General features: G+C 35.3%; 7 protein-coding genes and 2 pseudogenes across 10 annotated transcripts; 4 read left to right on the top strand and 5 right to left on the bottom strand.

Moving 5' to 3' along the window:
- Nucleotides 1–5,332: 5,332 nt before the first annotated feature.
- Nucleotides 5,333–13,109, top strand: LOC125215370 (uncharacterized). Of its 2 annotated transcripts, XM_048116769.2 has the most exons (19): nt 5,333–5,540; nt 7,473–8,450; nt 8,531–8,617; nt 8,689–8,890; nt 9,028–9,136; nt 9,215–9,337; nt 9,461–9,542; nt 9,713–9,772; nt 9,875–9,927; nt 10,248–10,414; nt 10,747–10,960; nt 11,265–11,322; nt 11,430–11,486; nt 11,575–11,820; nt 12,024–12,091; nt 12,184–12,240; nt 12,325–12,418; nt 12,512–12,652; nt 12,757–13,109. In XM_048116769.2, the coding sequence occupies exons 2-19, from the start codon at nt 7,476–7,478 to the stop codon at nt 12,850–12,852; spliced, it is 2,889 nt and encodes a 962-aa protein (XP_047972726.1). In that variant the 5' UTR covers nt 5,333–5,540; nt 7,473–7,475; the 3' UTR covers nt 12,853–13,109. The 2 variants fall into 2 exon arrangements, with proteins under 2 accessions (XP_047972726.1, XP_047972727.1); XM_048116770.2 differs by lacking the exon at nt 12,757–13,109 and having other exon boundaries at nt 12,333–12,418; nt 12,512–12,650.
- A 479-nt stretch (nt 13,110–13,588) lies between these two features.
- On the top strand, nt 13,589–14,819 carry LOC125215477 (cyclin-dependent kinases regulatory subunit 1). Its single transcript, XM_048116900.2, has 4 exons — nt 13,589–13,712; nt 13,822–13,919; nt 13,995–14,055; nt 14,456–14,819. The coding sequence occupies exons 2-4, from the start codon at nt 13,867–13,869 to the stop codon at nt 14,576–14,578; spliced, it is 237 nt and encodes a 78-aa protein (XP_047972857.1). The 5' UTR covers nt 13,589–13,712; nt 13,822–13,866; the 3' UTR covers nt 14,579–14,819.
- Nucleotides 14,820–18,628: 3,809 nt separating this feature from the next.
- LOC125215754 (protein SENSITIVE TO PROTON RHIZOTOXICITY 2-like) lies at nt 18,629–20,296 on the bottom strand. Its single transcript, XM_048117288.2, has 2 exons — nt 19,801–20,296; nt 18,629–19,412 (listed from the first exon to the last, which is right to left on the bottom strand). The coding sequence occupies exons 1-2, from the start codon at nt 20,190–20,192 to the stop codon at nt 18,827–18,829; spliced, it is 978 nt and encodes a 325-aa protein (XP_047973245.1). The 5' UTR covers nt 20,193–20,296; the 3' UTR covers nt 18,629–18,826.
- A 6,313-nt stretch (nt 20,297–26,609) lies between these two features.
- LOC125215531 (zinc finger protein ZAT5 pseudogene) lies at nt 26,610–27,605 on the bottom strand (annotated as a pseudogene).
- Nucleotides 27,606–33,733: 6,128 nt separating this feature from the next.
- On the bottom strand, nt 33,734–40,986 carry LOC125210922 (uncharacterized; annotated as a pseudogene). The gene is made up of 4 exons (XR_016137290.1): nt 40,597–40,986; nt 39,942–40,188; nt 36,859–39,766; nt 33,734–36,387 (listed from the first exon to the last, which is right to left on the bottom strand). The product of XR_016137290.1 is annotated as an uncharacterized LOC125210922 (transcript).
- Nucleotides 40,987–43,408: 2,422 nt separating this feature from the next.
- Nucleotides 43,409–44,608, top strand: LOC148930194 (uncharacterized). Its single transcript, XM_089066384.1, has 2 exons — nt 43,409–43,426; nt 43,559–44,608. Exons 1-2 carry the CDS (start codon nt 43,409–43,411, stop codon nt 44,606–44,608), a joined length of 1,068 nt encoding a protein of 355 aa, XP_088922510.1.
- A 5,567-nt stretch (nt 44,609–50,175) lies between these two features.
- On the bottom strand, nt 50,176–53,316 carry LOC125216216 (protein SOSEKI 3). Of its 2 annotated transcripts, XM_089067723.1 has the most exons (7): nt 52,963–53,083; nt 52,490–52,771; nt 52,327–52,396; nt 52,109–52,224; nt 51,109–51,991; nt 50,654–50,954; nt 50,176–50,540 (listed from the first exon to the last, which is right to left on the bottom strand). In XM_089067723.1, the coding sequence occupies exons 2-7, from the start codon at nt 52,695–52,697 to the stop codon at nt 50,472–50,474; spliced, it is 1,647 nt and encodes a 548-aa protein (XP_088923849.1). In that variant the 5' UTR covers nt 52,698–52,771; nt 52,963–53,083; the 3' UTR covers nt 50,176–50,471. The 2 variants fall into 2 exon arrangements, with proteins under 2 accessions (XP_088923849.1, XP_047973831.1); XM_048117874.2 differs by lacking the exon at nt 52,963–53,083 and adding an exon at nt 53,100–53,316 and having other exon boundaries at nt 50,176–50,954.
- Nucleotides 53,317–56,115: 2,799 nt separating this feature from the next.
- Nucleotides 56,116–65,285, top strand: LOC125214817 (DNA ligase 1). Its single transcript, XM_048115981.2, has 19 exons — nt 56,116–56,540; nt 56,767–57,670; nt 58,285–58,401; nt 59,014–59,115; nt 59,186–59,299; nt 59,556–59,786; nt 59,873–59,967; nt 61,117–61,204; nt 61,752–61,883; nt 62,378–62,490; nt 62,688–62,789; nt 62,873–62,934; nt 63,073–63,144; nt 63,271–63,344; nt 63,438–63,494; nt 63,594–63,671; nt 64,235–64,312; nt 64,425–64,568; nt 65,019–65,285. The coding sequence occupies exons 2-18, from the start codon at nt 56,867–56,869 to the stop codon at nt 64,491–64,493; spliced, it is 2,388 nt and encodes a 795-aa protein (XP_047971938.1). The 5' UTR covers nt 56,116–56,540; nt 56,767–56,866; the 3' UTR covers nt 64,494–64,568; nt 65,019–65,285.
- Nucleotides 65,286–67,093: 1,808 nt separating this feature from the next.
- On the bottom strand, nt 67,094–68,271 carry LOC125212645 (uncharacterized). The gene is made up of 2 exons (XM_048112862.2): nt 67,904–68,271; nt 67,094–67,831 (listed from the first exon to the last, which is right to left on the bottom strand). Exons 1-2 carry the CDS (start codon nt 68,006–68,008, stop codon nt 67,316–67,318), a joined length of 621 nt encoding a protein of 206 aa, XP_047968819.1. The 5' UTR covers nt 68,009–68,271; the 3' UTR covers nt 67,094–67,315.
- Between the last annotated feature and the right edge of the window lie 2,643 nt (nt 68,272–70,914).

Here is a 70,914-nt window from a genome sequence, read left to right as displayed (position 1 = left end):
CGATGTCGCGGTGGAGGAGGTAACGAAGATATTTGTTATGTTTGAAATTCTCCGACAGGGCAACTTCAATCCTTTGGCATATTTTTCATTTTCGTTTTCGTAGATATGCAAGTAGCGTGTGCGATTTTTTTTTCGGTTTGAGGAAGGATGGAACTCGGCAACCATGGGGAAATAAGATTGATGGTATTTTCCTATATATATATATATATATATATATATAGTGTAATCCCTTATTGATTAATGTTTGTTAGCATTATTTATCACATAGATTTCCTTTTTCTCGTTACAACGTGTTAAATAAGAGATCGGAAGATTGTTTTCTTCTCTCCTTAGATAGGAGGACAATACCTCTTTCGTTAGTAATTAGTGATTTGTGACCAAATATTAATTGGTTTTGGCTTGAAATAATGGGATCGAATTAATGAATATTTTAATATCTTTATTTTTTTACAATTTTATTATTATTAATAAAATAAAATTTGAATATAATCAGTTTCAAAATCTACCAATAGTAATAATCTAATAAAATAACTGGTATAAACAATTCAATACTGTTTAGGAAATATGTACATCCATATTAAATGAATAATATTTGTATAATAAATATGTACATCCGTATTAATATTTTTTCCAAAAAACAATTAATTAATACAATAATCTAACAAAAGAATAATAATGTTTAGGGAATATGTACATCCATATTAAATGATTAATATTTATAAAATATAAGTATATAGATTAATTATTCATTACCACATTCGATGGAAAAAGATACCAAACTGACAAAAAAAAAATCATTTCAAAATAATCGAATTTAATCTTTTTATACTACGATTCTAGGCTATTTGTTTTTCTGAAAAAAAAAATTGCTTACCCAACAGATCAAAAGTGACCAAACAGGCCGGGCCGCCCAATAGTGGGCTAATGTGCCCTAGCAAAATTGGGCACAAAAGTCCTGATTAAAGTACACTATTGTCTCGCCCATGTGATTCACTACCATTGTAGTTGCTCCAAAAATCTAGTATAAAATTATTATACACATGAAAATTAGAAAATAAAAAATAATTTATTAAATTAGTCAATATATATTGATTAAAATCTTTTGGATATCTCTATAATGGGTCATATTCTAATGCTCATAGCACCCTAATCTAAAATCAAGACCAAATATTCACCCTTAGATTTTAAAATGAGTAGATGAGATTAAATATTACGAATCTTAATAAATAGTAGACAAAATATCAACAAAAGGGTAATATCATTATTATGTTATCATATGATAATTTTCGTAAATGTTTTTTTATATCAACATAGTGTATTACAAATATCAACAATATGACATAAGAGTACCAACAGTAGTACAAGAAAATATCAACACATATTTATTGAGATTTTTACATGGTTTTATTGAGATTTGTTGATGTATTTGTTGATAAAAATCTGATTATCAACATTTACGAAAACTAAAATAAAAAATATCAAATTTCATCATCTGAAAGTCGTCGGAACATATGCAATTGAGATCTCGTTGGAATCCTTATAAAATTATCTTTAATTTGATATATTTTTAGCGAAAAAATAATTTAAATCGAGAGAGTTCCGAAAATTTAAAGTTTTAAGATGATTTTAATGAAAGAGAATTGACATTAATACCCTTTAATTTTATTTATTAATTTTCTCAATTAAAAATATTATCCATTAGCATTATTTCAACCACTAGAACTTCTAATCTAATGGCTAAGATTTAATTTTAGTTTGGAATGGCTAAGAAGGTATGGGGTCCAGATTTCAAAATGTAGCTAGCACATTGCTTGACTTTGATGAGTGTCAATCCAACGATCTGCTAAAAATGCCTGAAAAATGAAATTTTACCTTGATCTATTGCTTTGAAGCCCGATAGCTTCACGCTATATAGAGCCATCCATAGTTAGATTTGGGGACATCTAGGAGGCTCCTAAAAGCTTCCTATATCAAATACAACACTCGAAGATTGTGATGATTAAATAAAGAACTTATTGGTTGAAGAAGTAATTTATCAACTAAATTTCGTTTTATTGTCAAGTTTAAACCAATTCATAATGTTTTTAAAATTTGTTGGTATTAAAATAAAGACTAAAGTCCAAATCTGGTTATTTACATTTGTTCTAAAAAAATATTTAGATCTTTTACATTAAGTTTATTAAATTTTGGTCCCAAACAATAAGTTTTGGTCCAAAGTTAATCTTTTTCGTTAAACTTAACGGTCAAACGTGATTTGACCAAATTAGTAACTTCATTATGAATCTAATTAGTCAGATTAACCTAACTAAATTAATATGAAAATTTATAAAAAAAATTTACCTACAAAATAAATTAACTTACAGTTTATAAAATATTTTATAAAAGTTAATTCAAATTAAAAATTTTATGATATTTTACCTATATTTTTTACCTATGATAAGAATTAGACTCGTGAATGTTTTATAAATTATAATTATATTTTATTTTTATTATAGGAAAAAATTTTAATATTTTTTTTTATTATATGTATTAATATATTTTGATATAGGTAAAAAATATTTTATAAATTTTAATATTGAATTAGTTAGGTAATTGGTTAATTAGATTTATAATTAATCCACTAATTTAGTTAAATCACGTTTATACGTTAAATTTAACGGTAATGGTTAACTTTTGACCAAAACATATTGTTTGGGACTACTTAATGTAAATGACCAAAAAGCTTTTTAGAGCAAACGTAAAGGATTAAATTTAAAGTTTTAATCCAAAATAAATTATCGTAGCCAAAATATAGAAGATAGAAACAAATTACATATTGATATTGGATGAAGATGATATGCTACATAACCTACAATTCAATTCACGGCTAAAAAGAGAAGATAGCGATGAAATTGATAGCGGATAAAATGTTACTATCTCCAATAGGGGTGTGATTAATTGCTAACTTTCTTAAGTTGCTAACTTGCTAACTCATCAACGCAGTGTATTAAAAATGTTAACACAATGACATTAAAATGTCAACACATAATTTTGTTGAACTTCAATATGATGTGTTGACATTTTAATGTCACCGTATTGACATTTTTAAAACACAACATTGATGAGTTAGCAGAATTAACAATTTAAATAGTTAGCAATGTAACGCACCCCATCTCCAATATATTAAAAAATGAATGAATAAAATAAATAATGAATTTGGAAAATAATCTTAAAACCTATTATAAAAAAGTCTCCACATAATAAATACCCAAAGTACGTTCAGTTACAATAAGATTTAATTTGATTCCCCAACTACATACACAAAATAAATTAAAAGATGATTTACAAAATTGGCCTCAAATAGAAAACCAAATGTCTTTAATTTTTTTTGAGAGAACTGCATTTATGACATGGTAGTTTTATTTTGAAATTTGTTTGGTTTATAAATCAATTTACTCGGCCGGGAAAAAAGAAATAGTGACAAACTCACTTATACCGAAGGTAGCGTTACAACTCAATGTGTGGCTAAAAGAAGAAGATAATGACAATTTGACAGCGAAGAGAGCGTTGCAACTCACCTGCCAAAAACGTGTCATATTTAAAACTCGAAGACCTTATTTTATTCGTGATTTCATATAAAGCAATTATACAATACTTCGCATCATTTCTCGTCCTCCCTTCACATTATTTCCCGTCCTCCCAACTTTCACAAATCTGAGAAGAGCTTTGCCCTTACAATCAAAACAGAAGAAAAATCTTCAAAAAAAAGGAAGAAGGAAAAGGCCTCACCCCCAATCTGAAGAAGTTGTTGCTAGCTACATTTAAGAAGTTGAATTATTTGATACAAAATCGATATCACCATTTCGATTTTCTAAGGTAACTTCCTTTCATATCATACTCGTGTTCTTATTTTCTATAGTATTTTTTATCTATGCAATTGCATTCGTAATTTTTGTAACTAAGTTTGATTCTTTTGCTAAAAATAGGTATAGAAGTTATTTTTTTTTAGAATCAAAGAATTTTTTCCTGTAAAAATTCTAATGGATGTTTTTGTTATATATATATATATGTATATATTATTTTTTCATTTTTAATATATAAGATGAACTTGTTCAAAGAAATTCTCCTATCAATTATTTTTACTACTACAAAAATGTTGACCTTCTTTAGGATTATGAAGGTTTGGTGTTGAAAAGTATGGTTGAGTAATTAATTTTGTTTCTATCTTGAAATCCTAACCCTTTTTTTACATACAAATTCATACTAGTACTTTTTATTTATACTGTGTTTTAGTAGTATATGTTTATTAAATTAATAAGATTCTGTATTTTTTTTCTTTGCTAAAAACACAATGTGCGTGTAATTTTTCAAAATCGTAGCCATTTATTTTGTCACAAAATATAGAAAGTTATAAGCTTGATTTCGTATAGTTGGATGTGGGAGGTGGTTTCAACACATTGACATGCATAGATGTTCTTTTCATAAATCCCAACTCTAATAATTTTATGTGGGCAAAACACATTTTTATTTACAGTTCTAATTAATTTTTAAGTTTATTTCGGCCAGTTCAAATATTTTTCTCAGTATGTTTTTGTATTTTTACACAGATTTGCCTAAATTGCAATAGTTACCGTTAACCAAGATTTTTGTTGATATAAAAATTACTAGTATATTTTTTTTCTTCTACAAGTATATTTGATGTAGATTGCATTCAAAATAAAAACAGATTATTATTTATCTATCAAATAGTAACTGTAAATAGCCTTTTTGTATATCTATACTGTTTGGGATTGAAAATGAAATATTAGGAAGCGAACTTTTTATTTCATACATTAATTTTTTTTTTCTGCACTCAAAATTTGAAATGTTGTTTAACTCCTGAAAATAATGATAGAAATGGTTAATTATTTAAATTGTACTGTATTTATGTTGCAGAAAAGTGATGGATGATTTCAGTTGGACGTCAAGTGATGATTCCCAAGTAAGAATAATGTGATTCCTATATAGAATATTGTGATTCCTATGTGTAATTATCAAATTAATTATTAATTGTTACAGTTAGGGGTGGGTGGGACAATGGTCCTATGCAGGTGTTGCGAAATTTTAAAATATGTCATTTATTAAAAAAAAATAGAAACAATAGAAAACAAAATTGTCCTTTGTTTTAATAATTAAATAAATAAAACCTATCATAGACTCATAGTTCAAAGAAATGGATAATTAGGTTTGCAGGAGTAAATGGGCCATCCTATTTGGGTCGTGGGTACGGATCGGGTTAGTCCGCATGCATTAATTCCTAATTTATAATTGGTAAGATTTTATTAAATTCAAATCTAATAAACAATAAAAAAAATTAAACGGAGATTGAGAAACCAGAATGCAAAACGTTGCAGAAAGGCAGAAACCCTTCCCTCCTTCGGCCTTCGGCCCTTCCCCGTTCACATCCCCACTGCGGTGCCGCCACTCTCGCCGGCCCCTTCCCCGTCTTCACTCCGAAAGTCATCCCAATACCTCTGTCTTCCACCCCCCACTAATTATTTCAAGTAATTATTAATTTTCAGGTATGTCTGTATGTTTCAATCTCGATCCCAATACAAATTGTTTTGGATGAGAAAATATCGATGAATTGAACGCCTCAAATCAACATAAAACGGTTTAGTGAATCCAAAAATGTTGAATTGCAAATAAAGACTTTCTAAGACAAGTTAGAAACAGGGGTGTCTACAGTAATCTGTTACAAAATTTGCTTTGCATCTGCCTGTTTCGTCAATTGAGTTGTAAATATGGCTTAGTACTTGTTGGCCAGTGACTAAACATTTTGCATAGACATGCATGTCTGAAGTCACTTATGTAGATAGTCTTACTTAACATGTTAATTCATTCGACTCTGCGTATTTTTTGATTTGGTATCATTCGTCCGAACGCACTAAATACTCAAACCAATATTATAGCACAAGAATATACTAAGTGAAACGGGAAATTATTAGGACTTGTGGTAGGGGCTGCTGTCCGCCTCCCAACCTTGGTAAAGCTAAGTTAAGTTGACATTGTAGAGTAGTTGCCTGTTGAAACGACAGGCTGGCTCGCCCCTAGCCGGATAGTTCGTTATTGTGGCTGTCAGGCTGTCAGCTGTCTGACCCCTCTAGCTCAATTCGACACCCCTAATAAATGCTGCAAAGTGTGAAAATTGCTAGTTAAATTCAACCATGATCTGTGGGGTTCTGCTTTGTTACTTCCTCTCTTACAATGTATATTCACGAATATCTGCTAGGATAATTATGTAGTTGGTGTCACTTGTATCATGTGTGAAACAGAGCCCCTTGACCTTAAGGTCCAATTGTTCAGCATGCATGAACTGATAGTTATATCTTATATGGGAATGTAGGCTGCTCTGTCAAGATCTTCATGCTTTTTTTCTTATTTCTGGTTTATGAGAATATCTATCATAGTCATAGCCCAAAATAGGTAAATCATTTGCAAGGAATTAAAAAATATGTAAACCTAATGTTTTCTTTTATTTCAGTTACTCTAGGAAGGTTATTTCACTCTAACGATATATTGATCATGATAACATACCGGGTAGCTTAGTTAGAGAAAATATGCCCTTATAATGTTGTATTACTGGAATGAATTTGAGTTCTTTATATTAATCAATATCTTGGTGAAATAAGAACAATATATCCTTGTAGCATAGTTCTGGTATTCATCTTCATTCAGCTATGAGTTGTTAAATGAAACCTAACACATTAAGAACCTTTGGATGGACCTGAAAGATAATGGCAGAAGGCTTTATAGTCACTGTACTATAGTTGGACTAAGTACTGGACTAATCCTTTGATTGTACGGAGTATTACATATTTGGATGGAGATGATTAATTGTCATTAGAATATTAGAAATTGTTTCACTGGTAAGTACTCTACCAATCTTTTGATTGTATTACTTATTTTGATGGAGATGATTAGTTGTAATTGGAATATAAGAAATTGTTTCACTAGTATACTGTGTTATGTTGAGATAACATGGTAAGGAAGTTCTCATCTCAAATGCTTTTGGCATATAGTGTATGCTTAGAATAGATTCAGGTTGAGGACTACACATTTTATTTTTGCCAACCCAGGGCCAGAACTCTTTAGTCAGATGAAGTTACTTGAAGCCATTTTATTGCCAATCCTGTAACAGAAGAGTGAGATGTATCAACAATTACAATCATTATTTTTTTTGTGTGACCGTGTAGTCTTGTGTCCGTATCTGTTGTTTTTTTGTGGTCCGTTACACATTGTCAACATACGCATCTATGTGTGCATCATTTCTTTTCATTATGAAGTTTACTAAGTCAATATACGAATCTGAAAGTTTAGAATTGAGAAATTCTTATGCCGTTCTCACATTATTTATGCATATGATTTTTTGAATTTTTTTCAGTCGTAGCTTGTTTGTATGAGTACCCTCATTTGATATTACTTTCTGTTACTTTTGCCTTTCAACGTTGAAGGATATGGATGCCAGCGACATAGTGGTATCATCCATTCGTACTGGGATGAAGAGGGAGTTTGCCTTCATGATGAAGTCTCAGTCTGAAATGGGGGGGCTTCCAGCAGGCAGGAGAGTAACAAGGTCCCAGAGAGGCGGTAGTTCCAGTAGAGGCTATGTGGTAAGTGATAGTAAGATGAACAAGAAAATGAAGGTGTATGCTTCTAAGAAATCAAAAGTGACTGATGAAGAGAAGCCAGAAACAGAGGATGTCGTAAAGTTGGAGCCAAGTAATGTTTTGGATGGTGATAATGGGGTGGTGAGGGCTGTAGTTGACATTGTATGTGATATGGGTGACTGTTCAAGAAACTTAGAGGCTGACTTAGTTAATGCAATGGGATATGAAGCAGAAGAAAAATTAGCCGCAAGAAATTCAGAAGCTGATTCAGTTGTTGTAGTGGGCAGTGAAGCCGAAGAGAAAGTGGGCGCAAGAAATATAGAGGCTGACTCAGTTACTGAAGTGGGAGATGAAGCAGAAGAGAAAGTGGGCACAGGAAATACAGAGGTAGACTTAGTTGCAGTAGTGTGCGATGAAGAAGAGAAAGTGGTTATTGATTCTAGGGAAAACATTATCCAGCCTTTGTGCACAGATTTACCTGTGGATCAGGTTGGAGGTATCGATAGAGTTTCTAATCGTGAAGATGATGGAATACATAGCAGTGCCTCTGATTTGGGATGTGAGAGTACTGCAGAGCGCACAGGCATGATGTTTGAAAAGTCACTAAGGAGGTTTACGCGCTCGGCTTTGAAGCTGCAGGATGGGGCAATAGAGTTAGGATCAGAGGCAGGGGCTGTGGAGAGTATGACTGCAAGTCCTTCAAAGCTTGAAATGAAAATGTCAAAAAAGATTGGATTGAATAGAGCTCCCATGAAGTTAAAGCACCTTCTTCGGACAGGATTGCTTGAGGGCCTTCAAGTTCGATATGTAAATGGGTCAAAGGTAATCACGTTTGACAATTAAAATGTTCCATTTTAGCTTTTTTTATATGGTTGATGGCATCTTTTCTTTGACATTTTCAGGGGAGGAGGAGACCAGAATCTGAACTTCAGGGTGTTATTAAAGGAACTGGGATATTATGTTCATGTTATGAATGCGAGGGGAAAAAGGTAAATGTGTAGATCATTGACTTGTGATGATTTGCATGATTCTTTCCACTAACTGCTGGTTTTTGGTTTAGGTTGTTACTCCTAATCAATTTGAACTGCATGCACGTAGTGGCAATAAGCGGCCACCGGAGTATATATATTTGGAGAATGGAAAAAGTCTGAGAGATGTGCTTAATGCATGCAAGGCCAATCCTTCAGATCCGCTGGAATGTGTTATCCGGAATGCAATTGGCCGTTCAAATCATATAACTGCTATCTGTCTCAACTGCAGAGGTGATGTCCATGTTTGTTATTCTGATATGTCCTACCTTGCTCATGTGCTTGAATAGGATATTAAAAATTGTACTCCCTATTTCTTCTATTTCTCACTTCCTCATTTAATTTTCCTATGCCTTTTTTTATGCTTTCAGAGTTGATTCCTGAAACTGGTGCTGGTCGAGCAATGCTTCTTTGTGACTCCTGTGTTCTTCTGAAGGAGCCCGGCCCCAGTCAAACACATATCGGTGATGTCACCGTCAGGTAGTTCCATAGTGTAGCTAGTAACTTTGTCCTGTTGTCTGTGTTTATTGGTATGATATTTTAAGATGATATTTTTAGGTCTCCTTTGGCTGGTTCACCAGCTCCTGCATCTTCTACTCGCTTGCCTGAAGTTGTAAATAGTGTTCTAATTTCTCCAAATAGTCAACCTCAAGTGAAGAGTCAGGGAAAGCTGACACGGAAGTAAGTACCATATGATTACGTGCTACTTATTTGGATTCACAATTGCTCCCATCTTCAAATTATGCATGTCTTTAGGGTAAGCTGTCTTTTAATAGTGCTGATTCTAGTGTTTCCACTTTGCAGGGATCTGAGAATGCATAAATCTGTTCTAGCAGAAGATCTGCTTCCTGATGGTACTGCTTTGTCATATGTTATGCATGGAAAGGTGAATGGGTACTACCATTAACATTCCTTCTTAGGTCTCTTTTTTTCTATATATTGTTTCCAGATTGCTGACGGGTACTATATAGATAGTTCTATCTTTCTGGAAATGACCTGTTGATTTTCTTGTTGAAATGCTAATTAAATTTTTATTCAATTATTACTCTGGAGCAGATAAGGCTTGAGGGTTACAAGAAAGATGGTTTAATCTTCTGCTTCTGTTGCCAAAAAGTGGTTTGTTACTTTTCATCTTTTTATTCGAAAGTTGCAACACATTTTTTTTGTTACCTATAAGTCACTTACTTGTAATGTTGCTGCCTCAATCTTTATGAACAGGTGAGTCCCTCGCAGTTTGAGGCTCATGCTGGTTTTGCTTCGCGTCGGAAGCCGTGAGTATTATTTTTCCTCTTGTTTCATATTTTTATGGGGTTACATTCTTACTAACGCACCTTATCTTCTGTATTGTTCAACCCTTCCCGATCTTAAGGCTTAAGCTGTTGTCTGAGTATTTAATAGTATATCAGAATTTTTCTTAAGCTGTTGTGCGAGTGATTTAATATATCAGAATTTTTGAAGCCTAGTAGTCTTAGTTGAGACAACAAAAAGATACGTTGGGTACCTAGGGACAAGTAAAATGCTAAACAAAAGAACAAGTAAAATGTTAAACATCTGGTTCTTTTTTGTTAACTTAGGGCTGCTTGGCGTGCAGGTACATGAGTATATACACTTCCAATGGGGTTTCTCTGCATCAGCTATCCCTTGAACTATCTAGAAGTCGTAAATCATCTACTGAAGAAAGTGACGATCTTTGTTCTATTTGTGAGGATGGAGGAAATTTGTTATGCTGTGAAAATTGTCCACGAGCATTCCACTATGGTGAGGACATTTCAACACTGTACCAATTGTATGGTATTGTGTAAATGTAATGAAACTGCAGTTCTTTGAAGTTTAATCTGTTATGATATGTTGATTTCTCCTACTACAAGGAAAACTAAAATATGCCAGTCACTATACGCTGTGTTTGTTTTAGTTCAGCTTTCCTTCTCAATCTCACTTCCACCTGGTTTTTGGATGATTGTTTTTATGCTGATGTTCATGCTCAAAGATATTCATAACTTGTTGCTTGTTACTAAACCTGCAATCCTTCAATGTTCAATTCCTTCATCCCACTTCTTAAAGCTTTCTTGGTCTCTTGGTTATTTCTGCAGAATGCGTTGGTCTCCCGAATGTTCCGCAAGGAATATGGTACTGCAAGTACTGCCAGAATATGTATGAAAAGGAAAAATTTGCAGAGAACAATGCAAATGCAATCGCAGCTGGTAGGGTCCCTGGTGTAGATCCACTAGAGGACATCACCAGGAGGTGTATTCGCATTGTTGGAAATTTTGAAAAATATATTGGGGGTGGATGTGTCATTTGCAGGTTGTTTATATTTGACATTTGTTTTTCTGCTTTCCCTTTTCTTTATCCTGAACTGCTTATATTTGGAATCTACGTCAAACCTATTAGTATTTTCTTAATTAGATAATTTTGCCTGAAATTCCCCTAAAGGTAAAAATGCTTTTATAAAGCTGACAATACATATATATCTCAGTATATATTAGAATTTTAATCTGGTTTTCACATAATCCTAACTGCTATTATGATATCCATTTTATCCCAAAGACCTCTCTGTTGTGGTTTCATTCTCTCCTTTATCTATTTTTCATTGACGTGGTTATTGCAGAGTAGATGAGTTCAGCAGGTCGGGATTTAATGACCACACAGTTATGATATGTGATCAGGTAGTGCTCTCTGCGCGTATGTATTGAGAAAGGTTTAGAAGTCATGTTAAAATGCTTGCTGTGTTTGATATTGGGTGTATGATGAACTATGCTTATGGTTTTTGTAGTGTGAGAGAGAATATCATGTCAAATGTCTAAGGGAGCAAGAGATTGATGATTTGAAGGTTTGCACCATTTTTAACTTTGTTACTGTTCCAGAAATCCTAAATGCAATAAGGGGCTTAGGACTAAGGCTTGTTACCCAAACTACAGGCACTTCCAGAAACTGAATGGTTCTGCAGCAAAGGCTGTAGCAGTATTCATTATATCCTTCAGAAGATGATTGGTGATGGTGACCAAACCCTTCCAGAAGCTGTTTTGAACGTCTTGGAGAAGAAAGGTGATGGGCAAGTTTCAGAGGAGAATCCTAAGCTTGATGTGAGATGGAGGTTGCTCAGAGGAAAAGTCTCTTCAGAGGACACCAGGGTTTGGCTTTCTGGTGCAGTCACTATTTTTCATGTGAGTTACCTGAGTCATTTGCTATTGCATCCGTCTTTGTATGGTTTATGGTTTTATGGACCTCCTTATTCTATCTGTCATTCCCCGATAATATGGCCTTCCTCTTTATAATTTGGTGACTTGATTTGGTAAAATTATTGACACAACATATGAGCCTAAGTAAATTATTTGAGAGTTGATTATCATGACCTTAATTTATTCAGGACCGATTTGATCCTATAGCTGATGCCAGCACCAGCCGTCTTGACCTTATTCCAACAATGGTTTATGGGTAAATGAGTCTCAATAGTTCTCACGTGACTTATCTAAGTTAAGACTTTTGATTGGTTGGACATACCATTAATTATTGCTAATTACATGCAGGAGGAAGTTCAAAGACCAGGAATTTTATGGCATGTATTGCGCCATATTGACAGTTGGGTAAGAATTATTATGACTTTCTACATGCTCTTTTTTTTCCTTAGTTATTTTTTTCCGTTTTGAAATGATCCATCAATGCTACAGTTCTGCAGTAGTATCTGCCGCCATAGTGCGAGTTTTTGGGGAGGAAGTAGCAGAGCTCCCTCTAGTTGCAACAAGGAGTGATTGCCAAGGAAAGGTGGGTCATTTGATAGATTCGGACAGGATAATCTTATTCTTATCATCCTTTTGCCATCTCCATCAGAAATTGATTTTTAATTTCCATCTCCAGGGATACTTTCAAGCGCTCTTCGCCTGTATTGAAGATCTTTTATTGTCGCTCAACATCAAGGTTCTGGTGCTTCCTGCAGCAGATGAAGCAGAATCACTGTGGAAAAATAGATTTGGGTTTGAAAAACTTGATCAGGAAAAGGTCAGTTAATTACTACCTTGGTCTTGTACATCATGTCACATGTTCAAGGCTAACATTCAAGAAAGATTTATTTCTAAATCCGTGGTCTCTTTTCTCCGCTGCAGCTAGATGAATACAAGAAGAGTTACCCACTGATGATCTTCGATGGAACTTCAGTTCTGCACAAGTTGATGTCGAAGAATCAACTTCTTTTGGAGTGATTGTTTGAAGAGATTGTTTTTGCCCTATACAGGGCATTGCAATTATTTTTGGATGGTTTTGTTCATCTTATAGAATGTGAAAATGATAGAGGTATACATATACCTAGCTAGGCTGCAGCTCAATTGTGAGTGGTCAGAGTAGTAAAAGTCATTTCTTTTCTATCGAATGCTCTAGTACCAACTTCTTTTGTAAGTTCCATCTATTTTTGTCCAACTACAAATCATTTTTTTTCTAATTACCATCATCTTTCCATGTCTTTTATTTCTTCAAGCAGCATTTGATAAGAGAGCATCACTTGACTTTTGAGACTTTACATAAATATATTAATATATTCGGAATCTCTTTTATAGTAGCAGTATTTTTAAATTACTTTACTTTTTGGAATATTGAAGAAGCAGTTAAAGAATTAATTTCTTCAGAAAATATTTAAATGGTAACGTAAATGGTATGGTGCTGAATGTATTTATTTATTTTTTGTATAAAAATCGTGTTTATTTGGTTAAGAATACATCCATATATTTAATTCAATGTAAATGTTGAGGTGTAGAATCTAATATAAGGGCATTTATTGAGTTTAATTAGGAAAATGCATTTTAAATACTCAATATATTTATTTCTACATGTATTAATAAAGCTATTTTTTTCCCCTTTGCCAGAACGTACTAATAAAAGCAAGTTTTAATTAGACAAAATCATTGCAATTGTGAAAGCGGGAATCTTTTGAGATTTGAAATTCAAATTAAAGTCCGTTATTTTTAATAAATTCATTTCCTCGGGTTTAAAAGGTCTTTAACTCTGTTCCCATTTCACCCAAAGTTCAACACGATTCTTCTCGCAACCGCTCCTTCATTTACTCAATGTTTGTTCCTCTCTCTCTCTCTCACACATTTGTAATCACTCATCTGCTAATTGTTTGACGTATCCTTCTGTAAAATTGCTAATTTGTTTCGGATACTTATTGATCGCAGATCGCAGTTGCTGTTATTTCGAGTTTTCATCGGAGGTAAACAAGCATGGGTCAGATTCAGTACTCCGACAAGTATAATGATGACATCTATGAGTACAGGTAGATTTAGCTTATTTTTGTTTTGGATCTTCATTCCTTAGAAATTTTATTCTGTATATTTTGGAAATTATTCAGGCATGTCGTTCTTCCAGCGGAGGTTGCCAAATTGCTCCCCAAAAATCGCCTACTCGCGGAAGTAAGTGTTATGTGTGTTTTTGTGAGCGAAGGTGGTTTATTTGGATTATTCGGAAGTAGGGATGAAATCTAGGGTTCAGTGCTCAGAAACGCACCTCAAGTTTTTCGATAGGCTTAGTTATATTTTATTCTAGATTGCAATTAAATTCTTCTGAAGTTTCTGTCATGGTTTTATAATTTAATTTATAGGTTCTGTTGGAGAAGATTTTGAAATTATTGTTGCTAATCCTTGTCATTCAACTACTCAGGAATTGTGCAATATGTGATTCCGGAAATATCATGCTGGTTTTTGAATGCTGTTTACCTATATCCTGTGCAATATACATTACTTGCTGTTACATTTGTGGATTAATGGTTTGGTCTGATGTACACATCTGATGGTGTTGTTTTTTGGGGGTTAGAATGAGTGGCGCGCCATTGGAGTTCAGCAGAGCCGAGGGTGGGTTCACTATGCTATTCATCGCCCGGAGCCGCACATAATGCTATTCAGGAGGGCACTCAATTACCAGCAGCAGCAGAATTAGGCTCTCCCCCTATGTGCTTGCCAGTTCAACTTCTCACTTGATCTTTAGATTGCTAAAATGATATGATTTCCTATGCAAGTATTATACCATCTATTATAACTGGTTCAGAAACTCTTGTTTCTCCTAAGTGAATTGCGAGTGTTTAGTGTTCCACATATGTTAAGAATTTCATGCTGAAGTTGTTTTTCAACAACTTGGATGTCATCACTCATCATAATTCACGGTCTTCTTCTTTTTGCTATATTGCTCCTGTTTATTCTGCTGGTTCATAACTTGGGAATACTCCAATAGAGGTGCAATTGCAACATTACAAGGATTTGTATAAATGGAAACTTCACTATAACTCGAAAATGTTAGGATGTTATCCAGTTTTGCATATCTATCTCGTTACTTGGACATGTAGCTACTTTAAACATACAGTAAGTTAGCATCTCATATTCATGGAAGCATGAGTGTCCGTAGGCATCATACATGCCTGTCGTCTTCCTCTATTGCTGCCTGACTTCATCAAGTAAGAAACTGGAAGCAATATTAGCATGCATGCTCTAAATGTCTCGTGGGATTAATTAAATAGAAACCACATTATTTTTGAGCGGTGTGAAACATCTATCTTGGTATAAATCAAAATGTTTGTTCGTTGTAGGATTATACTTACCACTTAGAAGTCATGTTGAAATTACAAATTTGGTCAGCATTATATAAATTTGAGTAAATATTGTTCACTTAGGTGTCGCTCGGTTTGCAAGATTATATTTCATGTTTAAATATGTACTACTCCATTATGTTTGGTTCGTTAAATTGAATTTCACCACTTATATTTGGATGGATAATCATATGATAAGTTATAGCATCCAAAAGACACCTTAGAATACTTATATAATCATTCCATTAAACTGATCTCCAAGGGAAAGAAAATTGGGTATGCTCACACTATTTATGCTGTCAGTCTGTCCTCATCTCGCAGTAATTCTTAATTTGAATTTATAGTTAGGTAGATGTTTTAAAACGAGAAGATTTTAAAGAAATAATAGAGTGGATATCCATCCGAAAACAGAGAAGTGTACATTATACTCCATCTGTCGTTTAAATTTTGTTACATTTTTCTATTTTCGTCGGTCCCATAAAATTTGACACTTTTCATTTTATAAGTAGTATTTTTGATAGTGGGTCTTATATTCCACTAACTCATTTCAACTCACATTTCATTACAAAACCACCAATATATAAGAGTAGGACTCACTCTCCACTCACTTTTTCAATTCACTTTTCATTACATTTCTTAAAAGTTAAAATTCATATTCGATCAAAGTGTGACAAAATTTAAGGACTGAAGGAGTACTAATTTATACTCCATAATAAGAGAAATTTGAGACATCTCGAATCTGGATACACTTCCAACATGTTTATAATTTCAACTTTAGTAGACCAACCTTCATGCAATATAGTATAGTATTTGACTCATGCTAAATTTTGTGATCAATATGTCACCCACAAGTGACAAGTTGAAATTATCAATCCTGGAGACTAAATGCCGGCTTGAGTACTACGATGCAACTTTGAACATTATCTAGACTAATAGAAGGGGTTTTTGGTTTTTCTTAACTAAGATCAAAGAACAAGTAAGCAAATTAAGACAATTAACTACGAAAAGCAAGTAAAAGGATGGTTTTCACTCAAATTGGAAAGGTAGGGATATGGATCCGTTGGTATGGATCACGGATGTTCACCTAGGGATCATGCTCATCTATTGGGTCTCATGTGTGGCTAGGAAAGTTGGGATAATTGGCTAGACCCCCTCTTGGGTGCATCTAACTCGTTGATCCGCCTCTAATGTCGGAGTTTCCTCCCTACAAGTCAAGGCTGACTCCTAAGACCTACGGACCCAAGCCCTCTCTCTAACTATGCATCTCTCGATCACATAAAACGCACGTAGTTATTGATTATTTAACAATCTAATCAAACATCTCTCAATGATAATAATTAGAACAAGACATATCCAATTGGTAGCTAAACAATTAGATAATGAAAAAGCTCAATAACCAACAAAACCAACACAAAAGAGATAGATAAGCACAAATCAAAGTTTAACCCATGGATTTCATACAAACTTCACCAATATCCCTAATAAAGACTTAGCTACTCATAGTGGAAGCTAAAACAAAAGTAAATACAAAAACAACAAAGGAAAACATGAGGAAAGTGGAAAATAGAACTCCCTAAGGTGGAATTGATGATGGGGAGAGTCTTCTTCTTCAATCTCTTGAAGATGGAAGCCTCCTTGCCTTCAATCCTCTTGATTCTCTCGATTTCTCTCTTGATTTTGCAGTGGAGAAAGTTAGGATTCGAAAATGAGTCAGAACCCTTTTATACTCGGAGTGAAAATCAGGATTAAGTGAGCAATTATACAAAACATCCGGCCGGATGATCTGTAAGTGACGAAACACCCGGCCGGGTTTTCTCTCTGGAGCTCGAAATCTGCTGCAAAACATCCGACCGGGTTTTCCGGGAAATTGGAAACACCCGGTCGAGTTTTTCTTCTGGAGCCCGCAAAATTGCTGCAAAACCTCCGACCGGGTTTTCTGGGAAATGGGAAACACCCGGTCGGGTTTTCTCTCTAGAATCCTCCTCAAAATTCAGCTTTGACTCGTTTCAACCTGTTTTCATCACAAAACAAGGACAAACCCATTAACTCACTTAATTAATATATAAGTGGTGAAAAACCTATATTAACCTTAAATCATCAAAAGTACTATCTAATCACCCATAAAACAATCCTAAACTATGAATTTGTCAGTATTGTGCAAACATGAGAACATACTAAACATTTAAATTTTTACATTTTTCATTAGCATGCATTAAAAAAGATAGTAGTAGTAGTACTCCCTCCATTCCATAGTAATAGAGTCATTTTGTCATTTTGGTACGTTCCATAGTAATAGAGTCATTTCCTTTTTAGTAAAAGTCAACACATTTTTCCACCCTTCTCTACTCTCTCTTACTTTTTTCTCTCTTCATCTCTCTATCATTTTTCGTTTTCCACTTTATTCTTTCTTTACTTAACTCACCTAACACAATTTTTTCTTAATATCTGTGCCGTAAAGTTTTGCCTCCATTACTATGGAATGGAGGGAGTATAATTTTTTTGCCAAGTCTAGGATTTAACCGAGAGCGGAGAGACTGTATTCATTCATCAAGAAGTTGCATCCTCTTTGCGTTACAAGGGTTAAAAATGAATCCCATGTTTTCATGATAAACAAAGTTCTCATTTGAACTACGTCAGTATTTTCAGCTATTTTTGTAACAAATGGAGTGATATATCAATTGAATGCAAGAGAATAATAATAATGACATTTGACATGTTTCTTCGGCCTCCACATAAAATGTACGGCTCTGAGACGACGATGCACATCGTTATATGAAGAGGCTAATCGATCACAAAATAAAAAATTTCATCAATTTAATTACACTATAGGCTAACTCTAGCTGATTTGAATACTTATGTAAATGGATTAATTGTTAAATTATTTTTAGCAGTCAAAGTCCATGGTAGTAGTAATTTCATCTAATAATTGAAGCTATTTTCTTGACGATCAGTAGTCTATAACATCGGCTGATAGCTAGACGTAACACGTCGGTGTCTTAAGTACCCACATGAAAGAAAAAGAAAGAACTTCATAGTAGAGAATAAAGCAGTAGACAATATTTCCAGAAATGTATTTTTTATTTTAGATAATCTTTTGTCAAGAAGCTGATGAAGCTTATATACACATCTCTAGAATTACAAAGGACGCATAATTATTTCTCATAACATCATAAGGAATTGCAAGAGACACGACAGTTATTTCTTTCTCTTCTCATCTTGTGTAGGAAACTTAACATCTTCGCACACCTCTCTAACACCACACCACCGGTGGTACTGTATCGGATATATATGGCACCACTGTTTGATTATAGGCTAAGAGATCATTTGAATGCCGATTAATATAAACTTTCCTTTTGTTCTAGTGTTACAGAAAAAAAATCAAACTACATCACCTAAGAGACAGACGATGATAATAACAATACAAAAAACTCATGCTGTCATACAAAAGAAATCCACTCTTATGTTGTGAATGTTATTTTCAAGCTACTATGTAACATGAACTAGTAAGTATATAAAGTAACACAATTTATACATAACCTTGGCTCAATGTGTCAAGTGTTAAAGAATTCTATACGGACATCTTTACACTTACTACATTGAACAGATTAGGTGAGGGCAGTGGCGGGTGTGTGGCCGAGAAACAACGAAACATGGCCGATGAGCTTATCCTTTCGCGAGAAGGTGGTGCCGCAGGAGCATAGCCACTTGAGGTCGCCGCAGTGCTTCTCATGCGTCCTTAAATCGGAGAGCACCGAGAAATGCTTAGCGTTGCATCTCTTGCAGACGTACATCTTGGGGCAATGAGTCCTCTTGTAGTGATTCTTAACGCAAATCATCGACTTCAGCGGCTGAAACCTCGCGTGCCTCTTGTTCCACCGGCACCCTTCCTGCGGGCACGAGTACTTCCTCGTCCCCGTCCCCGTCCCCGTCTCCTCCTTCGCCGGGTTGCTCAGCGCCGCGCTCGACTTGTACTCGTCCCCGTGCGCGCGCATGTGCATCCGCAGGTTGGCGTCGCGCTTGAACCCTTTGCCGCACACCTTGCAGTAGTGCGTGTACTTCGCCAGCAGATCCGCCGCCTCCACCTCGATCAGCTCGTAACTCGTCCCCGCCTCCGCCGCCTTTCCTTCCGTTTTCACCGGCAATTCCACGGTGGTGTAATCGCCATTTCTGCCCATAGCGACGTCACCATACCTGTTGGAAAAATAAATGAAATGAAAAATAATTATAACAATATCTTGCATTCGTGTAAAGAGAAAACTCAAATTACTAACTATATAACTCTCATGAGCTGGTTTTTGAATCACCCATTGATTTTAATATGGAACCGTATTGATTTCTAATACTCCCTCCAATCCTCATTAGAAGTCTCATTTTCAACTGGTAGCACGAGTATTAGGAAATTGTTTGATTTGTACATGTAAGTAGTTGAAAAAGGTAGTGGAATGTGAGTCTTGCTTTTATATATATTGATATTATAATAAAATGTGAGTGGGGTAAATTAGCGAAATATGGGGTCCACTTGCCAAAAATAGTAAAAGTAAAAAATGAGACTTCTAATAGGAACAGGAGAGAATAGTACCAATTATCGTCACCGTGTGTATTTACGAAGAGCGTTTCCGTTGCGGTGGTGGTCTTGTTGTCCACCTCGAAAGCGGTTGCCGGAGAAGGTATGGTAGCGAGGGACATCTGCTGGCAGGCGAACATCATGGAAGAGGCGGTGACGATGATCTCTTGGATTAAGGTGCCCATTGTTGACGCGACGATTGGGGTTGACTCGGGGTGGTGGCTGAAGATGGAGGCTAGGGATTGCATCTCATGGACTTTGTCTTTGAGAAGGGAGAGATTGTAGAGAAAGGAGGTTTGATTTGTGGATGGAGATGATGAAGAATTGGGGTTCATTACTTGTTGAGAAGCTCCATATATTGGTGGGACATTTTGAGGGCCATTAGGGTAACAAGGATCGGTCATCATGCAATAGCAACAGAGAAAAGGAATAAGCCTTCTTGAATTTTGCTTGGATTCTACCTTTTTTTGGCTAGATATGATTCAAATCTCTTCCCCTATTGAAACCTTAAATTTCTGTCAGAGGGTGGTATTTAAGGGTAGAAGATATATAACTCAGTTATTGTTCAAGTTGACATTATGAACATCTAACTAAAAGAAAGGTGTAATCTAGTGATGTAGAGTTCTACCATAGACTCGTGTGCCTTTCCAAGGTTTTGAAAATCAGACTAGCAAATGAACTCACGAAGCTATCAGTTCATGGTTCAACCGATTTAATAAAATTAAATGTCAATATGTCTATAAGTTTAATATAAGTTGTACTAATATAAAATAATAAACAATAATTTTATATATTGAAATAAAAAAAAAAAATTCTAATCCAAAGCATGATATCAAAAAAGATTATTTGTATGATGTTATGCATAGAATTTGCTAAATAATTTATTAAAATAACATAAAAATGATAACACGAGTGACCGGTCACGATCAAACTAATCGAGTTTTCCATATCATAAAGTTATAATATTGTAGTGACTTTTAATTTTATCTAAATTGGACCAGACAACGCATTGATTTACAATCGAAATGGTCAAATCAGTCGGTCCGGTCCGGTCTGGTTTTAAAACCTTTGCTCTTTTAATCACAAACGAGTTAATATTGTCATATTTGCACTTGGTGTAGGAACACGAGGGTGTAGGGGATCGCAGCAACACGAAGCTAAGTCAACTTTCGAGCTTAAGTTCTACACCACTTGAGACCTCCCTTAAGTAAAACCTAAATTGCTTTCAAACAAATTTTTATATCATAAAATTAGGATAGGTTTAATAACACCAATAATTAACTGGCTAGTTTTGTATTTTATTCTTCGGCTTAATTTAATGTTTTCAACCTCACTTTCTTTGGTATTGTTTGTGGATGGCGTCAACCATCACGCACGAGAGAGAGTTGAACTGTGGTAGCTATATTGACATAAATTACTCACCATCACTATAACGGATGTTTGAATCTATGTTGACAATTTTGTTTCTTCTAAGATTTAGGGGTTTTTGGTTATAGTATATAAATATTGTGTGAATTGAAATATATTACTCATCTTAGGTGAAAGTTTGGGCGAGACACATGCTATAAATATGCATATTCATATTTTATGACAATAAACTAACAAGTCGCAACAACTATATATCACGTGTGGTTTCAGTCATATACTAATAGGAATGTGATCAAATGCAAACTCTAAATATTGTACAAACTTCAAACTATGATCTGGACCATTAGAAAATGTCAATAGATAACAAAATAGTAGCAATATAAATGTCAACACAATATCAACGGTTGATGCTGTGTTGTCTTAATATTGTGTTGATATTTTCAGTTGCTATTATTTTGTCATCTGTCGATAATCTTTTAATGGTTCAGATTATGGTTTAAAGTTTGTACAATATATGAGTTTGCATTTTAATCACTTATCCCTGTACTAATAATACTATATACTAGTATATTGTACAGTCATTGGACGAATTTCTATAGGCAATTAAACACAACAATATTTTTATGTTGAGCAGAACACAATTTGTTTTCCTTAGGAAAACTCTACTAGCTCCCACTCTTTGTCTCATTTAACATGTCTAATCTCTTAAGTATTTAATAAAATTAAAGTATAAAAAATTATTATAAAATAAAATTTGTAATTAATTCATTGTTATCAACTCTTGTAATAATTTTTTTATCTAAAAGAAAATAATGAGTACAAAATTCAATTAAAGCAAACAACATTCAAGTTAAAAGATAAAATATATTAGAATGTCGAAAAATGAAAATAGAGATACAAAAAAAAAAGGTTGACTGAAGTAATGGGGTGTTAGTTTCTTAAAATTTAATTTAAGGTATACTGTAAATTATTTCGATGTCCACAATTTTGGGGTAAACAGTATACTGCACATTGGCTGTTACAAACGCGATAATGAAAAGAGGAATGGGCTCTCACTTGATTTTTAAGAGATAAATTAGCCCATTAGTTAGTTGGGCTATATATTGATTTGGCCCAATCCGGTTTCAATTAATTAGTGGCTTTTTTTTTAATCTTCTTGTTATCAATATTACAACCAAGATATTGCCATCAATGTGTGTCACGGAACCCTCATATTTAGCCCATAAAGAATTTGGATTATATGTTCCTAATTTTGCATAGTTTTTATTTACAATATTTCTAACTTCATAACTATATAGCGTCACAGTTTTAGTAAAGAAAGATTAATCATGAATTTTGGGAATTATTTCAAAATAGACATTGCATACTAGCCAGTATAAATATAACACAGTTTCCTTCCCTAAAAGTTACAATTACAAATATACTTGATACATCATTACATCCAATTAAAGATGTTAAAGCGACACAATCATTTCACCGTGAATCTTGACATTCTAAAATACACACTCACAATATCACAAAATAATATAGGGAGTAATTTTAATTATGTCCAGAGGGAGAATTATAAAATATTTATTTTTATTCTACCTAATTTTATGGAGTAGTTGATGGAGGTTTATGTTTTTATTATTTCAATATATCAGAATATTTTTGGAAGTTACAAATTATTGAATAGGTGGACTTTGTTAGGTGCTTGCGTGCACAATATAATATAATAATGTTCATAATTATATTTTAAATCGCTTATTAACAAATTTTATTCTGATCTTCCGCCGTATCTTTCGGAGATCATCACTCTTACTTGTTCCCACTTCCTCACTTTCTCATTCAATTATTTTGATTAATTATTTTATTTTTTAAAGAAATAAATTAAAAAGATATCTTAGTTGGACATGAACCATCAAGGGGTAGATGTTGGAAAATATATTTCTCCATTTTCTATCATATTCAAACATTAAATTCCACAGTTAACATTACTATTAGGTAACATTATGTGTTAGTATATTATTCCTTCGCCCGCGAATAGGAGTCCCGGTCAATTTTGCACACTCATTTTATAAAAATAATAATAAATATTTAAAATGGATAAATGGTAAAGTAAGAGCGCAAAATTGACTGGGACTCCTAATAGCGGAAGGAGGGAGTATTGATTAGTTTGCCCAATTTGTTTTCAATCTTCATACATATTCTTTTGTGAGAAAAGAGACTTTCATTTCATTAGTTTAGCAAAAAGCCGGAATAGGTCCGGTTTAATAAGTAGAACATTCACTTTTCATTGATTTATTTTTGGGTCGAATCAAATTCGATTATATTTTATATTCCTCATCTCAATTGTATTCAAATGTATAATCCGGTCAAATCTTTCTAAACATCCAGAGCTACTCAAATTTTAAATATACATCTACATATGGTTGAATTACGGAGTAAATATTTAGATTTAGGACTCGTTTGATAAAAAAGATGGGATATGAGAAGATATGTAAAACAAGATAAGAAATACGGGCTTCATGTCAAGATATGCAAAGATATGATTTTTTTTCCGTTGTTGTTTGATAGAAAAGAAATTATCTAAATTTGTATTGTATATTAAATAACATAGCCTAACTTGACAAATTGGTGAGATACATAAACAAGGTTAATGTTATAATTTGGTAAGATTAGATAGGGCCCTGGTTTTATACTGGGATTTAAGTTAAGCTTAACTATGATATCAAACAATTAGAAATGTCCATATATAATTCTCTATCTTGTTATTACTAACTTATCAAACATACCTTGATATAAAAAAAACTAATACAACATCACATTCTTTCTGCTAGGGGTTACATTTCTTTCTGAATTCGAGCATATTATTCTCCCATTTTGCAGGGTCCAATAGCATGTGTTGTGTGGGCCAACATTAATTATAACAGCCTATATATTACACATATATTATGTACAACTATACAATACACCTATGAAATGAGACAGATGGCAAGTCTTTAGATTATTATACAACTAAAAAAATCTGTAATACTATAAGTATATACTCCCTTTTTATGATTAAGTTTATTTTTTAGAAGTATAATAAGCTCACTTTAATAACGAATTATTAACTAAAAAGTGGCTGGGCTTTGTAGTGTCCCTATCATCACTATTTCCAAAGTAGATACTGCCACAATTTAGTTTAATCACTCCTACATACACACGCACATGCACTTATAATATACTCCATATAGGAGTATAATACAATGGTACTATCATAGCTATAGATCTAACAATCATAATTCATAAAGTATTAGTAGTATTTTAAACGAAAAATTTAGCTATATAAAAAATATTATCATAATTATTTAATTAGTTTAATGTACTCAGTTTTACCATAGCCCTCTAAACATTAACTTCAAAATAGTAGGAGTGTCATTGTTGACATTGATATTCTGAATTTTCTGATAACATGGATAGTTACTAACTCACTAATCAGTATACTCATTTAGTTTGCTCATACATAAACACACAGACATTGCTGACAAATGTCTACAACTCATTTGGTTTGATCATAAATCCTCACCTTAAAATTTAAAATAAAGATTAATTAGCTTAAATACAATCCACATATTTTGTCTAACAGCAGCATTTGTGACACCTATTACACAAGTAGGCCTATCATAAGCTAACTTTCCATCTCTCTCTAGTACTATTCCATTCATTTTTTCGAAAGTAAAAATTCAGCAGACCTAATTTATAATGATTTGAGAAAAATACATCATCAAAACTAAGGTCATAATTAAGTTCATCAATACATATATATATATATGTACATCAAGCATATGCGATAAAATGGAAAGCATAAAATTGAAATACAATCAAGAAAAAATCTCCAAAGCTCACCATCCCTAGAAAGAAGTGGAGTGATAACTTTGATTAAAAGAAATATTAAGATTACAATTAAGAGGTGATTAATTAAGAGGGAAGAGTAGATGATTAATAGACAGGGCAGCGCCCACTAGCATGTGGGGATGAATTTCTTAAGTGGGCACATGGCTTAGGAAATAATCACATAACAAACACAACCAACAACAACTGAATGGTTTAATTACTCCCTTAACCCTACCCTGCCCGCATATATGTGATTAATATTGGATAGTAATTAATAAGTAGTACTACTATTATATTTAAGTGAAAATTTTTAATAGTTAATTTGATTATATCCATGATAAGATGGTTGAACCATATATACTATAGATTGATCGTGAGGTCATGCTCAATCTAATTGGTTGTACCTTAACCTGTTTATTAAAAAAAATAAGTATTTTTTCTCTCAATCCACTGAGAATTTGTGTTTTCTTTAAATTTCTAAACTTAGATCGTATTTCCTAAAACATAACACGTTTGCAGAACAACAAAATTCACATCATTTTGTTTAAGTCGCGAAATAACAATATCAGCATAATTGTTATTTATAGGTAACTAACATACTAATACTTATATAGTTATATTGGCATGCATATTTTAAAAAATAGATGAAGTTATTCTTTGTTTTGATTTTACTATCAATATATAATATGTGTTCATTTAATAAGACAGGTGTTCTTGCCCGGCTAGTAATTTTTATTTTATAAATTTGATCAGTCACATTTAATAAGACAAGTGTTCTTGCGACTTGTCATATTATAAGTCAATAGCTATATAAATCTACTATGTTTCATATTTGACGTCTCATTTAATTTTTGTCTTAATAAATAATACTACCATTAGTTAGTAACAATCACCGGATTAGTAGATAATAGTTTTAGTTAGTTAAATTACTTAAAGGCTTATTTGTAGTTAGTTAAAGGTAATTAGTTAGGTGCGTTTGAGAAATTAGTGATATGGAAACGCAAGTGAGATGCTGAAAGCTAGGCTATCTAACCTAAATATGTAAATATTTAAAGATGAATAAGTGATGGGTTGGTTTGCTATCTTTCCTATCCATTTATTCCTCGTCATATAATGGAAAGTCGAAACATACACTCAAAGAAAACCTCTTATTTTTAATCTTGTTATTTATTTTTTATTTGAAATAGAAATTACAAACACAGCCTAATCCATCACTTTGCTTGTGGTGCTCCTCATGCCGTAAGCCTACCCCTTGCTCAAGTCGCTCTCCCACTCATAAATACTAATCCATCAATTAGTGAAATTATCGAAATTGGTTGTTATATATGATTGGAAATAGTAATAAACGATATTCCATTAAAGAAAATGAAGTAGCTTGAAAGTAGCATTTTGTTACTTCCATTCCAATTAAAATAACAAAACAAAAAGAAAACATGAGAAGATGCCACATCACTCACTTTTGGTGAATGAAAGGCAACCGTGAATAGTAACCACTTACTCACTCAAAGAATTCAACTTAAACTTCATCACTCAAGGAATAAAATATGAAAATCAACCAAAATGTGTATTCAATGAATTAATTATAACCCAAACAATAATGAATAATGGGACTCATAAATTTATAATAGTATTGTGGGTAAGAAAAATAATTATTCACATGATCAAATGTCAACCCCAATTTTCCTCCTATCTAGTAGTGGCAATCCACCAGCGCGGCGGCGGAGAACACTAGCGGCTGTAGTTTCTCATCCTCCGGCGGCGCCGGTAGGTTGAGATCCAATGCCAACATATTCCTCGCCTTCTCTTCGTGCGACGTCGTTTGGTCACCGGGAATCCTTCCGCTAGCACTAGGCGGCGCGGCCGACCTATGCCGCCGCATGTGGCCGCCGAGGGCCTGCCCGGATCCGAATTCGGAGCCGCAAATGGAGCACTCGTGCATTTTGGACTTGTTGGGATCATTTTGCGTTGATGGTGGTGGAGAAACAGTGGTTAATTTCCTCAACTCCTTTCCACCTTCCAATTCTTGATTTTCCGGCTTCTGATCAGCCTCGCCGGCGGTTTTGGGCTTCTTGTGGCTGGCGCGGTGGCCGCCCAGCGCTTGGAACGACGGGAAGGTTCTGTTGCAGGTCTTGCACTCGTAGACGTAGATGCCTACTTTTCCGACGGCGGTGGTGGCCATCTCGGCGAATTTCCGGCTGCTGAATTTAGCCTTGATTTCGTCGGGCTGCGGAGGGGAATTCCCACGCGCGAGGAGGATCAAGCAGTTGGCCATGTCCTCGTCCTCTTCCGTGCTCCTCGATATCCCGCTTGAGGTGGCCGGAGATGAGTTGTATAACTCCGCGTTGGAGGAGGCGGAGGAAGACGCCCGTGCCCGCTTCGTCCGCTTCCCTTTCACGATCATATTTTGATCGTGAAATTCCTCCAATTTCATCATCCCCAAATAAATAAATTGAATTGGGAGTGAAGAAGAAATTGAAGAAAAGATTAACACAAGACACACTATTATTGAGAGTGGAATTTAAGTGTGAGAGAAAGTGAGAATGAAATAGTGAGGCTTATAATTAAGACCAATATATATTTATATCGTGAATACTCAACCCTTTAGCTTAAGCCAACCAATCTTTCTTGCTTCGGTTTCCAACTATAAAAGTTTGTGTGAATCCTCTGTTTATCTTTCTCCCTACTTTCTTAACCAACCACAATTTCATTTTGTCTTTTTTTTTTATACTAATGAAAATATTAGTATGCATCTTCAACTATTATAGTTATGTTCTGTGTAAAATATGGTAATATAGATCAAAATCGAGTGGCATTTAATAAAGCTAATTAATTGATTAGTCTAAGTCAGAGGCTTTAATGTACGTTAAAATAAAATATGATGGGAAAGTTCATGGTGTGGAACATTGTAACATGATCCCTCAAATTTTATTAATGCTGTTTTCTTGAAGGGCATAGTAATAAATAAATTATTCATTTTAATAATATGGTTTTCTGTTATGGGAAATAAGGGAGTCATTAACACACGCAAATGATTTACTAGTAAACAATAAAATAAATATTTCTTATAAGTGTGATTATGTTTATTTAATGTTAAAATACAATCTCACAATTTGCCAGCGAAAGTGAGAAATAAGCAGAGGCATTAAAGCAAGGGGGATTGCACGTTAAAGGCATGCTCCACCTCATTCACTCCATCTCTTCTTAAACTTAAAGAAAAGTATACTTTAGAGTGAGAGAAGAGAGCATACAAACAAGATTCCACTGGCTTTCAAGCAAACCCCATCAACCCTTTTCGACAACATTATATTCCTTTTTTTCAATATACTTGCTCTCCACTCACTCTTTATCCACTCCTTGTTATAATAGTGAAAATATCGAATATACCACAAAATTAATATACACAGTGAGTCAGTGACAGAACTAGAATTTTACATGCCATTATATTCGCCGTTATATTCGTGAAAATGTATGGTGTGTGTATGTTTAGTACTACATGATAGAAATGAGATCTAGGGTAAGTTTCATAATTTTATTTAGCATTTAGAAGAAAGTACTAATTGAAGTTAAAAATTAAATATATCTATAATTGGGCTATATATATACCCAAGGGTTGCATTTGCAAGAAAAGGACTTGTGTAGGGACACTAAATGCCAGTGGAAAGGATTGTGAAGAGTGTGTGTGCCATAAGAGTAACTATCTATGGACAGTTTGTGACATGTGACTATTAATTCACAGCTTCAAATTTCTTTATCATATACTTTCAGATGATATTTATGTAATAATTATTTTTTTGTAATGATATACAACAAAGGAGAACCCTATAATAAAATAAATTAATTAATCTCAGTGTTGAAGAATCTTTGATTTTATCAACTGGCCTTGCAATCCACGCTTCCAAGATTACTTACGAGTGAAATGACTGTTTTAGGCTTCCTTTTGTTGGACAATCATCAATTATGAGTGAACTATTGTGAAATCTACAACAAATTAAAACTGCCTGTTGCCAGGTACTTGTCTTGGTTAGTTACCAATAAATAAATAAACATTTGTTGTATTTTATCCGATACATCTAATATTTTCAACAAATTAAATAAAAGATGGCACTGGATGCAAGTTGTCATTTTTCTCGAATTTTTAAAAATTTGACAAACTGTTTCCCAAGGTGGAGTTCAATAACACTGGATTATTTCAATCATTTGCAAGTAGATGTATCTTTTGTTGACTTAAACGGATTGATCGTGCGTGGTTGATGTCAACTCACATAACTTCATAAATTTTTAAAGAAAAAAAAACTGATTCTCAATGTATACATTTTTCAAAAATGAAGGAAGTGAGGAGAGTAAAGATAGGCCAAATGGATGAAAAGAAAGATGTTAATAATTTGATCATTATAATTTATATAAGGGCCAATCAACTTTGGTGTTTCTTTCACGTATGTATATCTTAATAATTAAGTAACAAATTTGCATTCTTTGAAAATTCGAGAAGAGGCTAATTTCATAATGTGACTGGTGTATATAAAATAGGTCAATTATACTAAGTCTTACTTTAATACGCAAATTATTGTTGAGTGTGTTAGCTATACTTTGTGATCAACCATTTTACAAGTGTTAGCTAATAAAATTAGAAGTCAACTCAACAAATGATTTTTAAGAAGAGAATAATATTGCGTATAAATTAATTACTACGTTGGGTCGATGCAGACTTGGTGATATAATGTATTCGAATAAATAAAATAAACCAAGAAACTAAAATTCTTTGTCTACGGGAAGTTCAATATTTTATCAAGAAAATATGTAATATTTCGAATTATATTGGATTATTGATGAGTATTAAGAAAAAAAAATTAGATACAACATTTTTAATGTAAAGTGTTAGTATAGTTAGTGGAAGCAACAAATATAGCGGCGGAGAAAGAGTAGAAAGGGACCCCATTTTATTCTTGGCGTAACAAATTCAAGTGAAGTTTAGTTGGCAGTGTCAGGCACGTAAGGAACTAAACACCTATGCCAATCATATTAATTATTTACATTACTAAATATAAACCCTTTTAATGTAAATATGAGTACATTATAGTCATTTTAAATACGGGTATATTATAGTCAAAAGTTAAATGTTGTGTATGAGGTGATGTGCAAGGCACTCATGTGCTCCAACCTAATTAAAATTGTGTGTCACTGTTAAATCACCTCTTTTTGCTTTTTTAGTTGCACTAAGACATGATACAATTTTAATTAATTGCATTCACTTCTGTGTAATCATCTCTGAAGATACTTCTTTTGGATTAATAGTAACAATTTTACAGATCCAACTTGATATAGCACTATGGATGGGGACAAATTTCTCCTCGGAGATTGGGATTGGGGCGGGCGGGAACATGAATTACGTACCCACATACTTTGTCCCGGTCCCTATTCCGACCACTAAGCCAACTCCCCAAAGTAGCAGCTATTAATCCGTTAGTTTAGATGATAGTCTAGATATATAAGAATAATATAAGTTAGCTTACCACATACTTTGTGTGTACAGTGGATACAAGTGGATCTAGTGATGGATGTGTAGAGAGAACCCACTTGTGAAGTGGAAGTTGTAACCAAATGCACACAAAAGAAGGCCCAAAATAGGTGGATAAGTTGGCTATTTAAACTCCCTACTTTCTTTGATGTTGACTTTATGCCAACTCTACTACTTACAATCACACCATACTCACCCCTCTCATCACTCACCAATTCTTATAAACTACCTCTACTTACACCATGTTCCTCAACTAGTATTTTCCTAAATTTGACATATAATTAACTCATTCATCTCATCATATGATTATATTCCTCCTAAAGAGATTGACATTGACTAAAAAATGTAAATATTAATCCTACCTAATACTTACTCATGATGAGAAAGCTATTGCTTAAAGAATGCAGGCATTTAATTGCTTTTACCAAGACTCTTAGCAAGAAACCTCAGATTTGACAATAAATCACCAACCAAACTCAACATGCATTATAAAAGATAATTTGAAATTGAACTTCAACTAAGTTGGACTTCAACTAATCCAGTGACAATGATCAACTGCATTATTACAATTTCTTGCTAATTCTTGGCATCAACTAAAAATTACTCACGTTAATAAATTGCACATTATGGCCCCCAATAAGTTGAGCCCTCATAGTTGAATTAAGCGAACCACGTGCACGCGTTGTGCACCAAGGTTATTGTTTGGGGATGAGACGAATATATAGCACAGTTTCACATGTATATAATGCCTAACTGTCGTCATGGCAATTTTTAACAGCTTAGGCAGCACTAGTATGGACTATGGAGAAATGGAAATTAGAAATTCATCTCTTTCGACTCGTACTATATTTGGAAACTAGAAAACAAGGGCTCCACATCATGCTTCCAAATAGAGTAACTATGTTTTCCACCACAAAACTCAACTAGATTTAGGTTTTCGGTTGTTTCCAGCTTTAGTTGGGCAATGAAAAGCAGCCATTCGGTTTGGAAAGCTCTTAGCCAGCAGCACATCTTCCAAGAAAAATAAACCTATCCACTATTCATACAAATTACTCCATACTTTTACAAGTGCTGTCAATATAATTCACCTCACATTACCATCCTAATTCCTAACCTATGCACACTTGGTAAGTGGTTGGATTGGGCTATGCAAATAATTGTTTTTCATTTATTTTTTAAAAAAATTATTTGGTTTTGAATTTTTTATATTAAATATTACTCTGTATTATGAATTAAAAATAATTATATTTGTAGGATTAAATTATTTTGTAAGATCTTTTATTTTCAATTATAGTCTCTATATCTATTGCATAATTTTAGAATTACAATTAAATACTATATTGGAGTACTATTTATTAAATAATTATACATATTCAATTTTATTTTATTGCAATTGTTTTTCAGAAAATTTAATGGTAAGGAGGATTTTGAAAAATATAAATAATATAGATAATTAACATGATTAAAATAAGAATAGAAATATTTTTTAAATATAAAATTAATAATTATGGATACTATCTGGGTTGGACTGGATCCAAGTTTAGAAGAGACCCAATCAAAACTCGATTCAAGTTTCAATCTATAATAAATCTAACCCATAATTGCTTCATTTCATTAGTGGGCTGGGTCTGAGACTGGGTTGGACCATTTCACAAGTCGGAAGCTGAGATTTCTTATCAGTGTACAACAAATTATTTTAGGCAATAACTACATTGTAATTTGTTAATCTACAAATTTACGCCTGAAAATTTTAAATAGGGCAAAAATAGTACAGTGCTTGAATACTAATGAACTCATCCTAGTGTAAATATCAATATATCATGTTCAGTGGCATGTCTGGTACACCTAAGGCCTACCTTAACTCTTACCAGCAAAAACGACACTAAAGTCGAATATTCAGCATAATTCAATCGAAAATATTTCCACGAAAACAAAATTTCTTATGCATGAGATGAAGAGTCACCTCAAAAGGCTTCAACCATGGCTCCATCGATGTAAACAATTCATTCAGAAAATAGTGTGATAAGTCTTCCATCTCTTAAGTCTCATTCTCATACATGTCCATTTGAGCTACCTTCACTGTCAGAACATACTTTCGACTGAATTATAACCCGAGCTCCTGGAGAAAATGGAAAAGAATGTTTCAACCTACATGAAGAGGAAGAGAGCAGTGTGAACTTGACACTGAATTATGCATATTAAAAGCATTGCATTGCTTTTAGCTCGACGTATATAAGTTTGTTAAAACTAAGGTGGCGTTTGGTTGTCATGACTAATAATCACGAGACTATCCATCTAGGATTAAGTTGTGGGATTATTTTAGTTGGAGGGGGAAGGCTATGACTAATTATCATGAGACTATCCATCTAGGATTGAGTTGTAGTGTTCAATCTCATGAACCAAACATAATACATATTTAATCATGGGATTTAATCTTGGCAACCGAACACCCCCTAACTGTTTAGACGTGAACAATTTAGTAACCATATTTAACAAACACCTTTCTGGCTTGTGGCGGCCTCTCTTTCACACCTGAAGCTATTGAATTAGAAAGTTCTTCATAAGTTTCAGAGACCTCTCGATCGCATTGCTCCTCAAGCAACATTTCAGTAAGAAGATTCTTTTTCTGTTTTTCCAACTAGAATGCATAAAGTAGATTCCATATCATAAGACTGACTGAAAATGTCCACAGGGTCTCATACTTGATACTATATCAAAGGAAATCCTTCCCTAATTTACTGTACTTCAAGAGATGTCTATTGATCCTATAGGAAAATTATATGCTCATTTAGTAGAGTTAAATTAGGAAAGTGCACATTATATAGTGAATAGTTGTTATATTCTCCTTTTCAATGGTGAACAATTATTTTGCCTATATAAGTGGAACAGGAGTAAATAGAAAAAAAAAATTCCTACTTTATATGCAGCTGAGCTTGCTTTGAGAGGAAAGTTCAACTATTTTACATAATGTGCAGCTGAACTCTCTTTATAAGAGAAGTTCAACTATTTTGCAAATTACCTCACAAATTTTCCTCTGGTTACTGTGTACTACTCCTACTAATATTGTAAAGTAATATGGAATTTGTATTATGTTATGTCTGTGCTTCAAGGAGTCAAAGCTGGCACTCTACCGTAATAGACTAAGAGCACTCCCAATGGCGACGGCGAAAATCCGGCGATTTTTCGCCAGATATCGCCGACTTATCGCCGGCCATTGGGAGGATTTCGGCGATTTTTCGGCGAAAATCCTACCGATTTTACGCCAAGCGGCGTTTTAACGCCGGGCTATCGCCGGATCATCGCCGGCCACTGTGGGGAGCTGTTCGGCGATGATCTTTTTTTTTTTTTTTTTTTTTTCCTCAACGGTCATATTCTAATTTCCACCCCTATAAATATTTCATCCTCTTCCTCCATTCATCACCCACAAACTTCATTCACACAAATTTTCAATCTTTTTTCTCTCCATCTTTATTAAATGAGTTCTGATTCATCGTCTCGTGCTCAGTCCGACGAGGAAATATCACATTCTTCTTCCGAAAAAGAGGTACCTCCCGCTCCCACCGGATGGGATGTAGCGGGTTTCGCCAACAACCCAATCAACAACTATATCTCCCGCTGCATACAAAGCGAGATCGCTCGAATGCAGCAGCCACCCCCCCAACGGCCAATCCGCCGGCGGCGCCGATACATCCCTCGCAACCACACTGGTGCGCACGATCGGCTGTTCGCCGATTATTTCGCGGAGGAACCACGTTATCCGGCAGATGTATTTCGTCGTCGGTTCAGAATGCGCCGCTCCCTCTTCCTGCGCATTGTTAATGCGTTGTCCGCGCGTTACCCCGAGTTCCGGCTCCAGCGAGACGCAGCAGGGAAGCCCGGACTATCGCCCCTACAGAAATGCACTGTTGCCATCCGGCAGTTGGCATACGGAGGGTCCGCCGACATGTTCGATGAGTATCTGCAATGCGGCGAGACGACTGGCAACGAGTGCCTGAAGAATTTCTGTCAGGGCGTGCGAGAGATATTTGGGGAGCACTACCTTCGCTCGCCGGACGCAGCTGACTGCCAGTTCCTACTGGATTGGCACTGGAGGACCCACGGCTTTCCGGGGATGCTCGGCAGCATCGACTGTATGCACTGACAGTGGAAGAACTGCCCAACCGCGTGGCGAGGCCAGTTCACCACCGGCTACAAAGGTACGCATCCCACCATCATTCTTGAAGCCGTTGCCGACCAACGGCTTTGGATTTGGCATGCTTATTTTGGTATAGCCGGGTCGAACAACGACCTAAATGTTCTCAATTCCTCGCCCTTTTTCAACGAGCGGATCAACGGGTTAGGCCCCTCCATCGAATTCACGGCCAATGGCAATGTGCATAACATGGGGTACTACCTGGCTGACGGCATCTATCCGCAATGGCCCGTGTTTCTGAAGACGATCAGATGCCCACTCGGAGATAGAAGAAGGTATTTTGCCCGAGCGCAAGAGTCTGCGCGCAAGGATGTGGAGAGGGCATTTGGGGTGCTCCAATCGCGATTTGCACTGGTAAAGGGCCCGACGCGCTTTTTCTACCAGGGGGATATTGCCGATATCATGTATGCGTGCATCATCATGCATAACATGATCATCGATGATGAACACGAAGGCGTCCTCGACGTCACCAACGACCCAAGTGTTGCATCATCGAGTCACGGTGTCTCAACCGAGTCCGCCCGCCAGGGTGTACCGCACAACGAACATGAACGGTTCCAGGCGTTCATGGACATACACCAGAAGGAGGCCCATCAAGCACTACAACACGATATCATCGAAGAATTGTGGGCAAATAGAAACCGCACCCACCGCCCTTGAATTTTTTTTTCTTTGAATTTTTTTTTTGATTTTTTTTTTCCATTCGTGTACTTTTTTTTTTTTTTTAATTTTCTTCGTTGTAATGTGTACCCGTGTTTAATACAATGAACTTTATTACTATTATTTGTTTTATCTTATAAATTAAATAAGCTAGCTTTATTATATATAAAAATAAAACAATTAAATTAGTGATGATGTAAAAATGAAATGTTGAGTTAGGGAGAAATAAGGGAGAAACCATTGCAGAGGTTGGCTAAAAGTTGGCTAAAAACTGGGGATAAATTTTGGTGCTGATGTGGCGCTGATGTGGCAGGAGTTAGGGAGAAATAAGGGAGTTTATCCCCAAACCATTGGGAGTGCTCTAAAGAGTTATGTGGTATGCTGAAGAAGTGAAACAAGGTACATTGACTAAGTTGATCTTATGAAACTATATGTCATCTCTCATTAATATGCTGAAGAACCAACAAGATATAATGGTGCCGACATCAACTTCACTAAACGAAACGGAATCACCTCTTAATCTTTTTCTAACTGGTTGACACAATTTACAAATAAGACAAGAAATAAAAAAATTTCGTGTTTTTATTGTGATGTCACAAACACAATAAGGCTAAAAAAATCTTTATTTTCGTGTCAGGTTAACAAACCACCAGCTGTACTTGTGGTCTGTGTTACTACAAGCAAGTCATAATAAACTGCCAATTTGATCTTATGAATCTACATATGAAAAAGTATATCACTGATGCACGAGTCAATGCACTAAACTGAAATTGATGGTAACAAAAGACAGCTTATGTCTAGTCCTAAGTTTGATAGGAAGCAATAGAAACAGGTATTTAACAAAGACCGACTAGAACAGAAGAGAACCTGCTCCAATTTTTAGCATATTTCTCTCTGATTATGAAGGAATCGTGAGGAGTCTTAGCACTTTCTGATAGTGAGGAGTCTTAGCACTTTCTGATAGCGAGCAGTCATTACTGGCCAAAGCTGTCTGATTTCTTCCCATCGCCTGCGCAGAGAGAGCAAATAGTTCAATAGATAAAACAGCACTAAGCATTAATACTAGAAAGAATAAAGCTTTAGCAAACTAATTTATTTCAACAACTTGATTTAGTTCAGTCCGGATTTCATCAACAGCATGTCTTAGTTCTCCTATGAACTCTATGAAGAGTTTCTGGTGGAACAATACTTTTATCAGTCTAGTAACAAGTACTCATCTTTGCCAAGAAGCATACAGGTATGAGCAACAGAACAGGCAAGCAGCTTAAATGTATATAACCAAGATACTAATGAAGCAAAGACCAGGACATAAATTTTTCTAACTATGAACAGACTAACAGTTCCTTTAAATCCCAATAAGTAGAGCAACTTTGAAAAGAAAAGTGAATGCATCCACAGTAAAACACGCAGCGCAGAAAAAAAAATGGCATTTCATGATTCAGCCCATCTTACACTAATATTAACAAGAAAATAATCATACCTCTAGGGCCAAATCTGCAATGCAATCCCTTAATCGACCAATACGTGTAGTGCTCATAAAATTAGTTGATATTGAGTTTATTGCTTCCTCAATATCCACTAATTTAACATGTGGAAGTTTCCTTTCAATCTTTCTGTGCTTGTAAATAGAAGAGCCAACTACACACCAAAAGATATACAACTTCTGGCACCAGCAAATCCAACATCACAACGATCTAGAAGCATGTTGTGATTTAGCTGTTTCCCTTAATACAGCGCCCACTATAGCAGCTTGCTCGAGACATTCAGCTTTATGAAGTGCATCCAAAAGAACCACACAGGTTTTGGTGTGTATTTTACAACCCTTTAACCTTGTTTCCTCAAATAGTTGATATGCCTCTGTTGCCTTATTCGCTAAGCCCAAGCCTTCTATCACTGCATTATAGCAGGCCGAATCAGGTATACCTCCGTTTTCTTTGAATCTTTCATACAGTTTAACGGCCTCTAATATATTCCCAGTCTTGGAAAGCCCAGATATCATGGTGACATAGGTGATTGCATTAGGTTTCAACCCTTGTTTCTGCATCTCCTGCCAAAACACAAAGGCTTTATTGAACTTCCGAACCTTACAGAGACCATTTATAAGAATGCTGTATGTTACGATGTTAGGTATGCATTTCAAGCTTTTAATAGAGTTCCAGCAGACAAGGGCTTCATCAATCTCTTCTGTCTTAACAAGTGCATCAAGCAAGCAATTCCATGTTTGGATGTTAGGTGTCAAATTATTCTGCATCATTTCCTCTATGATGAGATATGCTTCATCTATTCTGCCCACCTTTCCGAACCCATCTACAAGACTACTATACACAACTACATTCAGTTCCACTCCAATTGATTTTGCTTCTTCAAAAAGCATATAAGATTCGTCAAGCCGGTCAATCTTAGCAAGCCCATCAATAACAGAGCCATATGTCACTACAGTTGGTTGATGACCTTTGGCCTTCATTTCCTCCAATAGCTGGTAAGCTTTATTAACTTTACCTGATTTACAGAATCCATCAATAACAGTATTATAAGCAAGGGTGTCAAGAGCACAACCCTGTTCCTTCATTGCATAGAAGATCTCGTAAGTCTCACGTGCAAAACCAGCCTTTATGAGACCATTTATTAGAATTGAGTAGCTTCGTGTGCATAAGGGGTAAACTGCACTTTGATATCTTCAAACAAGGCTCTGCCCTTTTCTGTTTCACCATCTTTGAAAACACTATCCATATAAGTGTTAAGGAGTGTGAGGTCTGGTGAGGTGCCTTTCCGGACCATTTCCTTGTAAATCTTATGACCATCCTCCTTTCTGCCATTCTTGAAAAAGTTCTTGATTAGGGAAGTATATATAATCGCATCTGGCACCTCGTTAGAATCCAACATCTCTTCATATAATTTGTATGCATCATCTACTCTGCCATGCGTGCCCAAGCCATCTATCAGGGAACAAAATGTGTATTTGTTTGGGCTACAAACTTTACGATCCATGCTGTGAAAGACAGAACAAGCCTCATCCAGTTTATTAGCCTTGCACAATCTGTCATCATTATGTTGACGGTCATTATATCAGGAGCCATGCCAGATGCCTTCATGCCATGTTGTATCGCTAAAGCTGCATCGAGTTTTCCTGCCCGACAAAGCATATCACAAGAATATTATATGTAGAGAGGTTGGGCATGGCATCTGTTCTCATATCACTATAAACTTTTAAGGCCTCATCTACTTTTCCTCTCCTACCAAGGCATGTAAGAAGGCTATTGTATGCAATCACGCTTGGAATAGACCCCTTCATTCTTTGCCTCTCAAGCAACTTATACACTTCATCAAACCTTCCAGCAGACCCATAGCCCATGATCATGGTGTTATAAGCATATGCACATGGAACAGACCTCTTCAGCTCCATCTGTTCGAACAGCTCAACAGCTTCATTCATCCTATTAGCTTTACAAAGAACTCCAATCATGCTGGTAAATGACACATCATCAGGAATGAGACCATGGGATTTTATCTCATGAAAGAATTTCCAAGCCATATCAACTTTGCCAGCCTTACCAAAGCAGTCGATACACACATTATAGAGAACAATGTCTGCTTGAAATGAGTTGCTCTTCATCTCATCTAACAAGGAGAGAGCAGCATCAACCTGGCCATCACGGGCGAATATACGAATTAAAGTCGTAAACAGATGCACACTTACTTCATAGCCTGACTCCTGCATCTGATGAAAGAGGGAAAGCATGAGATTAGGGTGTCAGGCTTACGCACCACAGCCAGTGCCCCTATAAGAGTGGTGTAAGCTGAAAATGCTGGACGGAATTTAAAGTTTCTCATTGTTTGCATAAGATCGTACGCCTCCCTCAACCTTTGCGCCCTCACACAACTAGAAACTAACTCCATGCTAGTCTCGAAAGAAAGTCCAAATCCAGCAAGACTCATTTCCTCCAAAACATGTCCAATTCTATCAAATTTCCTACACCTTGCCATCAGTATCAGAAGCGAATGGTATGTTTCTGGCAGATTCACTTGGTTTGTCGCCTTCTCCACCCATCTAAAGTAGTGAATTGCTAGATTGATATCCTTCAGCTTCCTCAACACTCCAATAACCAGGTCTGGCTCAGGTTTATCATCACACAAAGAGAGAGCTTTTTCCAATGAAGGTCCCCACGGACCACTTTCCAATATATGACACACATTCTCAATCCCTCTCCTAAGAAGTTCATGTGTCCTCATATGAGCATCTCCTCCATTACTATGAGGAGTTCTCCACTTCCCCTCATTGTTGGATCCTTCATTAACATCCACACCACTAGTCCCATCATTCAAAGATGATAACCTTTTAAAAGTGTTATACAAGTAGAACGGTTCCTGCTCAAGCCGCAGTTTCAGCACTGCAGCAACAGAAGGGAGCAGAACCATTAATGAACATAAACATGAAAAGAACAAATATGTTGATACTGCATTAGCAGGAAAGGGAGAATTCCTGTAACAAAGTCAACTTCAAAACCATCTCACAAACATTCAATCCGGAACTAGTGATACTTCAAATGTAAAATCGCAACATACCTGGATTAATGAAAATTGCCCTCATTCTTGAATGCTTGGCATAAGCCAATGGAAGAATCCTTCAGATGGGTATTGGGAAATCAGATGTTTCAATAAGCGCAGCCTTATTCTTTTGTGAGGATTTGTTCAGGCGGTTCAATAACAAAGTCTTTCATGCGAAGGCTCTGATACAGGGGGCTGGAGCAAGAGTCAGTGCCGGAGCCTGGAGGAGTGGGCGGCGTGAATTTCAGAGAGAGTCGAGAAGACGCTGGAGGAGGGAAAACTGAAGCTTTAATGAGTTTAATGGTATTGAGAGAGAGTGAAGATTGAACAGTGAATGAAAAAGCTAGTTAAGATTTGAGAGGAGAAAAAAATACTCATAAATCATCGAAAAGAAGAACCTATAATAAATGAAGAAGTCTCACATAGTTGTTTAGTTTTTTTGCGTATAAGGGTTTAAGAAAGTGTTGAAACACCTCTATGTATTCTAAATTCGTATAAGGGTTTAAGTATGTGACTTTGTGCATCTACAATGTCGACTAAGTTTTTTTTTTTTCAAAATTCAACACTTGATTTCCAATATTCCACCACACAATTTCAAATTTATGCTCAATTCCACCATCTGCATTTAATATCTAGAGGGCAAAAGTTATAGCAATATATAGCATTGGCATACCTGGAAGGCTGGAACACTAATGAAGAAAATTGGAGATGGATTGTAAAGAGGGATAGATTTTATCAGCTCCAATGTTGGGTGATCCATTGCATCTGCCGCTCGCAGTAACCGAAATATATGCTCAATTCCTGAGCTTCCTCCTTCCAAAATCGGAGAATCGACGTCAAATCAGATAGGAAGACAATGTTGCAGTATGAAACACCAATATCTGGTGTCCGGTGACGGGGTTTTCATAATTTAGGGATTTGGGAGTTTCTGTTCGGTTTGGTGGTGGTTGGTGCTGAGCTCGTCGGAATGCAGGTGGTAAGGCTGAGATTCGAGATTAAGGAAGAAGACGACTGAAGGCGGCGCAGAAATCAAACCAGAGCTTCGTGTTGGCTTAACTTTTGGAAGATGGGCCAAAATTCAATACTTCTATTTAAATAAATTTCTTAATACTACTACGTATCATAAAGGCTAAAGCTAACGGATCCTAATTTACAAATGTATCAAAATTAATTTGTATTAGTAGTTTTTTTAATAATTGCTGGTACTTCAGGGACGGAAGGAGAGTATATGCATTAATTTATTTAATTTTAGTATAGACTATTAGTACCTTTCATCTAAATTTTGACATACTTTGACCCAGTATGAGTTTTAAGAAATGTAATGGAAAGTGAGTTGAAAAAGTTGATGGCATGTGGGTCCTACTTTTAAAGTATTAGTTTTATAATAAAATGTGAGTAGGAATGAGTTGGTGGAATATGAGGTCCTACTACCAAAAATAATAAAAATAAAGTGTGTCAAATTTTCAGGGACGGACCAAAATAGTAAATTGTGTCAAAATTTAAGAGACGGGGATAGTAATATTTAACATATTCTTTCAAAATAAAAACACAAAGAATGCATTATAAAAACACCACACACTCTAATTTAGAACAAAATAAATGGCTAAGGTCGCTGAAGACTATTCATATTTTAGAAACAAATAAAAATCATAATTTATTATAGCGAGACGTTTCTTTTGGGTACGAGATTTAAGAATTGGATTTTAAGTTCATAGAAAGTAAAGTTGTCAGATAGGGCAATCAAATCACACCCACCAAGCATTACAACATGAGGTTGAACCAATAGAACACACTGAAAACGTGTCAGAGATTAGCACACACATGTGCACTCACTGCAGTTGTGATTTATGTTGTATGTATGGTGTTAATTTGTGATTTCGTGTTTAAATCAGATGAGACAATCAATTCATAGCCAAGATGTACAACATGTTGAAGCCATTGACGAACCAGAATGCATGGCAGTTGACAACACTGTGTACAAGCCGAGCCTGGATTTTTCAGACGAAGCTCAATGTCAACCGCAGTCGGAAGTTCCCATTATCGACGAGGTTTCTGATGAATTGTTAATGCACGGAATTGAATGTGATGTGGAACATGCTGGAACAGAAGTACAAGCTGGACCGGAAGTACAAGCTGGACCGGAAGTACAAGCTGGATCGGAAGTGCAGGTTGAACCGGAATACAAGCTGGACCCGAAGAGCAGGTTGAACCGGAAGTACATGATGGGCCGGAAGTAGAACCTCCAGAGGAGGAGGTATACATTCCACCGTTTGATTACGTTCCGGACGGCTGCCATCTCCATAACGAGGGACCGCCGACTGATGATGAAGATGAGGAGGTTGACCATTTTATCTCGTCGGCACACATGTGCCGAGATGAGCAGCTGTTTACTTCATACTACAAATCCATTTTCCAGCAACAACATGTGAATCAAGAGCCAGAGACTGTACACCAGACGGGTGAACACGAAGACCAAACAGGGTCAGGGGGGTCAGGGGAGAAAAGGCGGAGGAAGTATTCGCCATATGTGGAAAAGATGAAAATGACAGATAACCCACTTTTCGAGGAAGAACTTGTGGACGAGCTACAAGATATGGATGACCTTGAAGATTTGGAGGGTTTGAAGAAAAGAGGCATAAAGTATACCCCGTTCAAGCTCCTTCCTAATGAGCTTCCGTTGTGGAAGCCTGGTCATGTTTTTAAGCATAGAGATTTCTTCTATGACGTGTTGAGGCAGTACGCAATAATGTCCAGAGGGCGGGTGCACGTGAAAAGAAATGACGGCGACAAACTTCGTGCGATTTGTAGAGAGCAAGGCTGTGAATGGTATGTTTACTTGAGGAAGCTTGAATCACAACGGCCATGATTATGTGGTGATGAATATGCAACGCGATCACGCGCACACATGCTCCCAAGTGTTGGATCAGAAGTGGCTGACGGCAAAGTGGCTAGGCGAGCGTTACATGGAAAAGATCAAAGCCAACCCTCACATTCCACTTGCAGCTATACGGCAATGTGTGGATGAAGATTTTGGGCTGAATATAGGTAGGATGAAGGCATTTCGGCCCAGAGAGCACGCACTGGACGGCATTTTCGGCTCTGCAGCTACCCAATATCGAAACTTGTTATACTACAAAGCCGAACTGGAGCGGACGCACCTTGATTCCAGCGTACATATACAGTATGAGAGTTCGAGGGATCCTGGCGCCGTGGGTCTGAGATTCCTCAGGTTCTACTGCTGTCTAGGTCCATTGAAAAAGGGATGGAAGCTGTTATGTCGGCCAATTATATTCTTCGACGCTTGTTTCTTGCGAGGAATGTACAAAGGACAACTCATGACAGCAATGGGAATTGATCCCAACAATGGCTGGTGGCCGATTGCTTGGGCCGTGACTGAGGCCGAGAGATATGTCCAGTGGAAGTGGTTCGTGGAATACTTGTCTGAGGATCTTGAATTGCATGCAAATGGCCCACGATTTGTGTTTATGTCTGACCAACAAAAGGTATGGCCACTGTGATTTCACTATTATATAATGTACTTCGTTTGTGATTTATTTTTTTATGTGATTTTATTAATACATTATGTATGGTCAATGTGATTTTGTGCTAATGTTTGTGTTCCATTCGATGGGCAGGGTCTTGCAAAGGTGATTGTTGAGGAATTCCCACAGAGCGAGCATCGATTCTGTGTTCAGCACATATACAACAATTTCAAGAAGAGGTTCGTCGGGAAAAATTTTAAAGAGCGATTGTGGGAGATTGCCGCGAGTACTACCATCGAACATTATGTGGATAAGATGGATGCTTTGCAGGCCGAGTATCCACAAGCACATCATTGGCTTTCTGGAGTTGCTCCCAAAGAAAAGTGGGTGAAGGCATTTTTCTCTCCACATACTTGTTGTGATGTGCTCTTAAACAACATCTGTGAGACATTCAATTCGAAGGTTGCATTGGCTCGAGAGAAAGCAATTATCAGCATGTTGGAGGACATTCGAACGAGTCAGATGGAAAGAATTCAGATCAGAGGCCAGTGGATCAAAAGCTACGACCACACAGTCCCTCCTGTTATCAAGGAGATTGTGGATAAGTGGTACTCGCGGGCTTCATCGTGGAGGGATACATGGAATGGAGAGTCTTCGTACCAAGTAACAGGGTCGTCTGGCCAATATGTTGTCAACATGTCCTCTTTTACATGCTCTTGCAGATTGAGGCAGCTAACCGGAATCTCATGCACTCATGCTATTGCAACAATCAACAAGAATGGCGAGGATGTGATGCGATACGTCTCCCGTTATTATTTGAAGTCAACAATGATCATGCTGTACGAGAATGTCCTTTACCCAATCAATGGGGTGGACAACTGGCCGAAAAGTTCTTACGGTTCTTTGGAACTGGCGCCCCCGAGGTCAAAGCGACAACGTGGTAGGCCGAAGAAACTGAGGCGTGAGGAGCCCCAGATTCGTCTTCGTGCGGACGGAGGTGAGTCACTACGACGAACCTTCATGATGAAATGTCGCCGTTGCGGTCAGGAAGGTCATAATAGGAGGACATGCAGCAATGATCCTCGGACAGATGCTCGGTCTGAGGTTGGGTCGCGTGAGAGTGGTGAGAGTACTTTGCCGGAATTGTCAACTATATTGTCCACTCGTACGCTCACTTCTGATATATATATTATTGCAGCCTAATGATTCGGATCCGGGACCTAGCGCTCGGACCAGGGCCAGGACTCAACCTCAGCGGACCACGGCCAGGACTCAGCCTCAGCGGAACACGGCCAGGACTCATCCTCAGCGATGTGGCCGCCGCGGTGATCAAGATTGACTGTCTTACCTGCTCTAAAAACTTGGTGTTTGTTTGGGATGGTTTCAGTGTTCGTATGTCATAAAACTAGTGGTTTTTGGATTTGGTTAATATTTTTTGGCAGTGATTATATGATATGTATGTTAACGATGATGATATATTTTGTGGCAGTGCTTTGTAGCAAATTACTCTAGTATTTTGGTTAATTTTTGTGGCAGTGATTTGTAGCAAATTACACTAGTATTTTGGTTAATTTTTGTGGCAGTGATTTGTAGCAAATTACACTAGTATTTTGGTTAATTTTTGTGGCAGTGATTTGTAGCAAATTACACTAGTATTTTGGTGGCATTGATGATATATTTTGATGGCATGTGATAGAGTACTTACTCTATTTTGTCGGGGTTTTTTCAATTGAGGACATAGTTTGTAATTTCAGTCATAGTTTCGTAACTTCATTCGTGATTTCAGTCATTCTTGAAAAACTTCAATCGTGATTTAGATTGAAGTCATAGTACAATACTTAACTTCCTGTAACTTCATTCGTCATTTGTTAGAAAACACAACATAGCTTATAACAGTAGAAAAATTACAAAGCATAACAACAAGATTGTGATCTTTAACTTTCGGGAAGTAGTTGCTGTCTTAGTAATTTGTAGTGTCAATGCTTCACACTCTTCAGTTTTCATGGCCAGTTGTAACTTCAAGGCTTCAAAATCATCGGTTTTCATGCGCAATTTCTCTTGCAGAATACCTTCAAGTAGCGATTTGGCTCTAAGCTCAGATTCGAATTGGTCTCGTTCAAGTTTCACTCTCTGAAAGTAACTGTCTTGGCTTGGGGATAGACCCGCGTCAACCCATCGAAAAAACTTGCAATCATCTTCCTGCATACTACTTTGTCATTAAACTTTCTGCCAACAAAAATAATGGAAAAACGAAAAAAATACATGATTTTAACCTTCCATATTGGGCAGCGATAGTAACGTCTACCCGGGTTAGCAGCCGTCCTAGATGTCACAAGCTCAGCCTCAAGATCGTGGTTACAATTCACAATTTCGGGACGAGGCCAATTCCAATTGAAGCTTGACCCGAAAGACTGAGAAGATGAAGACATTGCAACACGACCTGAATTCAATTCAACATTACAAATTCTAGATCAGCATTGCAATGTCGCCGAAATATAGCAGAAAACATAAAATCATTATTCCAGATGCCCAACTCCCAACAACCATAAAATTCAACAAAGAATTGCAAAATAAAATTCCAGAAGCCCGACTGTAACCCTACAAAACCTGACTTGACTTGCCAAAATAAAATTCAACCAAGAATTGCAAATTAATTTGAATGATATTCTAAAAAACATCAACAACAAATCACTATTGCTCGCTCAAATGAAATCCCCTAAAATGTGGATACCACCGTAACCCTACCAAACACAATTGCAAATAAAACCCCTAACTCGCTACCGCCAATCAATCTACCAGTCTAAAGGGAAAGGAAAATCGCAAACTTTACAACTTACAAAAAACAAACAGAAGAAGTAAGAAGGTCGAGTTGGGTATGGTGATGCTTGAGGTTCACAAGGAGAATAAGAACAAAAATTATTAGAGAGGAGGATAAGAACATAAATTATTAGAGAGGATAATAAGAAAGAAAATAGGAGAATGGAAAAATAGAGTCTATGCTTTTTTAACATCTGCTTGCATTGAAGTAAGTAGGTGTGTAGAATAGGGCTGCAGAATAATGCAGGTTTTGTTCGTAAAGAGACTAAATTGCCCTTCAGCCAATTTGGGCATTTTCGTCCGAAAAATGGCAAACAACACAAGGTTTGTGATTATATATTTTGTTAGATACCTCTGGTGGGATTTTTTAAAGTTAGGGGTATCCGGTGAAACAAGTCGAAAAGTTAGGGCCCTCTGGTGCAGTTCGCTCTATATTTTATCTAAATTACGTACTAACTCCATGACATTTTATCAATATCTTAAATTAAATTAAATAATATAATATAAGTTTTATTAATTAATATAACTAAATATAAAATCTATTATTTATTAAACAATAAATTACAAAAGTTAGAAAATTTACATACTATAAAATATATATATATATATATATATATATAATTTGGATTATGTTTCTCTATTTTAGACATTCCATATTATGTTTATCATTTTAATTAGTAATGCTTAACTATTTTTTTGTTATAGAGTATTTGATAGCATAAAGTAACGGCTATTTGAATAAATTTGAGTAAAGTAACTATTTTTTTTCTCTATATTGAAACGGCTCTTTGTTAAGAAAATAATAAAAAAAAATCAATTATATTAATAATATAATATTAATATTGGCCCGTCCACTATTTAATAACTAATCAAATACTACTATTAATAAGATTAGATTAGGTTATTATCACGTCTTCTTCTCCATGCCGCTGCTTCTTTTTGTAAGTTTTTCTTTCACTGTATTTTAGTTTATCTATCTCTTATTTTGATAAATATGAATTGATTTGGACTTGAATGCAATAATTCAAACTATGAAAATTGTTTTTGTTATACTTTTAGTACAAATCTAAATATATGTATTTTTTCTTCAAAAATCTATAATAGGATTGATTTTGCAGTACTGTTGGAGGTATTATTCTACTGCATTTTAGGATTTATAGTACTGTTAGAGATGGTCTTAGCCACCAACAAGTTGCTTCCCAACATTTTCCAAGAAAAATAAACCTATCCACTATTCATACAAATTACTCCATGCTTTTACAAGTGCATAGAATTTCACCTCACATTACCATCCTAATTCCTAACCTATGCACACTTGGTAAGTGGTTGGATTGGGCTCTGCAAATATTTGGTTTTTCATCTATTTTTTAAAAAAAATATTTGGTTTTGATTTTTTTTTATTAAATATTAGTATGAATTAAAAATAATTATATTTTCAGGATTAAATCATTTATAAGATCTTTTATTTTCAATTATAGTGTCTATATCTATTGGATAATTTTAGAATTACGTGAAATACTACATTACTCCATCCGTTCCATAAGAATATGCATTCTTTCCTTTTTAGTCCGTCCAAGAATATGCACTTTCTAATTTTAAAAACTATTTTCTCTCTAGGTGAGACCTAATCTCCACTAACAATATTTTATTTACTTTTTCTCTCTACCTCTCTCTTACTTTATCAATTTTGCATTAAAACTCGTGTCAAATTCAAAATGCAAATTCTTTTGGGACGGAGGGAGTACTATTTATTAAATAAATAGAGTGAACTACGTAAATGGTACATGATCTTTCACTTTCGCACATACTTGATCTTTATTTTATATCGTTTTTGGTACTCAGTGACAAAAATAACCCTAGGTACCAAATCTTGTGCCCAAAACCAAATGTTTCATATTTATTGGGACGGAAGGAGTACCAAATATGTGATTATTTTTTCTTCCTTTCTTATTTCTCTTTATTTTCTTTAGTTTCTTCTTCTTTCTTTTTTCTTCATTTTCTTCTTTCTTTTAAGTATTTTATCTTCCTTTCTTTTATCTTTTTTCTCCTTAGTTTATGTTTCTTCTTCCTTCTTTTTTCTTCTTTCTTTTTAGTGATTTATACATACATCTAATTGCACTCATAATATAAATAAAAAATAAAATACCTAATTAAATTAATTATTTAAAGTAATTAAATTAATTGAACATTTTTTATTAAATTATTTTATAATCATTTTAAGGTTGAAACACCTAACTAAAAATATTCAAATTTTTATATCATTATGAAATAGAATTCACAATGTTAAATTTTTATTAAAGCTATATTAATTAGTTACTATAATACTCCCTCCGTTCCATAGTAATGGAGGCAAAACTTTTCGGCACGGAGATTAAGAAAAATTGTCTTAGGTGAGTTAAGTAAATAGAGAATAAAGTGGAAAATAAAAAAGGTAAAGAGATGAAGATAGAAAAAAGTAAGAGAGCGTAAAGTAGGTGTGGAAAAATGTTGTTGACTTTTACTAAAAAGGGAAATGATTCTATTACTATGGAACAGACGGAAATGGAAAAACGCCCCTATTACTATGGAACGGAGGGAGTATAAAATAATAATTATTATTATTACATAATATTACGTGATTCATAATTTATATAATTATATTAAAATTATTTATTAATTACTATCAGTTTTTAGTATTATAACAATAATAATCTATATTGATTAGTTACTAATTTAATGTTAAATAATAATAATTATTAATATTATGTGATTCATAATTTATATAATTATACTATAATTATTTATTAATTATTATCAATTTTTAGTATTATAACAATAATAATTAAATATAACTATAACTATTATTATATTTAAGTATATTTGAATGATATTAAAAATAAATATTAATATTAATATTGATTAATAATAATAGTATAGAGAATTAGGAGAATGAGAGAAGATATTATTATAATATCACTTTTGGTACTAATTTTATGTTTGCTCAAAATACCCTTTATGACATAAATGAGAAAATATATTTGCTTAAAGGGCATTTTGAGAAGAAAATTGCATCAGGTACCAAAATGTGATTTTTAGATACCAAAAATGATATAAAATAAAGATCAAGTACCATTTACGTGCGAAAAGTGAAATATCAGTACCATTTATGTAATTCACTCAAATAAATATGCATATTCAATTTTATTTTATTGCAACTGTTTTTGAGAAAATTCAATTGCAAGGAGGATTTTAAAAAAATTTAAATAATATAGATGATTACCATAATTAAAATTTGATTACAATAAGAATAAAAATAATTTTAAAAAACTTTTTGTCAGTGTACAACAAATTATTTTTGTAATATTCTTCTTATCAGTGTACAACAAATTATTTTTGTCACCACTCTCTAATAAGTATGTACTCACATGGCTGGACACAATCCTTTTACTAAAATACCCTTCCCCTTCAAAAACTTTAAAACTTTAAAAATTATGAATCCCGCCACATTCTCCAACAGTATTTCCCCCTTTTAATGCACGTGTTCTACTCTTTAACAGCCAAAGGTACATACAGAATCTCAAGTATCCACAATCATGCTTCCTCATTAAATACCATCTAAACTTAGACTTTTAGCTCAAAATAAACAGTATACAGAAATTCTTTGAATAAAACAAAATGCAGCATCCTATGTATCTTGTCTGACATCAACCTTTCAGTTGAAATACTACTATGTGATTGTCGAATGTTAAAATGATACTCCCTCTATCTCAGTTTTAGGGTAACATAGTACTCCCTCTGTCCCAAGGAAGATGACCCCTTCCTTGGGCAGACACGAGAGTTTATCCAATTTTATTTTGTGTGTTAAGTAAAAGAGACAGAATAAAGTAAAATAAAAGTGTTTCTATTTTTAGTAATGAGTTATTTTGGTTGGGAATTGGAACAAACCAAAAAGAAAAGTGAGTCATCTTCGTTGAAACGGAGTAGAATACTAATGAACTCATCCTAGTGTAAATATCAATATATCATGTTCTGAGGCATGTCTGGTACTCGGTACTCCTATGGCCTGCCTTAACTCTTACCAGCAAAAACGACACTAAAGTCGAAGATTCAACATAATTCAATCGAAAATATTTCCACGAAAACAAAAATGCTTATGCATGAGATGAAGAGTCACCTCAAAAGGCTTCAACCATGGTTCCATCGATGTGAACAATTCATTCAGAAAATAGTGTGATAAGTCTTCCATCTCTTTAAGTCTCATACATGTCCATTATGAGCTACCCACACTGTCAGAACATACTTTCGACTGAATTACAACCCGAGCTCCTGAAGTAAGCCTATTGGAGAAAATGGAGACGAATTACTTCTTCAACCTACATGAAGAGGAAGAGAGCAGTGTGAACTTGACACTGAATTATGTATGCTAAAAGGGTCTGCAATTGGCATTTAACTTTCTTCAATTTGGATCACATTCTTGTTCAGATTTTTGGAAGAATCTAATGTGTTAGACAAATGTTTCCCTGGGAGTGGCTCAGTGATTCTCTTGCTCCCACCATTCGATGAGGCTGGTGTGGATGCTCTTGAACTCCTTACTCCGTCGGATGAGATTCTTGGTCCCTCTGAAACAGGGGACCGCATAGAGTCATATCTCGACTGCTTGCTCAGAGCGACTTTAATTGATCTTGGGATGCACTTTGTGCGAGTGGAACCTCCCTCATTTTTGTCTTCAATAGAATCAAGTTGCTTGATACTTCTGTAAAGAGCCAAAGTTAGTTCAATTCAAAAACCTCTGCAAAATTGTGAAGATGTAACCATAGAAGAGCAACATACATTGTGAAACCACAGAGACTTGAACTTGCGCTAACTCCTTTGAAAATATGAGTGTTAACTGAGATAAGAGGACTTACCGGTCAGCATTAAACGAAGATGATCTTTTTAATTTGGGTGCACCTTCCTTCATCATATTCCTTTCTATCAAACTCCCACTGAAGTACTCTTTGTCCTCCAAAGGCATGCCAATAAGACGAGGATTCTCTGCCAGGCAATCAAGCTCTCCCAACATTAATGATTTTGAGAACAACAGGGATGGAAATTTGGAGTGTGAGAACCTTGGCTTGTAGCTCGGGATTAGGCCAAAGCTATGATCCTTGACAGATACTGAACCACAAGATATCAGTTGCATTATCATATTTGAAGCCTTTAGTTTAGAATGGGATGACAATCGAAAGTCTTCTTCTTCAAGTATCCTAAAGCTGTTGAGCTTCCTAGCATCAGCTCTAATGAGAGATTCCAAGGTGTCGGTCCTGCCACTTGAAGAAGAAGCACTGGATGTAGAAGGAGGTGGTGAAACAAAATCTCTGTGAATCTGTGGATTGGCTTTTACTTTAGGAGTTAGTCTAGGACAAGCTCCACTACTTTCAGGCTCCACTAGTCCATCATCAGTTGACACACCTCTCATACAAGAAAGCTGGGCTCTAGTAGTACCTCTGTTCACATTATCCTCAGTTTGAGTGGAAGCATCAGCAAAACCATCGCTCTTGTAGACTTTATACTCTGTAACACTCATAGAGCCATTCCACGATGAATTATTCTCAATGCTGCATTCAGGAGACACGGAAGAGGAATGAGGACGCTGATCAGGAGGCGATAACTCATCCTCCTGAGAAGTCTTTGTAGCCCTGTCAATCAAGCTAGATGAAGATGACGACTCCTCTTGGCTTCTTGAACATGGTGGCTCTGGAAGTGCCTTCTGATTATGTAATATGACAGTCTCAGCAGGACTAAAGTTACCTACAAATCAAGCATTCATCATTAGGAAGTCAGACTACACATGAAATTAGGAAATAATCACAACAACTCCATCTCAAGAAATCAGCAAAGAATTCACAAAATAGGCCATATTTTTACCATAATTGGAATCATCAAAAAACTCTGAACCCTTGAGGATATACTCATTCCCATGAGCAGGAAGGATTATATCATCGTCGCAAAGATCATGCCATACATATCCGTTCTTGTAACTCCTACATCCACAAATCACCCTCAAAACATATTCACAACCCAAAAGAGGAGCTGCATTCAAATTGCAATGACAAATGAAAAGAAAGTGCATAAAGCATTTTCACCTCTTGCAGGACCAGGAGTAATTCGAAGCCATGCCTCGGCCTCTCAAAGCATTAAGCCTCTCAGTTACATCTTCACAAAACAAACAATTGTCAAATTTCATAACACAATCCCCAAATAAACATTTGTGTTCAAACACATTATAACATAGCTGCATACAGTTACCTCTCAAGTAAAGGCCATCTGGAGTGGAGAGGGTGACCTCCATGAAATGAGGATGCTCGAGCTGGCGATTTCGAGATAGATAGTAAATTACAGGCACCTTCTGCTTGTGCTGCGGCGGCAGCTGGTTGTAGTGATACTTGGGCGATTTTTCTCTCCACACTTTGGCCCGTTCTGGGCTCAGTTGCCTATATTTCTTCGTTCTCTCCATTCTCTTGCACCAAAAAGCAGTTGAAAATTGATATTGAACCACTACCCTTTAAAGCTTTCCTTCAATTTAATCAACTGCAGCGGTTGAAATTTAAGAATCTCAGGTTACATAATCATCACATCCCCAAACTCGGCCAATGCCGGAAATTAACAAAAAAAAATGAATCTTTACGCATGTTTAACGTTTAACAGATCTAGACATGAACTATAATAGCTCCAAAACCTTGAAAACGTCCAAAAATCAATAGTCTCGCAAGAAAACAAACCATAATTTTCGACCAAATGGAGTTGGAATTGGATAGTAATCAAACCAAAATAACAGCCAAAAACTGAAGGCGAAGAGAAGATGGTGAGGTATATGAGCTGAAAATTCTGAAAGCATGAAAAGGCGAAGTGTGGCAACCTGGAGAAAGCGGAGGTAATGGGGCAGTGCACAATAAATGTAGCAGTGTGGGCACTGCGTGTTGGCGACAGAGCTTGAGGAGAGTGATGTGTGACTACACAGTAGAGATTGGAGAAAGGGACTGAAGAATGGAGATGGAGGGGGGAGATTTGGCGTTATGCCTCAGGAGTCAGGTCATACAAATTCAGAGCTTTTTTGTTGTTGTTTTCCAAGGGGAGGAGCTTCTGTTTCATTTTTGGCAGCCCGCCCAATTTTTTGCTGCCTCGGCCTATAATTGTGGTCTGACTTTCTTATTTGCCGATAACTTATGTTTAAATTTTGATACAAGTGCCCAAATCATTTTCAATTCTTATTACCACATTGATCCATCGAGATTGAAGTTGATTCATAAATTTTCTAGGTCACATTGTTCGTAAAACAACATTGTACATTTTACTATCAGAGAATTTCTTTTTTCAAATTATTAATAAATATCATTACAAAAATATTATTATAGCCTTCAAATTAAATACTGACTACTATAGTAAATAATTTATCTATCCTTCGATTTTTCTATCTAGTATTAATACCCGTGTTATGCACGGGCCATAGAAGATTACAAAAACATAAATAGGAGTAGTATTTATCTTGTTTCGTACTAAATGAAGAATTTACTGCTCCATAAGGAATGAAACATTTTAAGTTCGGCCTACAATTTTATATAATTTTAATTTATGATCTAAGAGGAGTAAAAATAATAAAGTTAACGACAAAGAGAAGATGTATGTCTAATGATCAAATAGTATGAGTTAATAAGAGTAAAATAGTACAAATAAAGAAGATATGTGTGCGTAAAAATCAAAGAATGTGCAACATACCAAAACATAGAAAAACAACAACAAATACATTGATAGTATTAGAGATATGCAAAAATAATTTTATCGGTCAAAATACATTACAATCATAAATATACAATGTGAGGTGTGTCTTGTCATGTAATTAAAAAGGGTCTACCAATATCTTAGTATCAATCTTTGTGTGATGCACGGCCTATTTTATACTACTTTCTTATATTAATTAAGTTTATATGTTAATTAATCAACCAACGTGAGAAAGAATAACATTACATGATTTTTTTCAAATTAAAGTTATTTATTATTATTATTATTATGACACGAGATTTCAAGAGGTTTTGTTTTGTGTGTTAGATGAAGAGAGAAGATATAATTTTTATATTAATGTGAGGGTTAACTTTTTCCAAAGTTAAAAATGTGACATTTTTTGTAGGACAAAGAAAACATGTCGTCTATTATAGGACGGAGGGAGTGAGAATTTTTTTCTAAATATATATATTTAGTTTTAGTCATTAGTCACACACAATATCGTACTATCATTGTCCACCTCAATATACTTATTTTTAAATTTGTAAAACTTATTAGGTATTTTTTCTTTTTCATATCACATTATTCATAATATATTAAGCTTATTGTCACAACTTCCACATTGTCACATAATAAATTAATATTAAACTTATTTTGTCATAACTTTTATACGTCAAATGCATTTATTATACACCCTCCGTCTTGTTTCAAAATATGAACTTTTGAAAAAAAAAGAATATTAAAAAAAATGAAACCCTGCTCATTAGAGAGAGAGAATATTTCTTACAAGAAAAGCTTTTATATTTAGGGCACAGACCACCTTATTTGCATACAATCAGGGACTGTATTGCTAGATGGGGCAAATGCCCCTGCTCATATTTAACTACCTATATATAAATATAACTTGCTATAACATATTTTGTATTGATCTTTCATTAGTTGTCCCTTCTTAAATGTTTAAATTATCTTCATGTATATTTTTGCCCCTTTCATAAAAAGTTTATGGCTCAGTCCCTGCATATAATATGTCAAACTGAAAAGAGTGAATTACATATTTAGGTCATATACTTATCACGACGCACGTTTGCCATCCCTATACTTGCAAAATATCATTTGCGGTCTTCATACTTGTACTTATGCACGTTTTAAGGTTCTTTTCACTTTGTAGCATTTTTTTCGGACAAAAATACCCCCAAAGGATAGAGGGCAAATTTGCACACTATTTTCTCTATTTCCTTCTTCTTCTTCTTCATCATTTTACCTCTCTCGTCCTTCTCTAGTAGCACCGCCTTTCCCTTTTTTCGCTTTAGCACCTCCGACAGTGAATGTTAATTATGCGAACAATGAATAAAATCTACCATTCCACAATATAAAAAAAATAAAAGATTAGTTTGGATTTATAATCAAAGGGCTATGATTGATTTGAAGGGCGTTGAATAAGAATGGTATTTTTGTTGGAATGCTGATATCTAATGCTGATTTGTAGTGGAGTATTGTTTTGCAACCACAAACTGCACAATGACAATCAAATTTCTATGGATTATTGAACATGTCCACACCTCCAAAGTTCTACAATGTTTACCGGAAAGAGGAAAAAGGAAGAATGAAGGGGGAAAGAGAGAAAATAATGTACAAATTTGCCCTCTATCCTTTGGGGGTGTTTTTGTCCGAAAAAATGCTAAAAAGTGAAAAGAACCTTAAAACGTGCATAAGTACAAGTATAAGGACTACAAATGATATTTTGTAAGTATAGGGACCGCGAACGTGCGTCGTGATAAGTATAAGACCTAAATATGTAATTCACTCAACTAAAAAAATGAAAATAGTTATAATACTACTAAAAACAAAAGAAACTAATAAATATGATAAGTTTAGCATTTAATAAAATATCACCTCATAAATTACTAATATCTCATGTTAAACTGGACCTAAATATTAAATTAGCTCATAAAAGTTATAAACTAAAACCTACTATAAGTAAAAATAATACTGAAAATTAAAATAATTAAGATTTAATTTGGATTACAATTTTGCAAACAAACAGCTCCTGTCGTACAAATTTATGATTTGTAGTACACATGATGACATAAAAAATAAAAGCAAAACAAAAATTCATGGAGTAATAAAAATGTCCATATCCCTAGGTTTACTATCACCGGCCTCTCTCCTTGATTGTGCTACTAAAACGGCGATGCACAATGGAACTCCCTTCAGTCTTGTTCGTTTAATTTCATTATCAACTCAAATTCATCCTTTTTCTTATTCACTAATTGCTCTATTTCTGTTCTCTCCGCGGAGCTGCTGCGGTGGGACGACGGCTGGTTACGAAGGCAGCACTCACGGACCAGCGGTGGGACCCTTCTCTCAACTAGTTCTCTGCTCCTTTGGTACAGAAGCAAGTAGTTCACGGAATCTATGTAAGTAGAAAGATGTGTTGAATCTGCGGTGCTTTTCTAGGGAAGACACACAAATTTCCTGCTGCAGCGTTTCTACTGGGAACCCATCCAAAATGGAGAAAGGAAATAAATTCATGTTCCTGCAAAAATCTGATCCTATGCTTATCTCGGTAAAACATTCACAGGTAACAGGTTATAGCCTATAGGTATGTATGTATATGCAAGAACAAAAACTTGTCTATCTCATTTTGCCGCCCAAAAGGATATAAAAGTACTTTCACACCCACTGGCATTAGGATAGGTAGATGTGGATGAAAATCTCCTTGGGTGATCAGTCTGGGCTTTTCAGCCCATCAATTTGAATTTTGACGTATCCCTCATTACTGCTATTTTATTTTCCTTTAATCACAGGTGAAATTTAGATGACGATGTCGTTTTGAGTTTTAGCCTCTACTGCCCCGCCACTCTTAGCTTGCTGTGAAGCCTTCTGCACATTTTTCCCGCGCAGTTGATGTTCTCGTTCTGCTCATGCCGCCACACCTCACTCCTCGTCTCTCTCTCTCTTAACGTCGCAACAAAACTCACCTCCCGATCCCCCGTCTCCATCTCCTCTAACCATTTCTTCAATTCCACCACACTAAACCCTAGTGCACGAACAATGTCCGGCTCTTCCCGCTCAGCCTTTGATGTTCTCATGGCCAATTCCAAGAAGAAAAATCAACCGTCCAAGGCTAAAGAATCATCGCCACGGAAACGCAAAACCCCATCTAAACCCCAATCCCAAACCCCTGATTTACTTCCACAAAAGGAAGACGCACCAGCACCCACTGAAAATCAAGATATTGTGCAGAATTCGAGCTCGTGTGAAATCGGTGGATTGAAAGATTCAGATTCAAAGCAAATTCAGACTAGTAGTAATGCGGATAAATGCTTGGTGGCGGCGAAGAAGCCGAAGTTGTCAATTACGCCAGAGGAGAGTGTATCGGAGTTGAAGAAAAAGGCTGTAGAATTCAAAGCGAAGAAGGCGGCGTATTGGGGTGAAGGAAAACGGGTGCCTTTCATGTTTTTAGCAAAGACGTTGGAGGCTGTCTCTAAGGAGTCAGGCAGGATTGTCATCACAGGCATCGTGTGTAATATGCTGAGGACAGTGATGGAGACAGCGCCGGATGATCTTTTGGCGGTTATGTACCTTTTGGTGAATAGGATCGCACCTGCTCATGAGGGTTTGGAGCTTGGTATTGGGGAATCTTCGATTATCAAGGCACTTGCTGAGGCTTGTGGGGCTAAAGAAACACATATTAAGAAGCAATACGAGGTGATTGCATGATTTACCATTGAAGTTGACTATGTGCCATGCCTTTAATTTGCTTGGGTTTGAGCTTTCTAAATTATTTTAACTCAAGTATTAGATTGAGTAACTTGGGCCTTAGTTTGAGCTTTTTGAAATCAAGTATGATGGAATAACATGGATTAGCTTCCCTGAATCTTAAGTTTAGTATGCACCTAAGATAAACCTCTGTGTATATGTGCGCACCTATATGATTTCATTTCTAAGCATTCTTCTATTTTGTTCCTTGTAATGCACCATCTTATCATTCCATCATTATAGTCCGCATTTAAGATGAAGAACTGTTGCCGTCCTTGTGAATCATTTGTTTCACAATAAGAAATTGTTCATAACGTGGATAAAGATTATGTAAAATGGTTTCTTCCTGCTCTACTGGTAGAACCTAGATGACAATATGGGCATCTTTTTTTCTTGTTGTGACATGTCTTCTTTGGAGATATGGTTTTATTGCTGTGTTTTATTAATAAGTCCTTGTTTCCATTTTGTTTTTTTCTAGTGATGAGCTTCTATTCTTGTAATATCTGTCACACTCTTTGCTGCTTTGTTATTATTCTGTTTATTTGAATATTTCTTCACTGTAGGAACTTGGTGATCTAGGCCTTGTAGCAAAAGCCATACGTACGTCGCAGCCTTTGTTGCGTAAACCAGAACCGTTAACCGTTGTTAAAGTCTTTGACACATTCAGGCTGATTGCCAAGGTATTATTATTTCTCCGAAATGTATTCGGTATTATGACTATTATCTTTGTATTTATTTTCCTTGTTGAAGTTTTTGTCACATTTTCTGTTTGCATAATTAGGTTCTTTGATTCAGATGTTGCATCTTTCTTTAATTGGTTTCAAAATATAGAAATTCAATGCAGCTTGATTTTAGTAAGCTGAGTAGGTTGTTCCAAATATTGCTCTCTTTTTCCAGCGAAGGTTCTGATGCATTTTGGTTAGAAATTACTGTGTATAGCTTTACGTGTAACAGATCGGACGTTCAAGTTAGTTTAATCACTTAATGGCTCCAGAGTCCAGACTGGAGCTCTTATATGGTAACATTGTTGGCTTCTTAATCACAGTTAATGCAATAGACTTTGTATCCTTTTCTAGTGCTCTCACCTTCCATTGACCATGGAGTGATAAGACACGCCAACTTAAGAGCTTATCTGATACTATTATCAAGAATGATGCTTCTTATATATTCTATATTTCTATTACAGTGTTTTTTCATTAACTCATCAGAATATTCACTTTTGAACCTTAATTTTAAAGTTACATTAATCAAGTGATCAATGTATTTCTCGTCTAACTTGCTAGCTGCCATAGGAATCTGGGAAAGATAGTCAAGAGAAGAAAAAGAATCACATAAAGGCATTGCTAGTCGCAACAACTGATTGCGAACCTCAATTTTTGATTCGTTTGCTCCAGGTACATTAAAATTATCTATTTGGTTTAGATTTGATACACGCAACAAATCACAAACTTGGATTTTATGCAGACAAAATTACGTATTGGTTTGGCAGAACAAACTCTATTGGCTGCATTAGGGTATGCTGCTGTATATTCAGAGAAGCATTCAGTTTCTGCGAAGGCTGATCATTCGCTCGAAGAAGTAAGTTGTTATGTACTAGAATATCTCCAGAACAATCTACCCTGATGTGCAGAAGAGTCTAAATTAATTGAGCAATGGATTATAATGTCATGTAGATTAAAGATAGACATCAAGAGCTAGTGGGTTGAAGTCTGGGAAGTTACTTTGGATTGCAGATTTAAGTTGTTGAATTGAATGATTTTCTATATACTTATTATTTCCGGCTATCATACGGCGTTTTTAGATAAATTTATTTATTTTCTCTTCTGTCTACCAGGCTGCAAAAATCATCAAACAAGTTTATTCTGTAATTCCAGTATACGATAAAATCATTCCGGCTCTTCTTTGTGGTGGTGTGTGGGATCTACACAAGACATGTAGCTTTTCACCCGGTATTCCTGTCGGACCCATGTTAGCTAAACCTACAAAAGGAGTATCTGAAATTGTGGAAAAGTTTCAAGGTATGGAATACACCTGCGAATACAAGTATGATGGAGAACGTGCTCAGGTGACAATACTTAAAATAATATGCAAAAATTCTGGAATTATGAAATCTCGAGTTTGTTTTTACTATAACTGTTACTTTCCTTGTAGATACACTATATGGAGAATGGCTCAGTAGAGATATACAGTAGAAATGCAGAGCGGAACACTGGAAAGTTTCCAGATGTTGTTGCTGCTATCACTAGGTAATCTTTACTTTAATGAGAGCTATAGGCTATTTTCATGTGTTAGGACTTGAGTTGTGACACCTACTTAACAAGTGTACCATGATAACCCGATCTTATAAAAGTACCATTCCAGAGTAGCTAAGCCAGAAAGCCTTTGGGAATAGGCTACCGCAAGCTGTTTGAAATGGCTTGTAACCATAGAAAGTGGTAGTAGTAGTAGTACTTTTCTAGAAGGAAAATGATTTTCGCTGCAGTACTTCTTTCTAATTATTACTGTTAAAATCTCTAAATCTTGTCCCACTTCGACTTGGCGATGATCCTATCTCCTCTATATAAGTGTGGATAACCCTCCCCCCTTATGATGGCTTTAAAGGGGGTACTAATACATCAGGCCTGATTTTGTTTAACTGAAACTAATAGGAGTAGTATATATCTGATAAACATGTTCTTTTGCCAAGTTAATATCAACAAAGTTGTGCCCTTTGCACTTGTTTTAGTACTTTTAACTGAGTGCTTGATTACAAAATAAATAGGAGAAGATTGAAGAAACTTGGATTTATCCAAGAATACAATCAGTTACTAGAAAACTGCCAGAAGTCTCCCCTCAATAAAATTAATGATTTTTCATTATCATTTGTGGCATCCTAGAATATTGCGGAGATGGAAATTTTTTTGGTGGGATTCAGGAATATACCACGAGTGGGTATTTTTTTATTTTTTATAAGAAAAATTAGTTAGTTGTATCGGTGACATTTGCATTTGTTGATGACTTATCTGTTTTATCTTATTGGTATTAGTGGCACATGTTTTTATTTGTTTATTAACTAGTACAACTTACATGTATCTTTTTCCATTTAAAAAACTACAAGTATCTTTTCAATGGCATAGTACAAAAGGAAAATAGGAGGCAGCCTAGTTGAAAAGGAAAAATAACACTATGCCTTGTTCTTTTATCATAGAACTGACACTTTATCAACTAACTTTTATGCTTTTATGCATTGATAATAAATCCTAAAAGAGCTCTATTCCATTTGTATGGCGGCATTATCATTTTTTTGTCTCTTCCACTCTGGCCATTCTCATGAAACTCTTTTCTTGCTGTTCACACTGAGTCATTACATTTATTTATTTGTGTACTTCTTACTAACATTTACCTTCTAACTGCAGATTGAAAAAGCCTTCTGTAAAATCATTTGTTCTTGACTGCGAACTTGTTGCATACGATCGCGAGAAACAGAAAATCCTACCTTTCCAGGTACAAAAGTTTTTTATTATTTATACATAACTAGGACCAGTTTTTGATAATTCATTTTACTATGAGTGGTGGCTGTTACATTTTACTTGGGGAATTCGTATCCACTTATATTGTACTGGCAGCTTTTGTAGGGATTGTAGGTGCTATATCTATATCATGCTAATATGAATGTTAGCCTTTATTGTGCTGTTTCCCAGATGGAAATGGTTAAGTTCCTTATGGAAAATTGACCAGAAGGGTTTTTTAACTGGGTTTTTGTTCCAATGCATTGGTAGATACCCTAATTTTTGTTGTGGATATTCCTATCATTTTCCTTCTATCTGAACTCTGCTTTCATAGTGCTTCTTTTTGGGTCTAAATACCTCTTCAGTCTTCATAATGGTTATTATTTTCGTATTATTAATACTTAATAGAGCTGTTGTCTCCACCATTATCTGAAGATCCCTCTGTTTTCGGGTATATTTGCTTTTTGATGGAAGATATTGCAGTCTTATTCATTACATATAACTGTTGTAGATGTGTTGCTTACCAAATTTGTTTTTGTCAGATACTCAGCACTCGTGCTCGGAAAAATGTTGTCATGAATGAAATCAAAGTCAATGTTTGCATATATGCTTTCGACATTCTCTATCTTGATGGCCAACTACTCCTGCAGGAGCAACTGAATGTTCGTAGGGAGGTGTGATGTCTCGTTTGCTTTTCCTTTTGCCTGCTGATAATACTTATGCTTCCAATCATTCTTTTTTTAACTGTTCATGAGCAACTGGACGAGTTCTGAGGCATACTGGAGCTTTTAGTTGTTTTATGCCTCTATTTTTTCGGTTAAATTGAAGAGGATAAACTTTTACCTAATGTTGGCTCTGACTTTGAGAGTTTGTCTGTGTTACGAAGATTGTTGCAATAAGTATGAGCTTCCTTTAGGTTTCATCATGTCGTCAACTAACATCCAGAAACAATCTTCTTTCTTCAACAGTGATCTTCAGTATAATGTTTGGCACTTACTTACTGATGTAATCTTTGTTATGATAAATGCTTCTGCTGAACACCATGAACTTCAGTATTTGTTTTCTAACTTTGCTCTGCTGTTGCATGCTTGGACACTTGTTCTGTGATTCAATATATTTTGTCTTGCCTTGTATAATGTTTGTTGACTCCCTAATGGCATTTTTGCAGCACCTTTACAAATCATTTCAAGAAGAACCTAGTTTTTTCCAGTTTGCTACTGCTATAACATCAGATGATCTTGAGGAAATACAAAAGTTTCTAGATGATGCTGTTAATTCAAGGTTAGTCTTACTAATTTGGACGCATGGGATGTGAGTAATGCCAATTGTGGGATGCGGTTGATTTTTTGCTGCTGCACCTCGCCTGGAAACTGAAAAGAAGCGTGCTTAGAATCCGTGGACATATTTTATCTATGCTATGAATTAGTACAAATAGTTTTTCTTCTTTACCTTTTTGTTGCTTCATTTTTACTTTCCAGCTCTGAGGGTTTGATTATCAAAACATTGAAAAAAGATGCTACATATGAACCTTCAAAAAGGTCGCTTAACTGGCTAAAATTGAAGAAAGACTACATGGACACGTAAGCCCTTAATCTCATTAGCTTGTTGAAACTTTAATTTATAAGCTCATTGTATGGTATAATTGACATTATCTGCTCTGCAGTATTGGTGATTCATTAGATTTGGTCCCCATTGCTGCATTCCATGGCAGGGGTAAACGTACTGGTAAGTTCTTTATGAACTTTGTTTTATTGGACACCAATAATCACATGATGCCTTGTGTCAGACATGTTAATGGTGATGCATTCCTCTTCATTTAGTTACTGACAAATTGCTGCATTGTAATGTTGTTGGTGCTTCTAGGTGTCTATGGTGCCTTTCTCCTTGCTTGTTATGACAATGACAAAGAAGAATTCCAAAGCATATGTAAAATTGGTACGCTCTACTTGATGCCATCCTGACATTCTTCTATGTTCCTAACAAAGTACATAATTGTTGTTGCTTGATGGTTTGAAGTTGTGTTTGATGTCTATTGATATACGAACGTTTGTTTCTGGTTAGGAACTGGATTTTCTGAAGCTATGCTTGAAGAACGTTCTTCTAGTCTTCGCTCAAAAGTGATTGAGAAGCCAAAGGTTGGAGTTTTATTTAAATTGACTTTGAACCCGTGTGCTCTATTTTAATGGGATTTGAAGCTTCACAAGGTTCTGACATCTGCAAATGTCCAGTCATATTACAGGTATGGAGATACACTTAGTCCGGATGTGTGGTTTGAACCTAGTGAGGTACCTATAAACACCTTTCAATGGTTGGTTTGCTAGAGATAGTACATGATTTATAGAGTCTCAAATATTGGATGTTTGATATTTATACTACTCTTTTAGGTTTGGGAGGTCAAAGCGGCTGATCTTACCATTAGCCCCGTTCACCGAGCTGCCGTTGGCACCGTAGATCCCGACAAGGTACCTCCTTTTCTCTTGCAAGAAAAAAACCCATGATTATTATCATCTAGTATGATATTGTTGTGTTTATAAATGTTGGAACTCTAAGCCTAGACTGAACTAAGAGTCCAAAACAGGTAGTGGGCTGCTCTAAGCCTAGAGAGCTCCGTCAGTTTTCAATTAAGATTAAATGTCTTACCAATGTATGCGACTCGTCCATAGTGAAAAGGCCAAGGCCATAGTAAAATGAAAGTGAGATAATGGAATTGATTTGTTACTCTTGTATTTGTCTATTGAATCATATTTATAGCTACAGTACGGTGATTATTGGAGACGCGATTTTGTTCAAAAGTTCTAGTATGTGAAAACCATTGCATGCTACATTTCTTACTATATTGTGCCGTTTTTTGTTCACTATTTTATTGTTGTGCATGTTTGTAAACTCCTCTGCTTGCTAAAAAGCGCTACATGTTTCCTCCCACAAATTCCAATTCATTTTCATACATATGTGAAAGCTGGATTTCTTTGTTATTACCTTCAATTATGGAGCATCCGCTCATCTTGTTTATTCTATCTTGACCTAGGGAATTTCTCTGAGGTTTCCACGTTTACTTCGTGTGCGAGAAGATAAGAATCCAGAACAGGCCTCCTCATCTGATATGGTAACTACTCACTGGCATATTGTGGTTTTTGCTCAATCATCCTTTATTTTTTATGCTTGTGAGTTTACTGTTCTTAACTGTTGATTGGAGCCATTTATTTTGCTACATTTAGGTTGCTGATATGTATAACGCACAGAAGCACACCCAGAAAGACAACCAAGATGAAAATGATGATGTTTGAAATGGGAAAGAGTGGCTTTCATTAATTCTCGAAGTGTTATCTCTTGTAAGAAATGGATTTTCATTGCTGAGAAAAGTAAGTTGGTTCTTTTCTGCAGAATAATTCATTTTACAGTAGTTTTAATCTCATTAGCTCCCAAAGAATTAAATGGAAACCTAAGATGCACTTTAATTAAACTCCAGTTTGCATTTAGTTTGCAAAGATGTGATATTTCTGGATGTAAAGTCAAGTAGTGATAATAACAAGCTGGAACATGCATTATAGTCATCTATTCCATCGTTTTCTTTGTCTGCTTAGGTTTGTTTTCATACTATATGTCAAACTTCTCCAGCATTTGAAACTTGCAAATTTTAATATTCCTAAAATTAACTGATACTGGGTAGAAACAACAGTAAAAATTACATGTTGATGAGATTTTTTTTGCAGCAAGGGTAAATTTGCAAACTCTTGACCTAAACCATTGACCTATATCATTGTTTTCATATTTTATGGTTATGCATTGACTTAATTTGCTTAATCTGACAGATATCATCGCTGAAGGTGGAGCGGGTAATATAGGAAGTAGTTCGTGCTCAAGATTCAGGAGTTCGGCATTAGATTGGTAAGACTTCCAATTGTAATATTTTTCCTTCAATCCCCTGTGGCAATTTTATACTGTGTGAACTAGCAAATTTTCATGTTACTAGAATTAGAAGTATTAGTTTGGTAGCCCTTCCAAAGGAAAATATTATATCCATGACACATGGAATGCACTTGCAAATTTTAATGGAAAAATGTATGGCATATTGTTAATGTTTGGGTTGGCATCTAGACATTTTAGGGTGAAGCATGTGGGTGAGCAAATGGGGTGTAGAGATTTTGTTGAAAATGAAATGGGTTGATGGAAACTAGAGAAGAAACTTGTGTTTAGGAGCAAGCAACGTGATTCGTGCATTGAGTTTCTTTGTTGATTTTTGTTGTTTAATGATTTGTTTTGCCGTGTGGACCATTCTTGACTCTTGAAGATGATATTTTCTGTGTTTTCGACCTTTGGTCTGCGTTATTCAAACCGTCTCTCACGCCCAATTCTTCTCTCCTCATTCTTACTTGTTAGTAATTTACATATCAAATCACTCCCATAGTGCCAGCTTTTTAATGCTATATCTAGGAATTTAATCAACACACGGTTGGGTTATTAATTATCATAAAAAAATACACCACATTACAGTATGTAGTAGTATGTACCAAAGAAGGAAGAATGTCAAAATTATATTCTCATTTTTATTAAAACATTTATTTTTCTTTTTTATTTCCTTTTTTTAAAGATTTAGTTCGATTTGATGTATGCATTGTAATCATGACACCGAAAGAAAACAAATACTCCGTTCATCCCATAATAGGCGTCCTATTATGTTTGGGCACATGTTTTAAAAAATTTAAAGAAAAGTGAATCGAACAAGTTAGTGGAATATGAGTTAACATATATATATACTAGTTTTATAATAAAATTTGAGGGGAATAAGTTGATGGAATGAATGACCTATTTATCGTTTATCATTTTATAATAAAATGTGAGTGGAATGAAGTCTGACAAACTTTTCCATTAGAATCATTACTAACAAATTTCATGTAATTGATTAGTTATGATTAACTTTGATTTAAATTATTATTTCACCTTACATTAAAAGAAAAGACTCGAGTGCAAAGTAATCATATTTGAAGCATATATACAATTTTACCCATGGTTGATTTGGGCCTAATTATTAGTGTTCTGATTGTTCATGAAAACCAAATTCAAATTACTTCAGCATGTAAAAAGTATAACGGCATCAAATCCCAATTTCTAAAAGATAGGAGTACTATCATAAGACCGTTTTCTAATGAAACCACGTCAACATTCCATCCATTAAATGCACCATAAAATCGTACTAGTTTATAAATAATTGTGATAAGGTATGGAAGTACATCAACATTAAGTTGAATATGGTAGTACAAAAGTGAGAATGTGAGAGTAAAGCAACAAAAATTTAATGCACATTTAGTATAGCATGAGGAGGAAAGTGAGGTAAGTCGCCATCCAAAACCTCAATTCGATGAAGTTAAAGATTTTGTGCGCTCAAGGAAGTTGGGCTGCGGCTCTTTGTTGTTAGGCTTTTAAATTAATGATATTTAAAGAGTAGGAATTAGTGAGTAAATTAGGACTAAAGAAATGAAAGATGAATTATTTAATTAGCAATGATAAAAAAGTTAAAAATAAAAAGAGATGGGTCAATTAGTAGATCCCAATTGTGATTTGTGGGAACCCACCTAACCCGACAAGCAAACCCTTTCACACCTTCTGGTTGGTGCACCCTAACCCCCCTCTCCCTTCCATAGAGTCAAATTCACACACACACACAAAAGCCTGTCCGTATTGTGTGAAGATGTCGTGAAATCTTTAGTTCTCGCTTTAAGCCTTTTATAAAGTCAATATTTTGTGTTCCATACATGTTTTTAAAGTTTTGGTTTAGTAGAAAGATAATTAAATTTTTTCATATCCAACAATGTTCGTAGTTATAAATTGAATTTGATGTAGCTAATTTTGATAAACATAAAAGTTGAAGAAGAGTTAGCTAAGAATATGATGAAAAATCCACACACATCCCTTTGGATTCCACAAGGAGTGAGACTGAAAACGACTCTCTAACCATTCACCGATGGATCTCAACTCTCAACCAAACTACTGTACAAAATTTCACAAATTTCCACCTGCATTTCCCACCTTAATTCCTAATCTTGAATCTTCAATCATACTAATAATAACTCAAGAAAATTATAGAAAGAAATCGGCAAATTGGAAATAATTAAAGCACAATTCTTTGATACTTGAGGGGGGCGTCGTCATGCGACATCTCCTCGGCGCCTCTTTTCCGGCAGTTTCCGGAGAGAGGCGGCGGCGGGATCTGGTAGGCGTCGAGCGGCGGCGGAGGGTGGCGCCACTGCGGCAGAGGGCCGGCGAGGAGGAGCGTCTGCAGCAGCGGCCCCGCTTTCATGACCGCCTGCAGGAACTTGCCCTTCTCCGGCAGCGGGCGGTGGTCTATGAGCACGGCGAGGTCCTGCTCCGGCGGCGGCGAGGAGACAATGCTCTCGTCGCAGTCGGACTCGACGCTGGAATGCGGCGTGGTGGATTGGCGCTGGAGGAGGAGCATGAGGTTGTGGCATTTGTGGTGAGCTTCGTCGCGGTCTCTGATGGCGGCGGAGAGCAATTCTTTGAGCTGGGAGATTTGTTGGTCTCTGGCTTTGAGCTCCTCCTGCGCTTGGAGGCGCGTGTCTTCAAGCTCCATTGTTAGCAGCAGCGACTCACGCGCCTCGTCCATGCTCTGAGTCTCAGTAATTCACACAATTAATTTCAAATTACTCATGCACTGAACAAGAGCAAGTTTTCTTCTTACCTTATCTTGCTGGAAATACGTGAAATTGAGGAGGAGGCTTCTTTGAAGATCCATCACACCTTTTGTTATTTGGTGTAGACAAGAAAACACAACCCAACTACTCATATTTCTCTCTTTATTTATACTACTCCTGCATCAAAATAAATAAATACGGAAAAAATACCATTTATTCTATCCAAAATATTCATCTAAAAAATAAAGAAAATAGAATAAAATGTCTCTAAAAATTGTTGTGCGTGCATTAATTGGAATAATTGCATATGCTATTAAAATAAAATAATGAAATAAGTTTAAGTATTTAGATTATAATTTTATCCGTCATTGTATTGTTAACAAATCAAATTAAGTAGAAAGATTAAGGGTAGCTAATTATGGGGGTGGGAGAGGGAGTGAGGTTGTTGGAGTGTAAGACTAACGCAGAAAAGGCCAAGGAGTGACTGCCAAACCAAATAGACTAATGGGTAAAGGGAAGAGGATACATCTAATCCTAATCTCTCACTCACTCACATCATATTGGCCTAGCTATTGCTATTGCTATTGCTATTGGCTAACCACATTTTTTCATTTTCATCCGACAAATGCGGGAATGCAGACAACTCATATTCTGCTCATGTTCTCCTGTCTCTGTCCATCTCTCTTCATTAGCAATCTTTGGATTTCTTCCAACACTAAAATTATGCAAATCCAGTTTTTTCGTTTCTATGTGGTCTCTGTTGTATCATGCGGTTAACTATGATCAAATACAATTAAGAAGCAGACGCCAACAAGTTGCACTAAGTTAGCAGCACGGAGCTATGGTGACCTCTTGAGGCCATGGGTTCAAATCTCACCCAGCCAGACATACATTTCTTCATTAATTTATCTATCACAAGTTAAAACCATACAAATAAAATTGTAATTTGGTTGGAGTTGGATTATTTATCAATAATGCATTCTCTCTTAAATAGAGTATATAAATCTATCTATGACCGTGGAGCGTGGACAATGTCTAGGCGAAATGAATAAGCTATAGATGTTCAAAAAAATCTGGCCGCCTAAAATTATCGACGACCAAAAAAGAAGTGTTTTTTTTTTCAAAAAAAAAATCGCAATTTGGTTAAATCATGCTGTCTTAATTTATAATAGGAATATCCTTATTACAAGCATTCACACCCAAGCACTAAATTACCATGCAAACTCTATTCGTTTACCATATACTACTAGTAATTAACACGGTGAGCAAATACATAGTACAGTACTAATTAAAATGAGAATATATGTTACAAAACTAAAATAAGAAATAGTAGTAATAATTTATTGGTATTATATTGAAAATAACAAAGAACTTACTATTTTTTATTAGAGTTTTAGCCAAACTTAAAAAGAAATTATTTGTTGATAAATTAACGAGATCAGTTCAAATTTAATTCTCCTTGAAAAGCAGACACACATTCCTTCAGCTTACTTTCTCCATTTTTTCTTCTTTTACCTCTTATTTTAAACTAAAAGTCAGACTGATTTGACAATTTGCTTTATAATAAAAGGAAAATATAAGACTAAAATTGACCCTTTTTACCTTGAGATACCAATCTATGAAGGCTTACTTTATTAGTGCTTAATGATGAGGTTAAATTATCCCCAACAGTTGCTGGAAGAATGTTAGTAGACATTATGGATTAAAGAATTCCTAAAATCACATTATTAAATTAAGCAATAGTGGGAGTTAGGTATGGTTATTTTAACTTTTTTGTAGAACATCGAGAAAGTTTTCCATTTGTTTAACTGATTAAGAAATTAATAACGCTTGGGTAATTGTTTCTTTCTCCAACCGCGTTATGCTTAGAATTTTCTGTACATGGAATTTTCCATTATCATTTGGTTATTAAAATTTAAAAGGATCGAATTAAGTAAGACATTCATAAATGGGCTCGAGAAGTTCCCACATATTTATTGCAAAGTGAGGTAGTGATATAGAGTTCCAATGAAATTGAAAAGTAAATGACTATATATAAGAAAAAGTACTATGTGTCGACGGAAGTGGAATTCAATAACATTGAAGTTTGAACAAACGTATCATGAAATGTTAAAGCATTTATAAATTGAAAATGCATTTTTTTTTTGTTTTTTTAAAAAAGATAAAAGTACTTTCTTACAAAGTACTCCCTCAGTTCCATAGTAACATGGACGTTTTTCTATTTTCGTCTGTTACATAATAATAGAGTCACTTCCTTTTTTTAGTAAAAGTCAACACATTTTTCCACACCTACTTTACTCTCTCTTACTTTTTTCTATCTTCACCTCTCTACCTTTTTCATTTTTCACTTTATTCTCTCTTTACTTAACTCACCTAACACAATTTTTCTTAATCTCCGTGCCGAAAAGTTTTGCCTCCATTACTATGGAACGGAGGGAGTAGTATAGTGAGATCCATTGAAAGAAGGTAAACCGAAAAAGGTAAAAAAAAATAACTACAGTATTTCATATTTAATTTTTGTGTGGAGAAGAGATAGGAGTATATTTTACTAGTAGTATATACTTATTCAAAATTGAAGAAAGTATAATACCTTCTCAATAGTACCATTTTTAATGGAGAATGAGTTTTTTTAAGAAGAGAGAAAAAAAGTGTAGTACTAATACTCCTTTCATTTCACGACAATGGATGCGTTTTTTTTTCGTCACGCGATTTAAAAAAATATTATTTTAATTGAATTAAATAAAGGAAGAATAAAACAGGTATTGAAAATGGTAGAAATATAATAATAAAATAAATTAAGAGAGAGTATAGTAAGTGAGAAGAAATGTAATGACTTTTATTAAAGAGTAGTGTTAAATGGCCACATTATGGCCAGCCATAAACTTAAAATATTAATAAAAAATTGTACATTTATTGCTGATTCACTTTAATTTATTTCATCTAGAAAGAAGCAATTTATTTTGGACTATATTATCCTTTAACATTAACACTCCAATACATAACAAACAGAAATTTAACCCTCTTTTCAATTCTTTTAAGTTGATTTCGTATCACTTTT

This window comes from Salvia hispanica, chromosome 3 (assembly GCF_029641045.1).
Source record: "Salvia hispanica isolate PSC_SH4W2 chromosome 3, Shi_PSC_v1, whole genome shotgun sequence".
Lineage (NCBI taxonomy): Eukaryota > Viridiplantae > Streptophyta > Magnoliopsida > Lamiales > Lamiaceae > Salvia > Salvia hispanica.
This window is presented reverse-complemented; position numbering and strand designations above follow the sequence as displayed.

Bases quoted from the DNA above. Each gene is read 5' to 3' on its own strand.
- LOC125215370 (XM_048116769.2), top strand. From the start codon at position 7,476: ATGGATGCCAGCGACATAGTGGTATCATCCATTCGTACTGGGATGAAG. The intron at 9,543-9,712 runs GTGAATGGGTAC...ACTCTGGAGCAG, and splicing joins CATATGTTATGCATGGAAAG to ATAAGGCTTGAGGGTTACAA. The intron at 12,419-12,511 runs GTGGGTCATTTG...TTCCATCTCCAG, and splicing joins GGAGTGATTGCCAAGGAAAG to GGATACTTTCAAGCGCTCTT.
- LOC125215754 (XM_048117288.2), bottom strand. From the start codon at position 20,192: ATGATGACCGATCCTTGTTACCCTAATGGCCCTCAAAATGTCCCACCA. The intron at 19,413-19,800 runs GTACTATTCTCT...TTTTTCCAACAG, and splicing joins ACACACGGTGACGATAATTG to GTATGGTGACGTCGCTATGG.
- LOC125216216 (XM_089067723.1), bottom strand. From the start codon at position 52,697: ATGGAGAGAACGAAGAAATATAGGCAACTGAGCCCAGAACGGGCCAAA. The intron at 52,225-52,326 runs GTGAAAATGCTT...TTGTGGATGTAG, and splicing joins TACTCCTGGTCCTGCAAGAG to GAGTTACAAGAACGGATATG. The intron at 50,541-50,653 runs AGTTAAATGCCA...ATTTTCTCCAAT, and splicing joins ATGTGATCCAAATTGAAGAA to AGGCTTACTTCAGGAGCTCG.
- LOC125215477 (XM_048116900.2), top strand. From the start codon at position 13,867: ATGGGTCAGATTCAGTACTCCGACAAGTATAATGATGACATCTATGAG. The intron at 13,920-13,994 runs GTAGATTTAGCT...GAAATTATTCAG, and splicing joins GATGACATCTATGAGTACAG to GCATGTCGTTCTTCCAGCGG. The intron at 14,056-14,455 runs GTAAGTGTTATG...TTTGGGGGTTAG, and splicing joins AAAATCGCCTACTCGCGGAA to AATGAGTGGCGCGCCATTGG.
- LOC125214817 (XM_048115981.2), top strand. From the start codon at position 56,867: ATGTTCTCGTTCTGCTCATGCCGCCACACCTCACTCCTCGTCTCTCTC. The intron at 59,116-59,185 runs GTACATTAAAAT...GATTTTATGCAG, and splicing joins TTTTGATTCGTTTGCTCCAG to ACAAAATTACGTATTGGTTT. The intron at 59,968-61,116 runs GTAATCTTTACT...TTCTAACTGCAG, and splicing joins GTTGTTGCTGCTATCACTAG to ATTGAAAAAGCCTTCTGTAA.
- LOC125212645 (XM_048112862.2), bottom strand. From the start codon at position 68,008: ATGAGTAGTTGGGTTGTGTTTTCTTGTCTACACCAAATAACAAAAGGT. The intron at 67,832-67,903 runs GTAAGAAGAAAA...ACTGAGACTCAG, and splicing joins CGTATTTCCAGCAAGATAAG to AGCATGGACGAGGCGCGTGA.